Source organism: Triticum urartu, chromosome 5 (genome assembly GCF_003073215.2).
Source record: "Triticum urartu cultivar G1812 chromosome 5, Tu2.1, whole genome shotgun sequence".
NCBI classification, from domain to species: Eukaryota; Viridiplantae; Streptophyta; class Magnoliopsida; order Poales; family Poaceae; genus Triticum; species Triticum urartu.
In genome coordinates, this window is record NC_053026.1 from 569,484,270 (window position 1) to 569,547,319 (window position 63,050).

The following is a 63,050-nucleotide window of genomic DNA, read 5'->3' on the forward strand; positions in this document are numbered from 1 at the left end:
AAGATACATGCATTCCCTAATGACTGCATCCTCTACCGCGGTGCATACAAGGATCTGAACGCATGCCCGGTATGCGGTGCGTTGCGGTATAAGATCAGACGAGATGACCCCTGTGATGTTGACGGCGAGCCCCTCAGGAAGAGGGTTCCTGCGAAGGTGATGTGGTATGCTCCTATAATACCACGGTTGAAACGTCTGTTCAGAAACGAAGAGCATGCCAAGTTGATACGATGGCACAGTGAGAACCGAAAGAAAGATGGGAAGTTGAGAGCACCCGCTGATGGGTCGCAGTGGAGAAAAATCGAGAGAAAGTACTGGGATGAGTTTGCAAAGGACCCAAGGAATGTATGGTTTGCTTTAAGCGCAGATGGCATTAATCCTTTCGGGGAGCAGAGCAGTAATCACAGCACCTGGCCCGTGACTCTATGTATGTATAACCTTCCTCCTTGGATGTGCATGAAGCGGAAGTTCATTATGATGCCAGTTCTCATCCAAGGCCCTAAGCAACCCGGCAACGAAATTGATGTGTACCTAAGGCCATTAGTTGAAGAACTTTTACAGCTGTGGAATGGAAACGGTGTACGTACGTGGGATGAGCACAGACAGGAGGAATTTAACCTTAAGGAGTTGCTGTTCGTGACCATCAACGATTGGCCCGCTCTCAGTAACCTTTCAGGACAGACAAACAAAGGATACCACGCATGCACGCACTGTTTAGATGACACTGAAAGTATATACCTGGACAAATGCAGGAAGAATGTGTACCTGGTCCATCGTCGATTTCTTCCGACCAACCATCAATGTCGAAAGAAAGGCAAGCATTTCAAAGGCGAGGCAGATCACCGGAAGAAGCCCGCCATGCGCACCGGTGATCACGTGCTTGCTATGGTCAATGATTTACCCTACGTCATCTTTGGAAAGGGTCCCGGTGGACTAGCTGTTCCGAATGACGCCGAGGGACACGCACCCATGTGGAAGAAGAAATCTATATTTTGGGACCTACCCTATTGGAAAGACCTAGAGGTCCGCTCCTCAATCGACGTGATGCACGTGACGAAGAACCTTTGCGTGAACCTGCTAGGCTTCTTGGGCGTGTATGGGAAGACAAAAGATATGCCTGAGGCACGGGAGGACCTGCAACGTTTGCACGAAAAAGACGACATGCCTCCGAAGCAGTATAAAGGTCCTGCCAGCTACGCTCTTACGAAAGAAGAGAAAGAAATCTTCTTTGAATGCCTGCTCAGTATGAAGGTCACGACTGGCTTCTCATCGAATATAAAGGGAATAATAAATATGCCAGAGAAAAAGTTTCAGAACCTAAAGTCTCATGACTGCCACGTGATTATGACGCAACTGCTTCCGGTTGCATTGAGGGGGCTTCTACCGGAAAACGTCCGATTAGCCATTGTGAAGCTATGTGCATTCCTCAATGCAATCTCTCAGAAGGTGATCGATCTAGAAATCGTACCAAGGCTAAGGAGTGATGTGGTGCAATGTCTTGTCAGTTTCGAGCTGGTGTTCCCACCATCCTTCTTCAATATCATGACGCACGTCCTAGTTCATCTAGTCGACGAGATTGTCATCCTGGGGCCCGTATTTCTACACAATATGTTCCCCTTTGAGAGGATCATGGGAGTCCTAAAGAAATATGTTCGTAACCGCGCTAGGCCAGAAGGAAGCATCTCCATGGGCCATCAAACAGAGGATGTTATCGGGTTTTGTGTTGACTTCATTCCTGGCCTTAACAAGATAGGTCTCCCTAAATCGCGGTATGAGGGAAGACTGACTGGAAAAGGCACTCTTGGAAGAGACTCAATAATATGCAAGGACGGATATTCTTGGTCTCAAGCACACTACACAGTTCTACAGAACTCTACCTTGGTGACCCCGTATGTCGATGAACACAAGAACAGTCTGCGCTCCAAACACCCGGAGCAGTGCGACGACTGGATTACATGTGAACACATCAGGACTTTCAGCAGTTGGTTGGAAACACGTCTCAGAGGTGACAACACTGTTTGCGATGAGTTGTACTTGTTGTCCAGGGGACCATCTTTGACTGTATTGACTTACAAAGGATACGAGATAAATGGGAATACATTTTACACGATCGCCCAAGATCAAAAGAGCACCAACCAAAACAGCGGTGTCCGCTTTGATGCAGCAACCGAGAGCGGAAAGGACACATATTATGGTTACATAGTGGACATATGGGAACTTGACTACGGACCTGATTTTAAGGTCCCTTTGTTTAAGTGCAAATGGGTCAATCTGTTAGGCGGCGGGGTATAGGTAGACCCACAGTACGGAATGACAACAGTGGATCTGAAAAATCTTGGGTACACTGACGAACCGTTCGTCCTAGCCAATGATGTGGCACAGGTTATCTATGTGAAGGACATGTCTACCAAACCGAGAAAAAGAAAAGATAAGGAAGCGAATACATCATACGATGAGCCAAAGCGCCACATAGTTCTTTCAGAAAAAAGGGACATCCTGGGAGTGGACGGCAAGACAGACATGTCTGAAGATTATGAAAAGTTTCATGAAATTCCTCCCTTCAATGTCAAGGCTGACCCAAGCATCCTGATAAACAATGAAGATTATCCATGGTTACGGCGCAATAAGCAAATGACACAAGCGAAGAAAAAGTGAAGACTTTCTCCCGCAAACTATTATGATGATACCATGCCAACTTTGTAACACACGAGTATGCTATGCCAACTTTTTCAGAGTTCATTTGAAAACTATGAATTTAGGTCGAATTTTCTCTATAGGTGCATCTATGTTCATTTTTTAGTAAAGTTAATCACAAACTTGTGATTCACACAAACCTCAACGTGGCGGGAGGAGAAGGAGGCGGAGGGAAGCACAAACTCAGAGAACTCGAAAGAGATTGTCCGTTTTGTACACGAAGTGCATCCAGTTTTTGCCGTAACCATCTCAACTTTGTTGCACATGCTATGTGGGTGAAATGATGATACCATGCCAACTTTCAACCTTTTCGGAGTTCATTTGAAATGCTTTTCAATTTCAGGGTCTTATAGCTCAAAAAATCAGTAAATGCATGAAAAATAACAAATGAAGTCAGAAAGGATTGAAAATTAATGATGTGGCTTTGAATGGTGCATTTTGAACACAGAAAAAATATGGAGTTCAAATAAGTTCAAGAAAATGAAATCCCTTTGTAACAGATGATCTTTCGTCCAAAACCCTAATACTTCGAAAGAGATTGTCCGTTTTGTACACGAAGTGCATCCAGTTTTTGCCATAACCATCTCAAACTTGTTGCACATGCTATTGTGGTGAATGATGATACCATGCCAACTTTCAACCTTTTCGAGTTTTTGAAATGCTTTTCCAATTTTCAGGGTTATAGCTCAAAAAATCAATAAATGATGAAAAAACAAATGAAGTCAGAAAGGGTTGAAAATTGATGATGTGGCTTTGAATGGTGCATTTTGAACACAGAAAAAATATGGAGTTCAAATAAGTTCAAGAAAATGAAATCCCTTTGTAACAGATGATCTTTCGTCCGAAACCCTGATACTTCGAAAGAGATTGTCCGTTTTGTACACGAAGTGCATCCAGTTTTTGCCGTAACCATCTCAACTTTGTTGCACATGCTATGTGGGTGAAATGATGATACCATGCCAACTTTCAACCTTTTCGGAGTTCATTTGAAATGCTTTTCAATTTCAGGGTACTATAGCTCAAAAAAATCAGTAAATGCATGAAAAATAACAAATGAAGTCAGAAAGGGTTGAAAATTGATGATGTGGCTTTGAATGGTGCATTTTGAACACAGAAAAAATATGGAGTTCAAATAAGATCAAGAAAATGAAATCCCTTTGTAACAGATGATCTTTCGTCTGAAACCCTGATACTTCGAAAGAGATTGTCCGTTTTGTACACGAAGTGCATCCAGTTTTTGCCGTAACCATCTCAACTTTGTTGCACATGCTATGTGGGTGAAGTGATGATACCATGCCAACTTTCAACCTTTTCGGAGTTCATTTGAAATGCTTTTCAATTTCAGGGTCTTATAGCTCAAAATAATCAGTAAATGCATGAAAAATAACAAATGAAGTCAGAAAGGGTTGAAAATTGATGATGTGGCAATGGTTTACCGGCATACAGAGACCCTGAGGTGTCTTATGTCAATGATATGCAGAAAAATGATCTTTAGACTGAGCTGAAGTCAAATTTCACCCTACCGCCAGAGGATAATCCAGAGAACCCAATTAAAGAGAAATTAATCAAGTCTTTTGCTCTGAAGAGGATGGCAGATCTATTCAGGAGGTGGAAGAAAGAGCTGAATAGGTTTGTCGATAAAAAAGAGACACCAGAATTCAAGGGCAAATATGAGAAGATCAGAGATCATTGGCCCGCATTTGTGGCCTACAAGACATCGGAAAAGAGTAAGAAGATGTCGGCGACAAACAAGCAAAATGCCGCGAAGAAGAAGCTTCACCATCGCACGGGGTCAGGTGGCTACCTCGTAGCCCGGCCTAAGTGGTCCAAGGTTGAGAATGATCTGGTTCATAAAGGGATCGAACCAGAGACAAATAACTGGCCAGACCGTTGCCGGACTTGGTTCTTCGAGGCTGGCGGAACCTTGGACCCTGAAACAGGGAAATGCATTTGGACGAACGAACAAATGGACATACCAGTCAGTAAGCTTAAGTATATCGACGCAGCGCAGGAAGGGACGTTCTTTCCAGACAGAGAGCACGACGAGCTCACAATGGCCCTCGGGAATCCTGAGCACCCTGGACGGACACGAGGCACGCCAGGCTCCGTTCCGTGGAAGGTTGGGTTTCCGGACGCAGGCGGTTACAAATCCCATGAGAGGAGGAAAAAAGTGCAGCAGACCGAACTACAGGCGCTGCACGCAAGGGTACAAGCGATAGAGGAACGAGAAGCAAATCGCAGCAAACGTACTGCCGAAGCCTCCCCCGAAGCTACCCCGCCATCTCAGCGCAGAAGCAGCGTGGCTTCCACCGAGCTGCTTCAGCTGGAGCATGCCTTGACGGCTCCTGCCAGCTATCCTGTGGATGCTATAACGGAGTCTCAAAATTGCCACCTTATGACGCAATGGATGAATTTGAAGGTCAAGGCGGCTGTTGGCTCTGTTTATCCTACTGAACCCGGTGCAACTTTTCACTGCCGGCCGATTCCAGAAGGATATGCTAGGGTGATGGTGGATGAGATAACGGAGGGATTTGAGGACCTCCAGCTTGACCACCCTACCGTTGAAGGGGACACTCGGCTGGGGTCTGCTCTGAAGACTCCATGCCTATGGCGGAAGGACCTCATCAACCTTCCGAACTGGACGCCTCGGCCTCCTCCTCCTCCTCCTCCGGCGAGTCAGGGCACTCCGCCTCCTCCACCGCCTCCTCCTCCGGCGAGTGACGATCAGGGCCCTCGGCCGGCTCCTTCTCCGGCGCGTGGCGGCACTCCGCCTCCGTCTACGCCTGCGCCGACGCGCCCGAGCAGCCAACCTCCTCCTTCTCCGCCTCGTCAGCAAGGGCAGAAGAGACCTGCCGCCGCTCCAGCTGCTCCGGCGGGTCGTAGTCCTTCTCCTCCGCCTCTTAAGCAAGTAAAGAAGACAACCGATTCGTCTGCTCGGTCGGCGTCTAGCAGTACAACCAGAGGCGGGAGGACATACAGATTCGGTCCTTCTCTGAAGACTCCAGAGAAGTTACCATACGAGAGGACCCAGGAGGAGAACGCCGAGATCGCGCGAGAAGAAGTGAGGAAATTCTTTGAAGGGGTGAAAGCAAAGAAACATCCACCTCCGGAGGAGAAGGTAGATGGGGTGAAAGTGAAGCGCACTCTGGCTGCCCTGACAAAACCACCAAAGTCTGATCCGCCGAAAGGAAACTATGAGCGCATTATTGGAAAGGAATTTGCCGAAGTGGAGCGGTCGGGAAGTACTGTCAGTGATGAAAGGCTGAAAAAACGACGAGCTGGGAAACAAATTGCCCAGCTCGGCAAACAAGCGAAGCAATCATGCCCCCCGCTCAAGGTGCCTAGCCACAACGTCGCTAATGATCCGAGGATGGTGCCCGGTTATAATAATCTTGCAGATTACCTGCCCGACGAAGTACATTATGAACCCATGGACATGCAGATGCAAAGATACGAGTACGGGAAGCCTCTCGTCAAAGATGAAAGATCTCTATCAACGATGATGCGAAGATTGCATGATTGGTACTTGAAAATCTGCAGAGACTCTGGGGGGAGGAGTACTTTGTATGTGAGAGTTAAAAAGGAGCATGACCTCGTTGGAATTGATCTGTTGCCTGTTCCATTTGAGGAATTCTATCAGTTTTTCAATCAATTGGCCCTCGATAAAACAACGGTCGCCTGCTACTGTCTGTAAGTAGTACTACTTCTGTCATTAAGTTTCTCTATATAGCTTAGCTCTTTCATTGTATGTATTTATAATCATCCTCACTATATTATGCAGATTGAAGATCGTCGAATTGAAGAAAAGACAAGTCGGTGATATTGGGTTCATTAACACATATCTCATAGATGCAACTGAGGTTAAACTTCGTGCCGCAGCTACCGAGGCCAACATGCTACAATCGTTCGTAATAACTCAAAACAAAGATATAATACTCTTTCCTTACAACTTCAAGTGAGTGTTACTGTCTTGTGCGTATTCGGTTTCCCTTATATATTAGTCAAGGTTATAGTAATGTAATTCATGAGTTATGCATGCGTGTGCAGTTTCCACTATATTCTCCTAGAGATTAAGCTTGAGCAGGGACTAGTAACCGTCTTAGACTCAAGACGAAAAGATCCCCAGGACTATGCAGACATGACTGAAATCCTCAAGAAGTAAGTTAAATCGATCATTATCCACCATATCAGCAACTTTGTTCATTTCCTGATATCAAGTAATTGTTTTCTTTGTCCGGCAGGGTTTGGAGAAAATTCACCAAAAAAGTTCAGGGACTGCCGAAGGAGCTGGAATTTAGACACCCGAAAGTAAGTACTATAGTAGCATGTTCCGCGCATCTCCTAGTGATTTAAGCGCTAGTTTCATCAATACCATTTAGCATTCTTGCTTATCAGTTTGATTGACCTCTATTTCTTGTAAAGTGGTTGTGGCAGGAACAAGGGAATGATTTCTGTGGATACTACATCTGCGAGTCCATCCGCCACACGACGTGTGAGCGGGGCGGGTACTCTAACGAACAATATGAAGTACGTAAATAACAACATTCACAATTTTATTTTATTACCATCATTTGTGTTGAGTTTCATTCATTCATATATATGTATTGACCCCCTTCTTTAAATTAGATGTTTCGGAAGCGGGATGAACTCCTAGCACCAGCTCGCATGCGAGGAATTCAAGAGGAATTGGCGGCATTCTTTCTTGACCACGTGATCCCTGAAGACGGAGAATTCTATGTTGACCCTGAGTCCGTATGATTATAATTGTAAGGGATAATTACTGTATATATGTAGCCGGTAGTGTCAGATAGATATACGAGAACTTGTTGTTCGACCAATCTCTCCGAGAAGGAGAGGTGGTCGATATCACTTCTCTCTGTATGCATATATGTTCATGACGATCTTCTGTTTCCTTCGTTTGCTTTACTAGCTAGCCAGCGTGTCTAGTCCTCTCTATACGTATGTATAGTACATAGCGTCGACCAAGCACGGACATAAGAGAGGACACTTCTCTATATTAATTATAGCTAGCTAACACAATATATGAAACACCTAAATTAACCCCCCAAAACCCCCAACCCTCCCCCCCATTCAAAAAAAAACTAAAACCCCAGCCACAGAAATGTTGACGCGTGGATGCCTATTGGTCCCGGTTGGTGCCACCAACCGGGACCAAAGGGTCTACTGACTGGGCTCTGCGCACTGCCCACGTGGAGGGGATTTAGTCCCGGTTCTGGATTGAACCAGGACTAAAGGGGGGAGGTATTAGTACCGACACTTTAGTCCCGGTTCAGGAACCGGGACTAAAGGCCCTTACGAACCGGGACTATAGGCCCTTTTTCTACCAGTGGAGGTAGCCCAGCTGGATTTTGGTCCTAAGAATGCTATCTTCGAGAAGCCAAAATAACCGGTGAAACACTTGAAGCCATTGTACCTCAAAGGTCATATTAACGGATCGCCGGTTGCTAGGATGCTCGTTGATGGTGGTGCTGTGGTAAATCTTATGCCCTACTCGGTCTTCAAGAAGTTGGGGTTAGATGATGATGCATTGATGAAGACCAATATGGTACTTAATGGATTTGAGGGAAAAGAAAAAACAGAGGCCAAAGGTGTGATGTGCATGGAACTCACCGTGGGAAGTAAAAATTTGGCCACCACATTCTTCATCGTCGAGGCGCAAGGTAACTATAATGTTATATTAGGCCGCGATTGGGTTCATGCTAACCAGTGTGTGCCATCTACCATGCATCAATTCTTAATACAATGGGTCGATGATGAGGTAGAAGTCATTCACGTGGATAATTCGGCTTGTGTTGCTTTGGCCGATGCATCGGTGGATTGGAATCATCCCAATGTTACTTGCTTAACAGGACGTGACCTCTCGGGGTTTGATTTCCTTAGTGCTACGAGGAATGGATTCATTCCCATCTCTTTAAAGCCGATTGGTGATAATCGGTTCCAAGGTATGATGTAAACAAGAAGTTAAAATCAACGGCCGATATAAAATTATCGCCCTAAGCGTAAACATGGCTGATATAGAAATTATCGCCTGAAACACATAAAATGGCCGATGGAGTGTTGACATCGTCTTTAGAACAAACATGGTACAAGTTATTTTTCGGCACGCTAGCTTTGCCGAAAAACAGGGGGGCATGTGTTGACACCAGATTTTGGCATGGTCAAAAACCTAATTAAGAAGGCATCAAATGGAAAAGTGCTCAAAGTGAGAAAGTTCTGTATCGTCAAAAGGAGAAACTTTGATATTTGGTACGTAGCCATCCGATCTAATCTCTAAGGCCGAAGTTGTTTTTGAAATACTGAGATTTTGCATTCAGAACACTATTCGGCTGATAATGCCCCCAAGATGGCCTCAAATGAAAAAATGATCTACACGAGTTGTCTTCGTCTCGTCGAAACGATCGATTTTGATATAAAAATCGTTCAAATTCGAGTTCGTGCGCAAAAGTTAGAGCAATCGGAGTGCAGCCCTGTCACGAGGCGAGATGTGGCGCGCCCCACCAGACACATGTCTGACGGGTAGCGCGAGGAGATAAGCCTGTGTTGCGAGACTGATTTGACCCTCAAGATGACCTCTGATCAAAAACCCTTCAACATGAAAGTTGTTCGTCTCGTCGAAACAGTCAAGATTGCTTTTGGGCTTGTTTTCATCCGAGATCGTTTACCACCGCAAAAAGGACCCGCAAGGTGCAGCCAGTTTAAACCGAACAGTTTTGGGAAGTTCAGATAAAACCAGTCCGAATTTGACTAGGGTTTTGGACTTGAATTGATGTAATTTTCTTGTAAGGAAAGCCTAGATAAATCCTTTGCTTGTACGGGAAGTCCAGCCGCCTCTTATATATGTTGGGGGTGACGGCCGATTGAAACAACAAACAATCGCAAAACACATCTACTTTTTACCCTAGTTTTACATCTCTCCCTTGTTCTTTCTATCTCGTTCTTCATTCGTTCTTCGTGTTGAAGGGCAGCGATCCTGGAGGCTCTAGGGGCGGGCGAACCGACCTAGGGCAGCCCATAGCCGCCGCACGTTCAGACGGGGTCCCTCCCGGGCGCGTGGGGTTTCGGGTCCTGAAAAGCACCCGCCGGATTGCTTGCGTACCGCGCTTCCGGACAGGTCTCCTTCGACGTGAGCTGCGGTGCGTCACCCTCGGCGTTGGAGGTACACGGTGACGTGTTCGTGTGCGAACACCTTGCGAGCATAGCTCCGCCATGGCTGGCCTTCCTCTTTGGCATGAACAAGTGAGGATGGAGGGGAACATTTGTGAGGATCAGCCGAGCACACGAGAGAAGAAAGTTCTGCATTGCGTAACTTTTACACCCATTCTCTCTCTATTTATTGTTACTTATAGACTGAGCTACATGAAAATGTTGGGTGCTTCAGCAGGCCAAAAGGTCCTAGTTCCTTGTACCCTAAGCAATAGCTCACCGCTAGTCAGTCCCGACTAGCCTAGCTGGAGATCTGACTGAATACCCCCGACACGGTAGCAACTGAGCATAACTCTATTACAACACTATTATCATTTGCCATAGTTAACTTTGTCAAGCGAATGTCCCAGGAAGCGTCCCGGTAAAAAATAAAGGTCACAATAAGCATCGGCATAGTATCTTTGAGAGAGATATGTTTCGGTTGCCACCGAGCTCCCACTGATCCACTCCTGGTATTGCAAATTTGAGCATCACGGCGCTGGTTTTCACATGGGGTGTGTTTCAAGATGCCTCCTAGTTCCATTGCACTCTACATGTATGTTTAACTCTTCCTAAGTGATATGTCTCTCTTTCTCCTAATTCCCAACTGTAATTGTTTTATTTTCAAGCTACTGGTTTGGTAATAGAAGGTAAGGAGGCCATGGAAAAATGACAACAAGCGACAATCGAATACATATATTGGGCAAGTAGAGAGCAGTGTGTCCTTTATATAAAGGCATGTGTACAAAAAGAATCAAATTTTTAGCACCCGACAACTCTTGTGGCTGAAATGAATACTCGTGATATCACATCCAATAAATCACATGAGATATCTTTTGACAGATACATGTGAAACAAAAGGAAGTGAGTGAATTAGTTACTTAATACTCATGTTGTTTAGGCATGTCAAAATCACTTCATGATGCTCATGACTGAAAGAAAAGTGTATTAGTTCTCTTGTACAGTAAATGCTTGGCCATTATGTTAGCAGAGGATCATAGAAGTAACTCAAAGGAACATGTGACAATATTCAATACGCATCAGCCACTGCTGGTCCGAATGCAGTGTGATATTGGATACAACTCATCCCTTGTTTGCATCCACGTTGTTACACTAGGGGATATGTTCCGAGAAACTAAAGGGACAAGAATGCAAGAATACGGCCGTCCAGTTAGCACAGATGCGGAAAAGGTTTCACCATGAAACTCTTCTTCTAGAATATCATAGGTTTCCAATTGTAGTAAATTTCATCATCCAAAGTAGAACATTTCAACCAACTTTTCCATGTACTAGCGAATATGGTTTTGGACACCACATATTTTAACGTATCAGATATCTCCTAGTTGTCCCTGCCACGTCTTTCTCCAAAATCTTTACTCAAGTCACCCATTTGTGCAAGCTTGAGAAGGGAGCTAAGATAGGCACAAATGATACGGATTTCGCAGAATAATTAATACCCCCACCCCTCCCCCATATTGACAGCCCTTTAACCAAATCAGAAATTCTGGAATACAAGCTCGCTTGTATGCTTGTCCCGCACCACGTTGCTTCTCTCATTGAGGTGATTGATGCACACATGAGAAGCTCATGGAAGTTTCTAGACATCATAATCATCACGTAGCTAAGAAACAAAGATAAGTGTGACCCATAAAAATTAAGGATCCCCATTAGGGCTTATGTGTTTAATCCCATCCCCGAGAGGATTGAAGAGGGGTGGAGGATTAGAGGAAATTGAAGTGGATTTTTACTTGCAAGGGAATTTTTTATGGAGCATGACTTGGCCAAGGCGAGAAATATGAAGCTGGTGCTATGCCTATTTGAACAATTGACCGGGTTAAAGATTAACTTTCATAAGAGCGAGCTGTTCTGCTTTGGTAGGGCCAAAGATGAACAGGAGGCTTACAGGCAATTGTTTGGGTGTGAGTTGGGCGAGTTACCCTTCTCTTACCTGGGGATTCCAATCCATCATCGTAGGCTGACTAACAGAGAGTGGAAGTGCATCGAGGATCGGTTTGAGAAAAAATGAGTTGTTGGAAGGGTAAGCTCATGTCATACGGAGGCCGATTAATCCTGATTAACTCGGTGCTCACGAGTATGCCAATGTTTCTCCTATCGTTCTTTGAGGTCCCAGTTGGGGTTAGGAAGAGACTGGACTTCTATCGATCGCGCTTCTTTTGGCAGGGTGATGAGCTTAAAAGAAAATATCCGCTTGCTAAATGGGACATCATCTGTAGACCGAAAGACAAAGGGGGTCTAGGTATTGAGAATCTAGAAGTTAAGAATAAATGCCTTCTTAGCAAGTGGTTGTGGAAGCTCTCATTGGAGAATGACGCCATGTGGGCTCAAATCCTTCGCAGCAAGTACCTCCAGACAAAAACTTTGTCCCAAGTCACTGTCAGACCGACCGATTCGCCTTTCTGAAAAGGCTTGATGAAAGTCAAACAGTCGTTATTTAATAGGACGAAGTTTGTTATTGGAAACGGCACGAGTACACGTTTCTGGGAGGATACTTGGCTCGGCGAAACACCCTTGGCCATCCAATATCCGTCGTTATACCGTATTGTGCAACGACGTGAGGTGTTCGTTGCATCGGTCTTTCAATCGACCCCCCTTAATATTCAGTTCCGACGAACGCTAGCGGGCAATCGTTGGGAACAATGGCTCCATCTAGTTAGGAGACTGATGGACGTCCAGCTTTCACAACAACCCGATGAATTACGCTGGAAACTGACTAAATCTGGAGTATTTACGGTTAAATCAATGTATATTGATGTTATTAACTCAAACTCCATCCCTACGTCCAAGCATGTTTGGGATGTCAAAGTTCCTTTGAAAATAAAAGTGTTTATGTGGTTTGTCCATAAACAAGTTATTTTAACTAAGGACAACCTCTTGAAGCGTAATTGGACAGGACCTACTAGGTGTAGTTTCTGTGATCGGGATGAGACTATCAAACATCTCTTTTTTGATTGCCCGTTAGCCAAGGTACTTTGGCAGACGATCCACATTGCTTTTAGTATCAATCCACCGAATTCTGTTTATGCGTTATTTGGGACATGGCTTAATGGGATTGAGCCTAACTTAGCGAGACACATTCGGGTTGGAGTTTGTGCTTTGCTGTGGACTATCTGGACTTGCAGAAATGATTTGGTTTTTAACAGAATATCATGTATACATTTTTTGCAGGTCATATTCCGAACTACGGCACTGATCCGTTCGTGGTCGCTACTCACCCAGACGGAGGCCAGGGAGCATTTGGTTACTGGGTCTTTCCGATGGGAGATGGTAGCTCGGGATATTTTCAACCGGTTTGGATGGCGGTCATGTAATAGGATTGCTTAGATTTCCTATCTATTTTTTAGCCAGCCGGTTATGGCGTCTTTTCTTGACTAGTTGGTGTTTCTAGCCCCTTTTTTTGCTCTGTGTGAGCTGTCTGTGTTTTTATTTTGAGACCTTTGGAACCATGTTGACACTACTTTTTTTGGTTAATAAGAGGGCCGTATGCATCTTTCTGATGCAGAGGCCGGGGAATCACCCCTTTTCCAAAAAAACTTGCAAGGGATTTTATACCCATCAATCTCATTTAATAGCCACCAAACATAATGTTCCCTTCATTTCGCATAAAGCATCAACTTGTTATTAGAGATAGAGATATGTTTGGGATGCCACAAATTTTGTTCCTAGCCACACATTTTCCATGAAATTTCCCTGACATTGAAATTAAACATGGATGTGGTACAAAGACTCCACAGTGAGGGTACAATGCATAATTACATTAATGGTGAGAAGAAAACAGTTACGATGTTGCAATTGAGGCACATGTGTCCATGGACGTGACATAATGAAGGTCACACGCTAGCGAGCTCAAAGTGTGAAGCTACACATCCGGAACGATTTCCAACACTGTCTATAGAGAAGAGACCGCTGGCAAGGAGCCGATCTCACCGCTTGCAGCTGCAAATGGCTGAAAGGAGCGAGGTGTCTAGAGGAGCAATGCAACACTATTAGGGAAAACCTTATACACAGAAACTTGCCAATAGCACGGGACAAAAAAAGCGCTACTACAATTTACCACTAGCGCATATTATCCAAACGCGCTGCAGCTAAGATCATAGTAGTAGCGCGTCTAACTGTAGAGGCGCTACTACTACAATTCCCCTTACTATTCTCGCCAGGCTACCTATAGTAATAGCATGTCTAAGGAAAGCGCGCCACTGCTAAGATTGTTATAGCTGCGTGTTTCGCGCAGGAAGCGCTACTGCTAAGGAAAGGAAAATAAAATGAAAAACATATAGAAAAGTAAATGAAAATGAAAGAAATATAAAAAAGGGGAAAGAAAAAAAGAAAATGTGAAAAAAATTAAAAAGAAAAATAAAGGAGAAATCCGTAGCAGCAGCGGGCTTTATGGACAGGCGCTATAGCTAATGTAGCAGCAGCGCTTTCCGTGGAACACGCTGCTGCTACTTTCCACTTAACCAACCGTTCTTCTTCCCCACACCCACTTCCCCCAAATCCAACATGCGTGCGTCTGTTGTCGCTGCCGTCATCGCGCGGCCGCCGCGCGCTCTCCTGTCGCCCTCCGCACGCCATCGACGACGCCCCCGACCCCGACCTCGACGCCGCCCCCGACCCCAACCTCGACGCCCCCCTACATCACCGCGCCTCTGCCGTGCGCCCGCCGCCCCGGCCCCGACCCCGACCCCGTCCCCGACCTCGACGTCGCATGCCCCTCTCCCTAACTCCGCCAGCGCCCATGGTGAGCACGCCCTCCTCCTCCTCCCCTACCTCTGCCTAGCTAGGGTTCTTAGGGTTAAATTTCAGAGTTCATCTAATTAGTTAGGGTTCATCAAATTAGATGCTAATTATGGCAGTAGTTGTTAAATAGAATTAGTTTTAGAGTTCATCAAATTAGTTAGGGTTAAATTTTAGAGTTCATCAAATTATTTAGGGTTAAATTTTAGAGTTCATCAAATTATTTAGGGTTCATTAAATTTTAGACTTCATCAAATTAGTTAGGGTTAAATTTTAGACTTCATCTAACTAGTTTTTTTTTACTTTCTTTAGTAAGTGTTTAATAGAATTAGTAAGAAAATTAATATAACTAGTTGAACTTGTTTATTTATAGTAAGTTCTTAATTGAACTGGTTGAGTTAATACAACTATTTTATTTTTAGTACGAAAATTAATAGAACTAGTTTACTTTTTTAGTTAAAGCAATTATTCCCGCATCGACGTCAACAATGCCTATCCCGCATCCTCGTCGTCGAGTCGGCGGAGGACACTTGCGCCACTAGATGGGTCATGTCCGGGACTGGTCTCCGCCGGGTGGTACTGGGAGGCGCTACCTACCGGGGGCGTAGGTTGGTGAGGAGTCAGCCTGTCATTGACCCTAACCTTCTTTGGTGGCGGTCGCGTGGGCCAGTGACGGTCCAGAGGCTCGAGGACCCCGCGGAGGTGGTGCGTCACCGTGTCAGTGAGGAGGACGCGCACGTCCGTCGCTACTTGTTTGCGTTGGAGCACAGGTTCTCCAATACCTGGCAGGTTCTCCAGGGATCTCACTGGAGCTATGATCCTGTGATGGTTCCTTCTCTGTGGGTGTCCACCGCCCGCGCCGATACCCGTCGTGCGCTAGGGTTTTAGTTGTATTAGTGATGTTATAGGTATGATACTATTCGGGATGTATTAGTGATAATATTCGATGATGTACGGACGCATGAGATGATTTGCTTTTCCTTATTGAATGCATGTTAATTTGAATACTTATTTATTTTACGATTTGGTTTTGCTTATTGAATGCTCATGTCAATATGAGTCCTATAAGATATTTTCAAATGTATATCTTGTGTTGCTCAAATAGGATATGTGCTTGCCCAAGTGGCCGGTCATGTTTGCAGGTTACACCTCTGAGTGGCCTATGTTTTGCCGGAGTGTCAATTCATTTCCGTTCCGGCAAATTTCAGGCGCTCGATATGTCCTATTTTAGCAAAGGTCATGCCGGATTTTTCCGTGAATTTTGGCATGACTTGTGCCAGAATATGTAGGAAATATCGAGTGCCCCGGATTTGTGTGTTGAGTATCCTGGTAGTTGCCATTGATCGATTTTTAATTAATGTTTCAACTATGAACATAGGAAATGTCTGACGATGAAAAAGATTTCGGTATTTGCGAATAGTGCGAAGACGAGCGCGGCATGTGCGACAGAATCTTCCTAGAAGACGAGCCTGGTTATACTTTCCACGCAAAATTATACAACGCAGGTACCTACACCTATTTTGAATGCAAAACTTGGCATGCAAGGCTTATGCATTTGAGCCTGATATGATTATCACATTTGATATTCATCCCGAAGATGATATTGAAGGTAATATCGACATCTGGGTCAATGTGCAGACGCCTCCAGTTATACCATTATGTGAGTTTATCAACTATATTTATGTCTTCGATATTGTTTATTCAAAAATAGTTGACAACTAATTTCTATTGACAACTTATTTCCATTCAAGCAAAATGTTCGGTGCTTGGTAGACATGAGCGTCCACTGTCCCGGGGCTGAACTAAACTGCGAGAAGATAGGTCATTATGTTTCATGGCTTGAGGATCTTCATACTGTCAAGACAATTATTTTCCTGGACTTAAAAATCTTAGTACTCAAAACGTGCGACCAATAGTGTTCGTGCTGAACTATGGTAATATCTATTTAGGAAAGATGGTAAGATTTTTACTATTTGTCCTCAGTGCATCTTTTGCATACATTATTTTTTAAGCTAAATTTCATTGCTAAGTATGTTACTATACGATGTTCTTTAACAGGGACTCCCGATGAATGTTGTGCCTCATTGGATCGGGACTAAAGGTCCCATGAGAATTGTTATCTTACGACCAAGATATCCTACAATGCACTTTAGTGCATTCAGGATTTCTAATAGCGAGGAATGCTTAATAGTGAAAGACTGGAGCAAAATTGTGAACGATCGCAGATAAGTATTAGGGGGCAGCAATCAGAAGCGTAGCCCACGATTAGGAGACAGGTTCATCTACATGCTCCAACTTGATGAAGCAGGAGTGCTACACATGTTTTATGTTATTTTACCTGAGAGAGAGCAGCAGGAGTGATTAGCTAGCTAGAAATGAGTTATGATGATTAAATAGCTAGTGTTGATGGTAATGACTATGATTATTATTATCAGTTAGTGTTGGTGGTGATTAGATAGCTACCGCAACTAGTGTTGGTGGTGATTAGCTAGCTAGAATGAGTTTGAAGATGATAATGTGTGCTACACTATGACTATGATGATTAAATAGCTACTGTTGGTGGTAATGACTATGATGATGATTAAATAGCTTGTGTTGGCGGATTAGATTCAAGTGGAGGCAACATGTGGTGCACATCGAGAGTACTACTAGTCCAAACTAGATCAAGTTTGGATTAGTAGTATACTTTTGACATGCACCACATGTTCCCGGCCTCCACTTGAACCTAATCCACCTTCATTTGACACACTGTTATGGACATATTAATATAACAACCTCATAATTGGTATTGTACCAAAATGTGTATAACGACATATAAATACAATAAAAAAATGAGAAAAAGAATACTAGTAGCGATGGAGAGTAAACACGCTACTACTAGCTATATTAGCAGTAGCGCTGGAGTGAACACACGCTGCTGCCATATATCTTAGCAGCAGCGCGTGTAGCACGCGCTACTGCTAAGGAATAGCTGTAGCGCCTTATCAGTAGCGTGTCCTCCCGCGCTACTGATAGACAAAATACCCGTGCTACTGCTAGGGTTTTCCCTAGTAGTGCAAAGTGCTTGTTCGGTGGCTCTTCAGCTCTGGGTTCGAAGCTGGGCCAAACAACCTAACTCTGAAAGCTGAGAAGGAGAATCTAACCGTGGTTTCAGCGCAAAATAAGAAGAGTTTGGAGAAGTTCGGAAAACCGAGCTCCGCCGTGCTGAACCAAGATTTGATAAATATTACTTCTTCTGATCAATAACTAGTGTCATGGATACATTATTATGCCATTTAGGACACAAATGGCTACTTAAGACTAGGGACTGAACAGCCAAGAGCTACGCGATTGACCGCTTAGATGCCTTACTTTAGGTTTCTCATGTGATGTGGTGGTTTCTGTCATGTTAGTATCTTCCTACCTGTTACCTAGGGAAATTCAAATTTTTACTTGTGTTTTTTGTCGCATTTAAGTTTTGTACATCTAAAGTTTTCGTATGGACCTACCAGACATGGTTTCCTTTCCAAATGGAATCAAACCAGAAAGTTTCACATCTATGAGATTCAAAAAAGAAACATACTACTTGTCCCTAAAAATTTGTATCAATGACGCATTATTTGCACATGACTTCTAATTGTTCCTAGGAAATACCAGAATATTCTATACAAACTAACTAGACCTTGTGAATGTTTGTTAGTATTCCCATCTAAATTAAGTTTTCGCGATAAAGTTCTTCCCTGCGAAATTCAATCGGTAATTCTTAGCAAAACATGAAATGAAATCTCCGACTCGAACCATCGCCAAAATAAACTTTGAAAGCAAGAGTGGTCAAGAAGAAGCCCCACAACAGTCTCGTTAAAAATGACGGCACAAGACTAGGTTCAATATTCACAATGTTTCCAGAGGTTAGATTCGCCAAGGGTTGTTAGCACTTAAACTGCTATGCAGACATTTGTTTACCGAGGGTTCAAATCCCTACGTTTCCATTTTTCTTAATTCATCAACATTAAGGATCACAAGTATAAAATCAAATAGAAAAATACTAGCAATAATAACTTAAATTATCTTACTTGGTCCCGTCCAAACGAAAGAAAAAAACACATCTTAATCTCTACTTATATAAAGATCTGAGTTGGTGATGTACTGTTCATTTTCGGAGGCATTCCTAATAAGTTGCCAAGAAATTAATCACACTAATTATCATGGATTTTATATTGTAGACAGATGTATGACAATCTTTCGATTGGTTGATTCGCCTAGTTCATACTTTGGGTCATTTTTTATTTGCCAAATCAGTGACTACAAGGCAAATGTGTTTTAAAAACCCAAGCAAGAAAATAACTTTGATATCAACGCATGGGTACAACACATTAGTAGTATTTAGTTATAAATTAAGGGACCAGCTAGGTTCAAGTCAACTAAAATAGAATTTATGCAAGTCATTTTTGTCAATCAGTTTTTTCCATCGTGTGGATGAAGCGCCCAAGGTTGGCATGCTCGTATGTAGCAGTGTATCAAGACCTCCTGTCAGAACAAGGCACGGAGTGCATTCCATGGTCAAATAATGCATGCATGTTTCGCAAAAAGATTAATAATGCATGCATGTGTTGTTGCTTCTCTTCGCCACTTGTCATTCATGGAATTAGGAGGATGGAAGGAGACACCATTTCACATCACGTGCATGCTATTTCCTGGGCATGTGATGAATAAATGCGTTACACATACATGCCATTCATGGATAAAATTTGCTGGATAACTGGATAGGACTAAATGCATGCATCACTCACTAAACAAAAGCTAAAACCAAACATAATACACAACTAAAGACAAAAATTTAATTTTTTTATAAGAAAGAATAAATTAAGGACAATTATATAACCTAAAAGAAGAAGGAAAATGTTAAAACACATAAAACAAACAATGAAAAAAATTGCATAGATTGGCATATAAATTGCACTCTTTCATAATATGCAAAATTTAAGAATATGGTAGTACAATTATTAGACATTGGTATGAAACACACACACATTGGATAAAAATTGAGTCAGTGCATATCCATGTTACGGGGGCTATTATTTGATAGGTGCGTAATTGTTTTTGGGTGTTCACTCGAATTGTCTCCACTACTCCACCACCTGATCAAGATACAAAGGCCCATCCAGCTTCTTCTTTCTCTAGCCTTCTTCTTTCCCTTATACCAATACTAACAAAGTAAAACAAAAACAAAAAGTTTTCTCATGAAGAATGAATTAGTGGCATTGGTATTACCCTTTAAGAAGAAAGAATAAAAAGAATAAAAAAACAATGACAAAAAATGCACAAAAGTTAAAGAAAAGTTGTGCTATGTTATAATATGCAAGAATAAGCATATAATGGTGGTTTTTTCACAAAAAGATTTTTCCTAATTAGAAATTAATTAGTGACATTGGTAATATCCATAAAGAAAAACAAAATAGTTAAAATAATGACATTTTCTAAGAAGAATGAATTAGAGGCATTGACATTCGGAAAATGCGAACAGCGGCCGCGCACCAGGCAGGCCGGTATCGAGGCCGTGAAAACGCCATGTGGATTCCCGCTCGCAGCGTATCCCTCGCGTATTTGATTTATTTTTTGGCCTGTATTGGAGGAGCCAGGTCCCACGCACATGCAAAAGTCTATAGGCCTCTGTCTCGCAGCTGACATGTATGAACAGAATTTTGGCGAGCCGTACATGCTCGACCGAGGATGGTGGAGACATGTACGACGTGCAATTTCCCTGTGGAGCAACGTTGCTAACTCACAGCCACAATTTTCTTCAATCGGGGGACGTGGCATTCTGATGATCAGCTAACACGCAAGTTGGTTTCCTTTACGTACAGTTCGCTAAGAAGAACCAAATAAGTTGTTTTGTTTCACTAATTGTCAGGTCTTGCCCATGATTTTGACAAGTGTCTGGGTTAGTAAGATGTGCCCCATGCGTGCAGTACATTTACCATGATGCATGTCATGTGATGATGGTTATCTAACACAAGTTTAACACTTGGCTGGAACATTTGATGGTTTCAAGTCAACGACGCGTTCAGGTTTTAGGTGTGACGGCCGCTAATAACCATAGAGATATCATTAGCCAGTTCGGGTTTTATGCGTGAGGCACGCTGTTGTGCATCAACTTTGCGCCGCGCATCATGGTTCTCTTTTCAGAGTCATGTCTCTTATGGGAATTTACTACGCCGTCACCTCACCCACAGTTGTCTCCATCTACCCCTGCCCTCGGCATTCATCTCTCGAGCCCCCGCTGTTCTTCCCCGGCTTTTGTTCTGAAGGAGCAAGCCGGAGCACCGACTATTGGCAACAGGAAGATGCAATAAGTTGCATGTACGCCGATCTCCAAATGGCTACGGGGAACATCATGGCAAGCTAAGAAACACAAGGACAACAAATCACTCACACGATCAGTCCCCTTACCCAGAAAATGTTCTTAAATCAACTATAAGAAATTAGGCTCGAACGGTGCACTTTTCTTAGTGCCACAGACATTCCGTCGATGTCCAACCACCCCACAGTTGCTACACTTCGGCAATTTCCTTGGAGCCTTTGGCAAATCTCCTCTCTGTGGGCAGGTTGTGCATTTGTGACCTTGCAATCTGCAAATTGTACAGAATCTGGACCTCTTAAGATGATTCTCATAAGGAACTTTGTCTCGACTTGTCGTTGGTCTCCCCCTCTGTCGTTTTTTCTGATGCACCCCCACACCTGAACAATTTGAATCAGCATCTCCATTATCCGCATCTTCACCACCACCATTTTCCTAGATCGCCCCCTCTGTAGCACTGGCTACCAAAAGTTGCTGCTTCTCTCGCTCTGCGAGCCCTAAACCATCCTTTTCTACACTCAAAGGCAGCAAAGTAGCATGGACCTCCTTCATCATACTCATGAAAACTTCATAACATTCAACATTGCTGTCACCAAGCACCACACACTCAAGTGCTTTCATGTACATAGTCTGGTGCCTGAATGTATCACTAGCAGGAGGCCCTCTGTCTTTCTGGTACCTGACCAAGTGTTCCGGGAGAATGTCACGAGCTTGTCTTGTCCAGCGCTTCATTATGTGCTTCTCAGGTATTTTTGCCAAACGGAAGTGAACCATCACCTGCATAAGATTATACCGGACATCAATCAACTAGTCTCATATGGACAAACAGAGCGACAACATGATTTTTTTAGTCATCACAAAGGATACAAACCTGCAAAGTATGGCAGCACACTAGGCCAGAATGTTCAAACATGCCACACTCGCAGCTGAAAAAACTTTCATCCTCATTGACTTCAATTTTGAACTGGACTTTACTCCATTTCTCTCTGTTCGCTGCTTCAACATGTGTCGACTTATAAATCCTCCTAGGAACAATCTCATCCAGTACATGTGCACCACATTTGTACAACTCTTCACCAAACGTCTCAAACATGGCCTTCGTGTAAACTTTGCTAGCATGCCTCTCCAACGGAAGGTTAAATCTAAGAGATACACCACTCTGCAACGGGAATAGACACACACACACATCACAAATGTTAGGATGTCAACCCATTGCCAAGTATGAAGGCTTACATAGAAAGTAGGACATTTTAAATATTCGTTTTCAATGAACACAAATGTAGGGGGAACGATGGAGATTTTTACCAGTGGTGTTCTTTTCTCCTGGAAGCTTTCTTCGGATTGTCGGTCAAATTGAAGCTTCTCAAACTGCTTGAGGAATAGATGCATTGGACATCCTGGAGGCACGTACTCCTTCAGCAGGTGATTTGCGCTCTCACTCCTTTGTGTGTTCGTCATTTTAGCACAGAAGACACCCATGAAATATGGTTTAGCCCATTTATGCCGGACTTCATATATCTTCGTCAGAAACGGATGTTTCTTGAGTGACTACTTGTCCAACATCTGCTGCCACCCTTGCTCAAATTCCTCCTCCGTGGTCATGTAATGTACAAGCTTGTGAAACTCCAGTTTGAATTCACTGTTCTTGCTCCAAAGCACACCCATTGACTCTTTCGCTTTTTTTCAGGACATGCCACTTGCACCAACGGTGTACTGTATTTGGCATTTCTGCCTCAATTGCAATTTCCATAGAGCGCACTTGATCTGTAAGTATAGTTTGTGGATGCTTCCCACCAACCATACGTATGAACTCCCGGAACACCCACCTGAAAGATTCTTCTTTCTCATCTCTCATCATAACCCCTCCAAAGATTATACTCTGAAAGTGATTGTTGACACCAACGAAAAGACCAAACGGCATGACATATAGGTTGGTCCTGTATGTTGCGTCAAATGTAATTGCATCACCGAAATACCGATACTGATCACACCCCCTACTCGTAACCCACATGAGTGTTTTTATCCTGCTGTCTTCATCTACTTGCATGGTGTAATTGAAGTCAGGATCATTTGCTTTCATATCAGCCTGAATTTCCATTGTTTTCATAGCGTCAGAGTCTGACTGGTCCTTGTTCAGCTTCCTACACAGTGTCTTCAATGAACGCTTTGTATTTCAACTGAGCCAAAAAAAACTACCCACAATGCTGAAAACCTTCCCAAGACCAACATTATTATCGTGGAGTTGTTTCACCAGATCCTTTGTGTATCTATCGATGTGCTTGTGTGACTTCCAATGCATTTTTCTCCACATGTCACAGACAACGGGTGGTTATGGCCAGATTTTGAACTCTGATATGTACCAACCGTTGTCCTTTGAACGGAGCAATCTAATCATGGCTTCACACCCGCACCTTCATGATCGGCTGTTTTCCCTCATTGGTTTGCCCTGCAGAGATGGTAGCAAGTACAAAATAAATGTTAGCTACAGATTACCCAAGGTTATCTAGCGCATTACTGCAACCAAATAACAGATCATATTATAGAAGAAAAAAATAACTAATGCCATATTGATTATCGGCATATGAGTGCACATACTGCACAAGCACACAGTATTTCTTGCATACATCTCTTTCGATTAACGTTCAGTCTGCTTTTCGCAAGCCTCACCCCGAAACCATATTCCCATGAATAGAGGTTGTAGAACTCATAGGCTTCATCCAACGAGTCAAAAGATGTGCCAGTTGTTGGATTGACGACTGGCCCAGATTTTGTCTCTGCATAAGCGCGAACTGACAATTCAAGTATTATTTTCCTATCAGGGTTCATCTCCCTCTCCTCAGGTGCCTTCCCAATCCTAACCCTCCAGACAGTGTTTTTGTGGAAAAAAACGATGGATGAAATGCTCAATTACCCTCGAAACAAAATATATCAACATAAAGAACGTCAGGCATAATCGCTACATCCATCCATGTAACAAACCTAGAAACTTAGCTCAAACAAATCATAAAAATCCAAACTACATATTACAGATCCCAGGATTCTAAGTATCTCATTCACCTCCAAAATCATAAAAAGACCACATACATATGCCATGGATACATTTTTATCCCACACGAACAGCGAAACAAAAATACAAAACATACCACACGGCTCATGCAGCGACCCAACTCCTATAAACTGAAACTCTTTTAGCTATAATGCTATCATGACTGCGTCAAACAAACGAATCCAACACACTAAAAATGGCACAAATAAATCAGTAATTGACTGATGCATCTACGACCATAACCACTTCCATCGGTGTGAAAAACAAAGGACTAGAGATAACAGTTCCAACTTGACAAACGAAACCAACGCATTATAATGCCACAATAAATCGGTAATTGACTAACGCATCTACAACCCAATGAACTTGTTTAGCTGTCAAACTCAATTCCCCAAACAAAACAGGTCCAACTTAAGCTTGCACAAGTTTTCCACCACATGTCCCTAATTAGACACCAAATACATGTTACCTTCTCATATCAATATCTCACAACAAAAACCAACCGTCATCTATACTACACAGCAATCCAAAGAAGGCGTACTAACCGCCGGATCAATCAATATAGTCATAGTATGGCAGAACAAATCATGGTTCGTGCTAAACAATCGCCAAATAGACGAAGAAAAAATTGTTATGCAATGGTGCCCCTGACTAACCTTTGCGTCCATCCGCTGGTCCCTTCGGAGCAAACGTCATATGTGGCTCCCTTTCCCACAGCCTGTGGCTCGCCGGCAGCGACCGCCTCCACATTCACAGCGTTCATGGAATCCTGAGACTCCAACGGCAGTACCGGAGCGCTCCACACCGCATTTCCGTCAATGGCCCTGCAAGAAATCAAATCTTGCTACATGAGTCCAGATCTTACAATGGCAACCGGCGCTCCGCCATCGGTGGGAAGATGCTCGCCGGTGAAAAAATGGTGGAGGAGACTACGCATACCCGTTTAACTCTAGGCCATTGGTAGACATGGCGACAGAACAGCTTCGAGGCGGCGCCAGAACAACTTCAAGGAGGCGCCAGAACAGCTTCAAGGAGGCGCCGTCGCCGGCCCAGGCGGCTGCGTAGAGGAAGGGGATGGAATAGAAAATCTGCCGCGTGGCTCTGCTATGATCCACTAGATTTTCCGTCGCGGCGAGGGGGGGCATCTATCACGACGACCTGTGCTGTTTCGAACCAGCCCATGGGCCACAGTTCCCTAGTGCACGTCATGTGAGCATTGGCAGAAGCAGGAAACAGAATCCAGGAATGGCCCGAACAGAATACGCCTATGCGAGCGCTAGGCATATGCCGGACCGTATTTCATCCTATAGGCCTGGCACAAACCTGGCCCGAACTGACGGATTGCACATCCCAAGGCCCAAAAGAACGCGCAAGATAACGGCCTGCCAGGTGCTCGGCCGCCATAAGCCCGCACTCCATTGTCATTGTCCTTTAAGAAGCTTTAAGAAGAAATAAGTTATAAAAAATCAAAATAAAATTTGCACACAATATACACAAAAATTGTGCTTTTTTACAATGGGTAAAAGCATAAGATAGTGCAATATTCACAAAGGAGACATTCAGAAGAAAGAATGAATTAATGGGATTGGTATTATTCTTAAAGAAAAATAGAATAAAATATTAACTAAAACAAAATCAAAATAACTAAGTTTATAAGGAAAAATAAATTAGTGGCATCGGTATTACCCTTTAAGAAAAAAATGAAATAAAAAATAAAGCAAAATCAAAACAATGAGATTTTCTAAGGAAGATTGAATTCATGGCATTGGTATTAACCTTTAAGAAGAACTAAATGGAAAAAAAATAAAACAAACAATAAGAAATTTGCACACAATATACAAAGAAATTGTGTTTTTCTAAAATAGGCAAAAAGGCATATAATAGTGGAGTTTCCGCAAAAAGAAAAAGTTTCCTAAGAAGGTGTCATTGGAATTACCCTTAGAAAAGAAAGAAAATGAAATAATGTTGGCGTTCTAGGAACGGGGGTCCCCAGACTTGCCTGCCTACGGCCTGCGGCGTGGCTCAAAGGGGGCCCAGCACGGCCCATCTTCATCAACGCAAGACTCAAGAACCTCGCGAGGGGCCAAGCCTCGCGGGGCGGACGACGTGGAGCTTCCTCAGGCGCGGCCTCGTCAGGCTGGCTCACGAGGAGGCGGAGAAATCAAGGCGGGGTACCTCGCGAGGTGCCCGTGACGCAAGCCATGACGACTCAGGGCGCCAGGCGGGTGCCAGCCCGCGCAGCGTCCTCCTTTCCTCTTTGGTGCAAAGGGGGCAAGCGCAGCCGCGGAGTACCGAGGCATCAGGCAAAGGTTGCCATTTCGGTGCAACGAGACCAAGACCAGGAGGACTACGAGACAGAGGTCACCGTGGAGCCCAAGACGGCGTCATCACCAGAGCTTTGCGCAGGCGAAGACTGCTTTTGTCAGGATAGCTGATACTTGCTGTCCCCCTTCAAATTAGCCCGCCATTGTTGGCTCCCTTCCCGCTCGATATTTGGGAAGAGGACCAGGGCCTCTATAAATAGGACCATCCGCCCACATAACAAAGGGGCCGGCGGGTGAGAGTAAGGCAGTGAGTGAGAGAGAGAGAGAGAGAGAGAGAGAAGGGTGACTGAACTCCTCCTAACAGTTCATCGCCCCAGCCAAGAGCAGACCCTCGCGAAGCTGTTCTTCCTTGTATTGTTCATCATCATCAGCCCAAGAGGCAATCCACCCACCGCACACTGGAGTAAGGTATTACACCACAATGGTGGCCCGAACCAGTATAAACCTTGTGTCTCTTGTGCAGTTCTTTCAGTAGTCTAGATCTTTGCGAGACGGTGAGGTAGAAGGCGTAATCTTCGCGCGCACCCCAGAGTTCGAACCTTAAGGATCTGCCGGAACCCGAAATCCGACAAATAATTACCAAATCAAAATCAAAATCATGAAGTTTTATAATGGTCAATGCATAAGTACCATTGTTATTACTCTTTGAGAATAAATATAATGAAAAGAGCTTTAAAAACTTGCACTTTGCATAGTATTTGTGTGTACACATTTACACTCATGCACCGTCCAAAAAATACCAATACAAGAAAAAATATAATAAAGTAAAACAAAAGGAGAAATGCATAAAAACACAAAAAAAAAAGAGGGATGGCCTAGACGGTACAGGTAATGGGCTTTTGCCAAGTAGCAAATCAACTGGCCCAAATATGTGATCAGTGAAAAAATAGCATAACTCATAGAACAACTAGAAAAACACAACATGAATCTCAGAGCAAGAATCAACGGTCATCAAATTGACTGACCCAAATTCAAAAATTTAGGTGACTTACCTATATAGCTAAACTGACTACAAATAAATGGATTAGCATTTCATTGCGCCCGTCATTAAATTACACTTGAAATTTCCCCAAGTTACCCATCATACCGTCCACAAATGACGAAAAAAAATTGTTCCTTAAAAAGTGAAAACTTACACAACGACTTGCATGCCCGCCTTCTGCTGCTCGCAAATGATGGGCTTCCGCGTGAGCCTGCACTCACGCGGCCTTTTTCATGCGTGATCATCAGGCCACACTGGCATATCCTATTCTACGCTTCAGGTGGCCATTACTATATAAACTGCAAACAGGCGCACACTGCTACGTTCCAAAAAAGGTGTTGGTTTTGATTGAACTGCCGACCTCATTGTTCGAAGGGAGCGCAGCAACCAGCAGGAAACTCACCAGCTCAGGCACACCCACTTCATTTTTCTTTTATTTCGTCTCGTCAATTCTGTTTGTTTGTTTTTCCTTTTTCACTTCCTTTTTCTTGTCCTTTTTCTTTTTTTGTTTCCTTGAACATTTTTCTAAACTGATGAACCTTTTTTATAATTAAATAAACTTTTTTTTTCAAGTTTGATGAACTTTTTTCAAATTTGATGAACTTTTTTTAAATTTGTTTTTTAGTTCGATTTTTTTCAATTCGATGAATTTTTTTTTGAAATTTGATGAACTTCTTTTAAATTTGATGACCTTTTTTCAAGTGCATGAACTTTTTTCAAATTTTTTGAACTTTTCAAATTCACCAATTAATTTTTGCCAAATGCAATTGAGGGAACTAGAAAAAAAAACTAAATCCACATCGGCCAGCCTACCAGCGTCGGCAATTAGCATCAGGATGCTAAAGTTCGGCAATGACCGGCACAGGCATGTGTCTGTTGGTCTGTGGTGTTAGTCAGCAAGGGTTGTCGGCCAAGCTACAACCACGGGAGCAATAAAAGTTGTTTTTGAATATATTAAATTGTTTATGTAATTTTGAAAAACTCTTCACGTATTTTCTTTCATAAATATGCATGTGGACAAATGTTCAACAGTTGCAACCAAAAAAATGTGCATGTAGTTTTCAAAAACATATGAAATCAGAGGTGGAGATCAATTCAGATATATGGAGTAACAATCTGAGGTGATGGATCAGGTGGGCTTGATGATACAAGAAAATGTGATGAATAACACCAATATATTTCTTTCGGACAGGTTGTAAACATCTAAGCCAAGTGGTCCGTTAGCAAAGAGGTGGGTAGATTATCAGAACAACAATGTCACAAACAAAACTTGGTGAGCATAGAGGAGGCATGAGGAGTTCCGGGGCAAGGTTTGATGTCAGAGTGAAGTGAGAACGAGCTCAAAACGGCGGCGCGAGGATGAGCTTGAGGTTGTGGCAGCGGCAACTAAAACATGCCCTGCGTCGATGATACTTGAACTGAAAACCGCCTAAGATTGCATCCATGACTCCATAGTTTGCTTAATTTTTTGTTGGAATTCATGAGCCCTTTTTGCTGGTACTCTCTCCGTCCGGTGAAGAGTATACATCTAGCTTCAAATTTTGTCTACAAAAGAGTGTACTTCTATTTTCCCAATACACTTTAAAGTGGGGGAAAATACTTTCCTCCCATCACACGGTAATCAAGACCAATAACAATCTACATATGGTCTTCTTAATTTCTACATGCACATAGCTCATTAGGGGTTGGGTAATTAAAGAGGAGAGAGATGGTGGCTTGCATCTTTCCAATGCATTTTTTTACTCAACTCTAATTTGTCCTAAAATTTCTAGATATACACTCTTCACCAGACGGAGGGAGTATAGGTTAAGTAAGATACTAATATTTGGTGATATCATCAGAAAGGACCCCGCCCCTCACCACGTCGCTTCTCTGGCAACTCGGGGGCAACCCCGCACGGCCGCCACACTTCTCCCCATCTCCCACCAGGCAAGGCCCGCCCGGTGAAGCGTGCGCGGGTGCCTGGGAAGGCGGCGATGCCTTTTTCCCTTGGTACAGATGGTCCTTTGCCCACCGGCCAGGGCCATCCACCTTGTACTTCGGCCACCGCCGGCTACCGCTCCTTCCGTCGGCGGAGATCCGACCGTCTCGCTCCTCCCCTCTACGCGCCCCTCCCGGTCGGCTGCTGTCATTGCCTAGCGCCGGCGACTGCCCTCGTGCACTCATGCTCTCGTGCTGATCTAGCTGAGATGGGGGCAAGGGTTTCCTCGGCTGGCTCAGGTCCTGCCATCCTTCTACGGTGGCGTCGCAACTGCCTTCCACCCCCGTGTTGCAGCTATGGCTGCGGGGCTTTAGCCTCGGCAAGTTCCCAGTTGGTCTTCCTAGCGGCGGCTGCTCTTGTAGTGCACTGGCCTGGTGGCAAGGCTGGCGCTTTGAAGCCCGCGGTTTCTTGCCGGTGCGTCTCTTGCCATGGCAGCCTGGACCCACGTTCCCCGGCATCCTTTTCCAGTGCGGCTACGGCCCCGGTGCTTCGAAGGCTTCGTTCTCCATCATGTTCGGTTTGCCGGTGTACTGACGGCTTCGGCTCCGACAGTGTGGATCTGTCTCTCTCAAGTTTCGGTCTTGTCAACGTCGCCGGTCGTCGTCGTTTCCTTCGCATCCACCTCCTACACATCGCCGCCTCCCCAACCATGGTCACCTCCTTGCGTCGTCCCTTCCAAAGCTCACATGTTCGGAGGTGCCCGGTGCCTCCGCAACGCCGGACGTAGCTCCCATTCTTGTGGTGTCGGCTTTGAACAACATTGGGTTCCCATGTCTTCTTCGACTACGGGATTGCTCACACTCAGGTCGGGGCGAAAGTCTCTCCTTGGCTTGCTATTGCTGGCAGCAATGACCCTTGCGAGTGTCGTTCCCTCCTTGGAGGCGCTACCATGACCCTTTTATGTGCCCCTCTTCGAGCATCGGGGGAAACGCTAGGTCCGATTCCTCGGATCGGACGGCGACGGCGTCATGATGTTGTTCCCCTTTTTGAAGGCGTTGTCTTTTTGGCTCGCGGCGTCCTGGGTGTGGGTTTTGAAGTTGTTGGACGTCACGTTGATTGTTGCCGCTCAAGGCATGTGTTTCCGGGGCGCTATGTACGACTTCCATGGTGCTTCCCTCATGTCTTCTACCCCCGACTTGGCCAGGTCCTGCTACTCACTTGCCGATCTCCTGGCGCTCTTGATGGGGGTACGTTGATCCTAGCGAGGCTGGTGCAGTGCACGACGTAGGTTCACGATGTCGTGACGCGGTCTGAGTTTCTTGTGTCCCGCCTCCTCACCCTCCAATGCTCAAGTCTGGGCTAGGCGGGTTTAGCTGTGTTATTTCTTCCTTTGGGTCGAACATCCGATGTCTCCGTGCTCCGGGCATCATGTTCACGCCCTCTTGGGTTTTTGTCATGTGTTGTACCATCTCTTTGTACGAATTATCTTTTTCTATCAATAGCATGGTGTACAGGCTTTGTATATTCACGAAAAAAAAGGATAAATTAGAATTCCTGATCTGGGGAAGCGGCTTTGCTGTCGAGCAGAAAGTGTAGTTGCTCCTAGCTGCTGCTGACTGTCCAGCGAACCCAACCTGAAGTCCTGAACCTGCACTTTCCCCCCAAAATCCGGCGCGCGCCACTCCCGGAAATGGAGACGAACTCCGATTCCCCACCAACGGAGGAGTACGGGCGCCGGCTGGTCGCGGCTGGCTCACCCTCGACGCGCTCTTCCTGTCCGAGCCCTCGGCGGGGAGGTCCGTGCGCGCGCTGGTGCACGACCCGCACCTCCCGTGGGCGAGCCGCCAGCGGCGCCCTTCTCGCAGCCGGAATGAGATCCTCTGGCGTACAGCAAACAACTGCAGAGGGACGTCCAACATGGATCACCGTCCGTGCAGAATCCAATGGCAATGGGTAAACACCGGAAGGAACATAGCAAAGCCATTGGCCCATGAGCACGATGCGGCCCAGTCGGTGTCCTGCTCATCGTTTTGTACGTAAACTGTAAATTTCTATCTTTCTTTGTGCATGAACTGGTCCCTCTGTCCGTGGACAGATGGGGGATAACATTTGCTGGTTGCGCCCTAAAGCAATGTAATGATGAAAGAATGAACCATTTCAGTGGGCAATTCATGAGGAAGAAGGCTAGAGGAAGATTGATTATTGAGACGTACGCATGATCGAAGAGCACGTCAGCTCGTCACCTCTGGCGATCATTTTCTTCCGCGTCTCTTGCGTGTTTTTCCGCCTCCCCTGCGTTCGACTGGGCTGCAGAGCGTTCGTGGGCTGCACGGCCTCTTTACACAGCTCGTTCTGTTGGCAAAGTTTCACCAGCTGCCATTGGATGCACAAGGGAGGACAAAATTACTGTTCTGACCTAAAAGGCTAACAAAATCCCTATTTGATCTCGTTTAAAAAAAATTCGATTTTGACCTCTTTGGGTGACGCCAACATCCCTGGCGTCTGGGTTGCGAACCAGACGCCAGGAACCCTGGCATCTGGCCCCTGGCCCGCACTGCCCGCCTGCCCGTTGACCTGCTGATGTGGCAAAGGGGCCAGACGCCAAGGACGCTGGCGGCTGGCCCTGGTAAGTGGATAACCCCACGAGAAAGTGTGTGGGACCCACCCCACACACTTTCCCCAATCCACAACTCGAGCTTGAAGAACACTTGGAGCTCCCACACTCTCTCCCACCCCTCGAGCTCCTCCTCAAATCCTCTCCAAAAGGTGCATCCCTTAGGTGGATCTTTCCATCACTTTGTTGCTCTTGGTAATCTCCCCCAAATCATCCAATTATTTTTTGTTAAATCTTATTATTTTGGTTGCATTTTATACATGTTGGTGGAACCCTAGTTTTTTTTCTCCCTTATGTTAGTGTGAATGGCTTGGTTAACTTTGATAATATAGTGATATGCATGGTGTGTAGTAGGAATATATGCTTGTTGAGTAGAAAGATTGGGGGTTAGGGTTAGTTAGTGATTAGGGTTAACTTTGCTTAGTGTGTGTTAATTAGTGATATTTTTGTGGACATCACCAATAATTTAGTGTTGATATGATTTGGTTATAATGAGATGTATTTGGATAAACACCAATTCTCATTGAAGTCTTAAATGCATTCATGTTATTTTTAGATGGAGAGACTTGTTAATGTTCATTACATGGACAAGGAGGCATTCTTGAGTAACAATGCCGACACGGGTGAGGAACCATTGGTTTTTGGTACAAGCCCTAGCTATGAGGATGTTGTTGCAAAAGTGAGACAAGTCTTAAAGTGGATGGACACCAATGTTGATGTTAAGTTAATAGGAAGGTATGATGTTGGAGTTGGAGCCAAATCTCGCTTGAAAAGTATGCCTATCACCTCGGATTTGCATTGGGATGTATACAAGGAAAAAGTTTCCCAATCGGAAGACAAGTCACTTAAATTGTTTGCCACCAAGGTTGAATCTCCTCGGTTTACCTTTGATTTGAACCGGCATGTCTCTTCCCCAATGGATGACATGAGCGAGAGGACAATGGTGCCACTTGTTGAGCATAGGGTTGTGGTTGATGCCCCCAATGCTTATAGCCAACCACGTCCCCGTGTACCATCTATTAAAGCAAATGAGGTTGAGTTGTATGCCCCTAATGCTTCTAGCCAACCACCAACTAGCCAAGCAAATGAAGTTGAGGTGATTGCTAGTGACGAAGTAATTCAAGAGGATGAAGATGCTTATGATGACGACGAAGAGCAAGAGGAAGGGTTTCATGGTAATGATGTTGGTGACTTGGATGCGTACATAGCGCAAAAGGACATGGATCGTGACTTTTAGGCGTCAATATGCGTATGACTCGGATGACGAGGGTCCAGTTGAACAGTTGGACGAGGATGGATTCACAAAGGAGGAAAACCAAATCCACTTTGAGCTGACGGGCTTAGAAAAAAGAACTCACTTGTTTAAAGATCTCAGCCTTGCCCATAAAGTTGTTGTTGACGGTGGAATGAGAATGACGGCGATTGAGCCAACACCATGCCCGGATCCAGGAGAACCAAGGGTGGAGAATGAGGACGAGAATGCTTATTTGAAGAAAGGAATGAAGTTTCTGAGCTTGCCTATGCTGAAGTTATGGTTGGCTGACTATGCCATTCGGAACCATAGGCCAATTTATGTGGAGCACTCCGACATGAAGTTGCGTTACACCGTGAAGTGTGAGCATGAAGGATGCCCATGGAAGGTTCGTGCAAGAAAGCTTAAAGAAACCGAAGAATGGGTGTTAACAAGTTGTGTTGCCACTCATAGGTGCAAACCGCCATCTAAACGACTTCGAACGACACACCGTCAACTCACATCTGAGTATCTCGGATACAAATGGATGAAAGATATAGGCTTTGATCCCACTGTGAAAGTGAGGTTTCTAATGCGGACGGTGAAAAAACAATTTGGTTATGAAGTCAAGTATGGGAAGGCATGGAAGGCAAAAGCAAATGCTATTAGGATGTTGTATGGTGGTTATGAAGAAGCATACAACCAGCTCCCAAGGTTGTTGGCCGCGATTGCACACAAGAACCCGGGCATGTTTCATGTGGTCGAGGATCACGAGGGAGTGTTCCACCGTGCCTTCTGGAGTTATGGACAATGCGTGGATGCGTTTCAGCATTGTCGTCCGGTCTTGTCTATAGATGGCACGTTCTTGACCGGTAGATACAAGGGCACACTAATGGTAGCAATGGCGCACTCATCAAACGGCAACGTGTTGCCGTGTGCATTTGCTTTGGTGCCTTTCGAGCACCAAGACAACTGGGAGTGGTTCATGGGTCATGTTAGGCACAACGTGATTGGGGCTAGGGAGGTATGCATCATATCGGACCGGCACCATGGCATACTCAAGGCAATGGACATTGTTATTCCAGGATTTCCAAAGCTTCACCACAGATGGTGCATGAGGCATTTCGTGGCCAACTTTAATTTGCCGGGCATGTAAGAGCAAGGAGCTCAGCAAAGACCTTACCCATGTATGTGTGGCCTTCACCACCCAAGGTTTCGATGCTCGGTACAACAAACCCTTTACAGCGGTGAACGAAGGGGGAAAAGATTTCTTAACTAGGAATTTAAGCGAGAAGCACAAGTGGGCACGCGCTCATGACGATGGTGGTAGGCGATATGGCGACATGACGAGCAATCTGGTAGAATGTTTCAACAATGTGCTGAAGGGTGCTCGTGCATTGCCGGTGACTGCAATAGTGGAGTACACATTCTTCAAGCTTAATGAGTACTTTCAGAGGCATTCTGAAGAGACTGCAAAATGGATAGGTGCAAAAAAGGATTATCCGGAAAAGGTTGATGAATGGTTGCAGTTACAAGCAAGCAAGTCTTCACGGCGACAAGTTATCATATTCGACATAACTGAAATGATCTATCAAATTGATGAGCCAGGTGGCACAACACGAGACGGTAGACAATATGGTGGTGCTGCATTTGAGGTGCGTCTGAAGACTCGGTGGTGCCAGTGCGAGAGGCCTAGTAAGTATCATTGGCCATGCTCGCATTTGATAACGGCGGCGAAGACGAGAAACATACATGTTTGTGATGGAAAAACCGTGCGGATGCAAGAGTTCCATGTGGAAGCTACTAGGTTGACATGGGCGCCAAGATTTCACCCTTTCTTGGACCAATCACAGTGGCCTGAGTATCATGGCCCTCATATTAGGCCAGACCCTCTTCTGAAGGTGGAGACCAAGGGTAGAAGGATAACTAAGAGGTTTAGGGGTGATATGGATGACCTGGCCGGATACACTGGCATGAAACACTTTGATAGCGGCCATTTCATGGAGGCTCCTGACACTATCAACTGTGGGGTGTGCGGTGAAGGGGGACACAATGAGCGGACATGCAAGAATAAGGAAACCAAAAAAATAAAAACAATTCGTGGAGGTGGCACCGATGGTGAACGAGGTGGAAGAGGTGACAGTGGTGGTGGTCGAGGAAGCACAAGTGCTAGAGGTGGTGGTCGAGCAGGCACAAGTGCTAGAGGTGGTGGTCGAGCAAGCACAAGTGCTAGAGGTGGTGGTTGTCGAAGAGGAAGCACAAGTGCTAGAGGTGGTGGTGGTCGAAGAGGAAGCACAAATGCTAGAGCTGGTGGTGGTCGGAGAGGAAGCACAAGTGCTAGAGGTGGTGGTGGTCGAAGAGGAATGGTTGATAATGGACCGGCCTTCGGTTATTTGCTTAATCCAGATGGTTGATCTAATAATAATGGTATATTATTTGTTCATAAAATTCCTAGCATTTATTGATTTACTGTATTTACACATGTATCTCTTTGTGTCTTGTGATAACAATTGTTCTTTTTGTAGGCATGGCTTCATCCGGTTCCAGGACGAGGCCGGCATGCGCGGACCAAGAGGACATGCCGAAGACGTGGATGGAGGCCACGTTGGACAAGGAGAAGGAGAAGGATGTGCCCACACCACCATGTTGGTGTGGTGATGTTTGCAAGCTGAAGGTGTCCACGGACCGCAAGAAGTCATGGACAGAAGGTATAATGTTTTTCGTGTGTCCCAACTATGCACATGATCATCGAAGGCCAACTAACGCATATGACATACCACCGGTATGTTGGGTGTACATACAAAAAACCTCATCAAGTTTGAACTCATATTACTAACAAAAACATGACTTTTACGTAGTCGCCTCCTCCACTTTGCAAGTACTTCACTTGGATAGATCACGAGGTACCAAAAGATGTCCAAGAGGACCAACATCGAGATTACTTACGGAGGCAGCGCCTGTTCGAGGAGTCCTTTGCACGGGGATTGGAGCATGAGCGTCGTGAGAAGGAGAAGAACGAGCGCAAAAAGCGTGAGCAAGAGAGGGCACGCAAAGAGAAGGATGCTCGTCAAGAAGAGAGGGCAAGAAAACTTGCAAGGGCTCGCGATGCACGAGAGGAGGACGAGGCACATGACAAGAAGGGAAAGTGGCCCCGTACTACTCAGTAGACAAATGGAAAGGCACCGGCGTCGATGATGGAATATCGAGACTTTGTTTAATGTATGAACTTGTCATTCGAGACCGTGTGTGGTCATGAACTACTTATGTCATTTGAGACATCATGTGTGAACTTGTTATTCGAGATCTATTTAAAATTATGTGCAAACTATGCTTTGTTCATATTTTTGTTTGATTTCCAATGTTTAAAAGTGTGTGCAACCTATTTGAAATTTTGTGCAAACTATCCAGAGAGCATTTTGCCCATCCGAAAAGCGATAAGAACATGACCAGAGAGCATTTTGCCTATCCACAGAGCCAGATGCCAGGAACTCTGGCGTCTGGCTCCATATCCAGACCAGACAAGACCAGACGCCAAGGTCCCTGATGTCTGGCTCGTTTTGGTCACGCAGGAGACCAGACAGTTGTTTGATCATCCAGAAAGTCAGACGCCAAGGACCAGACGCCAAGGTTCCTGGCATCTAGGTCCATATCCAGACCAGACGCCAGGGTGCCTGGCGTCTGGCTTGTTTTGGTCGCGCAGGAGACCAGACACCTGTCTGATCATCCAGAGAGCCAGACGCCAGGCACCCTGGCGTATGGGTCCATATCCAGACCAGACGCCAAGGTCCCTGGTGTCTGGCTCGTTTTGGTCGCGCAGGAGACCAGACACTTGTCTGATCTGTCTGATGCCCGATCCAGAGAGCCATACGCCAGGCACCCTGGCGTCTGGGTCTCCAAACTCAGACGCCAAAGTCCCTGGCGTCTGGCTCCCTATCCAGAGAGCAAGTTTCGAGTGGATAAGATTCTTTGGGCCCACCTCTAGCCCTCTCATCCATTCATCTCCACCTCTACCCCTCTCATTCCTTTCATCTCCACTCACTCTCACCTCTAGCCCTCTCATCCACTCACTCTCATCCAGTACCCTAACCCCCCCTCAAATCTCTCACGAATCGGTCCGGTTTCACCGTTGGATCTTTATTATTTCGAAACTAGAAGGTAAATCAACTCCACCCCATCTTTTGGTTGGTTTAATGCATCATAGTTTTGTGTAAACCCTAGTTTATTTTCCTCGTGGTTTAATGTATCATAGGTTAGGTACTAAGAGATTTGTGTGTTGTAGATGGCTAAGGGTACTCAGTGGGTGCTTAGCCCTGTTGTTCATGTCCTAGGCTTGTCTCCATGTCTTGTGCAAGTTAGTGAAGTGGACCTCACTTTTGATTGGTTGAAGACTAAATTCATGTTGAAGAAAGGGTTGAAGGAAGAGGATTTTGTGTACTATGTCAGCAGGAAGCAGTCAGATGGCCCCGGCCAAAGAAAATTGGTTGACATAACTGATGACGACAAGATTCAAGAAATGCTGCAAGAATGGGGATGGAAAAGGGTTGTTGACTTGCATTTCTACAGGAAACCGAGTTATATGTGATGTTCATGTCGTTTCAATTATTGTGGACCATCGTGGTTATGAACTACTTATGTCATTCGAGACTTTGTATGTGATGAACTTCTCATTCGAGACTATTTGTGTAATTTGAGATTATGTGATAACTATGTTTGTCAGTTGCTATTATGTGAACACTGATGTTTGTCATTTGCTATTATGTCATACTATAGGTGTTTGATAAAACAAAATATCTATGTGAACACTAATGATTGTCATTCGATACTACAGGTGTTTGATAGAAAAAACTACTACACCAGGGCCAGACGCCATGGACCCTGGCGTCTGGCTGCCCTATTTCTGCTGTCCCATGCCTCTGCTTTTGCTTCCAGTCGACCACCAGACGCCAGGGACCTTGGCGTCTGGTCCCCTGACTTCAAACCAGACGCCAGGGATCGTGGCGTCTGGTCCCCTGACTTCATACCAGATGCCAAGGACCCTGGCGTCTGGGACCCTGTACATTATTTTGTACTTATTTCACACAAGAAGATATCACATAATATAATAATATGACAGGTTCATAAAACACAGAAGATAGCACATTTCACAGAACTTTCACCACGACAAATTCTTGCATACAAACGACAACAAGTTCACAGATTTTTCATCACGACAAATTCATGCATACATAAGACACCAAGTGCATACATAAGACACCAAATTCAAGACAACCTTAAAAGTTTTTACCACAACACCAAGTTCATGCATACAAACGCCACCTAGTTCATACACTTCCAAACAAGAAGCTCACTTCCTCCTTCCTCTCTTCACGAGTGCTGGAAGTGTAGGCTCCTCCTCTTCGTTGTATGCCTCCTCCTCCGCCTCAATGTTGGCCTTATATCTTTGCATTCCTATTGGGATAAGCTGACGAGGATACTCCGGACTATGGAATTGTGTGTTCCATGTCTTCTTTCTATCTTTCTTGCCTGGTGTCTTAGCTATGGCTTTGCCTTTCCTAGAGCGAGCATTGCCTTGTGTCGGTTGTGTAACCTGTGATGGTTGTGGAGCATCAACATCATACTCATGATCCTATTGATGTGTTGCATCATACTCATGCTCCTCATCTTGTGTTGGCTCCTCTTAATGTGATGGCTCCTCTTCATGGACCTCCTCCATGTCCTCATCGTTTTGGATATAACACCGTCTATTAGCTCTGGCGCGGGTACCAGGTGCATACACGTCACTGGACTGAGCACCATGGCAAGAAAGCATTGCTGCCATCTTATGGAACCGCTTCTTGAACTTCTGCAACAACACAAAATATGCTATGATATGAGATACAAATAAATAATCCGCGAAAAGAAACTTTTATAATATATTGGTCACACCTCCATCGTGCTCCTAAGAGTCCTCTCAGATAATACACCACCAGGTGGATGACTCAGTGCAACATTGGCATCGTTGACGCACAGAAGCAACGATCTGCCCTGCAATTCATGAACACACCAAACTTATGTATTTGAAAGAAGACAACATGATGCATGCAAGTTTGTTAGAATATGTCAAACAGACTACCATTTCGTCATGCATCGGTGCATAGTCAACGTGAGCCCCTCTGGTGTCTCTCACAGCCGTGTCGAAGGTATGATAACCTTCTGCAGTCTCCGGGTCTTCAGATACCAACTCCGACCACTCCTCGTGAGTCCAACCAGGCTTTAGCTTTAACCGGTAACGATTCGCATACCACACTTGATACTTCTGATATGCTGACTGATTGTGAGGTCTATTCTCTGATTGCACTAACGTGTCTCTTTGATTCCAAATTTCTATCCACGCACGGTGTTTGTTTGCCCAATCCGATATATCCTGATTGTTCCTTCGATCGAACCTACAAATGATGCACGGGACAAAGCATTAGCAAACATAGACTTATTCAATGCTCTACTACATACTCAAGGCATGCTTGCTCACCGATGCAGAGATAGCATTTCCTCGTTGCTCTCCTCAATTGGAATACCTTGTCTTCTTCCAAATTGTCTTGTCACACGGTCTACAAAGTGCCACTCGACTGCGAAGAAGCATATCATTGGGCACCTCGCCCGCCAAAGATGGCTATCACGCGTGCACATCTCATTAAGATCATAGTCACGATCTTCCATATAAGGCAACCAATGTACCTGCAAAACAAAGAGATACATTGTTAGATACAAGTTTCATTCTTGACTAAATTTGGTCTCATCGAACTTCTCGATACCTGCTCAACAGTCAAGGTGTCCAGCTCGTTCATATAGCACTTGTATCGCACACGCGAGCTTCCTGTGTACACTGTCACTTGTTCCCAATAGTAAGCAAGCGTAGGGTGCCGATATGGATCATCATCATGCAGCCCGTCTGGATTACCCCGTGGGTTTGCCATGTTGGGGTCCTTGATATCGGGCCGTCCAACCGGGATCCGCTCCCACATCCACACGGATAGGCTCCAAACAAACCCAGCCAATGAGGATGTATCTCCCTTCCTGCGACACGCCAAGTCAAGCAGCAATCAAACAAACATGTTAGATATGGAGGCGCATGACAAATGCAAGTTAAATGGTTGCAAATATCTCTTACCTGACGATACAAATATGCTAGTGCGGCCGAACCCCAACTATACTGGGTATCCCAGTTATTGAGTAGCTCCAGGAACATCCAGAGGGCCGAGTTCCCGGTTGCATCTGAGAAGACTACCTTGGTAAGCACATACCAAAGATAGGCCCGCGTGTACTGCTGCACAACCACGTCATTAGCACCCTGAGGGCACGGATTGGTGTTTCCTCTAACCGCTTTTAGCCAAGAATGCCTCACTCTCGCGGTATCGGCCTTGCCTTCCTCAAGGGCGTCGGGCTGAACACCAATTAAAATGCCAGTCCGTTCTCGCCAATTAACGGCACTGACACGACCGGTAACAGCTTATCCGTTGATAGGAAGGCCGCTTATCATAGCCATGTCCTCAAGGGTCATCGTCATCTCCCCAAATGGAAGGTGGAACGAGTGAGTCTCCGGCCTGCAACGATCCACAAGTGCGGTCAGCGCCGCGTGGTTCACCGGCGGAGCGCGTCGCTTAAACTGCAACACGAATGGGAGAAGACCCAATCTCTGAATGTAAGGCTCGTACCGTGGGTCGTAAATAAAGTCATCAGCCGAATGTCCCCTCATGCGCATAGCAACTACAAGCTGCAAATAAAGTGATCTTTTAATCAATACAAGAACACAAATGAGAAACAACAAAAAATGATAAGTCTTGCTTCTTACATGTCCGTTCCCAATGGCACGAGCACGATGCTCCTTATCCCACTCATCGATTAATCTTCCATACCAAGGTCCATCATCATCCGCCATCCCACCAAACAAATCACAACATGAACTACAATTATAAACGATAGAATTTGCTTCTCCAAGTTATGCAAAATTTCTTCATATGCAATCTATATATGCAAAATTTCTTCAAATTTGCTTCTCTTAAATAATGTAACACATAATCATCAAATTTCATCATCTCTTTTGCAAAAAATATTATGCCATCTATATATTCAACTATATTGTCATACCACTTCACACATATAATATTTTTTCTAAATATATTTGCTTGCCCAATATATTCTTGTCAGATTCAAACAAATATTATGACATCTATATATTCAACATATACCTAATTTACTAGCACATGCATACATCATCTATAATTCAAAAAAAATTCACAAACTAAGTCTATTGGTGGACAAATACAAACATCTACCAACTACACTATCTACATAATCATCTACCAACTACAAACATATTCCTAGAACAAAGAATATATCTACTCATGTGACATCCCCTATTGTGAAATAGTGCATCCACAAAGAGAGGGGAAAACCAAAACAAATTGGAGGGAAAGGGGGAGAATACCTCAAGGATGCTTGGGGGCCTCAGATCCACAAATTTGGGTGGAGGATGGAGTAGATCAAGGGGGGCTTTGGTGTAAGGGAGAAGAGGGGCGAGAGAGAAAGAACTCTCTGTTCTTGCTTCGGTCGGCGCCAGGGAGAGGTTGGGGATGAGCGGGATGGGCCCGTGGGGTTATCCACTTACCAGGGCCAGACGCCAGGGTCCTTGGCGTCTGTCCCCTTTATCACGTCAGCAGGTCAACGGGCAGGTGGGCAGTGCGGGCTAGGGTCTCCTGGCGTCTGGTTCGCAACCCAGACGCCAGGGATGTTGGCGTCACCCAAAGAGGTTAAAATCGATTTTTTTTAAATGTGGTTAAATAGGAATTTTGTTAGCCTTTTAGGTCAGAACAGTAATTTTGTCCCGCAAGGGACGGCTGCTACGCACCTACTTCCCTCTGCCGTAGTTTCTGTGTACGTCAGAGGATCCTGTTCCCTCGCAGCCATGGGCGGTGGACGGTGGTGGACGTATCCGCGGGGAGGTCTTCCCCAGGCGCGTAGGGCTGCTTATCGTGGACGGGGTGGGCTGCGGGGCCTGTTGAGTGTTGTTCGTCAACTCGTTCCATGAAACCCACCCGACGGTGAGGTACCTTGCTCGTGCCCGCAACCTGTTTGCTGTTTTGCTCAAGAGACAGGTCGACCAAAACCCAGCTGGAGTGATGTAATCAGGAAGAAGGATTACCTGGCGTCAAACATGGCGTGTGAAATCCATCAGCCCAACAGTGCCGCCGTTCTACCTGGACGACGATCGATTGGTTTGACCTCTTTGAGAATTGAGAGCACAGCGCCGTGCGTGGCATGGCTGGATAACCTGCTCCATTGCTCACTCGTCTATGCGTCCTATGGAACTGTCGCTGACCTTGACCCGAGTCTGTTAGAGGAGATAGGCAATGTGATCTCTGCTATTATAAGAAGTTCCTCTGGTATGTTAGATCCGTTGACGAATACAAGTTGTCAGAGCAACCCCGTGAAGTGTAAGGATATATATCTTGAATAACGCTTGCAAAGATAGTTTAGGGTCACGTACTCAGCTAAATCTTCTATGCTGTTGCTTACTATCTCTTAATTAAATCTTATTCTGTGGAACTCAAAAGTGTAAAACAGATGTGAATCCTGCATAATGTGTAGTGAACATGGAGTGATCTGTTCCGAATAACTAAGTAGCTAGTAGAAAATAATATTTCACTTCTGAACTCATCGACAGGTTGTTTTCTTAACTCCCTGAGAATGGAACTATGCAATAGAAGCAATTACTACTGGCTTACCACTGTTGATAATTCCTTGGTAGATAATTAACCAACTACAACAATGCACATTGGTGTGGTGGCAAAGGCAAATTGGTGTGCGGGTGCATCGTGCTAAAGGTGTAGTGACAAAGGAAGAGGTACGTAGAAAGGTGCATAAGAGAAGTATTAGATGGTGAACTTAAGTCCAAGTATGCTTCAAATTGTTGTTGAAACATTCCTAATGCGATAGAAATGTGTTATATTTTAAATTGGTGTCATCTCTAAACTGTAATTTTATACTTTTATTACTGGGGAGAATGCCTACTGTTGTTGTGTTAATAGAAATTATAATTTACAGGTATATTATCTTTGAGGGTAAACATTTATGAATGTATTATTCCATCCTTCACTTTTTTTTTTAAACGTGCATTTCTGTTGTACTAATGCAAGTTCTCTTGTTTGTCAGTTCAGTAAGACAAGAAATGAGATTAAGACAGACATGCAAAACTACGCAACTCCGAAAGGTATGGACACATATGTTAAGTCTCGTTGTTTCCTTCAGAAATATTACATAGACCACACAAACCATTATATCCCTGTTTATATCCAGTTACAGAAGGAATCATTAATTGTCAAATTAAACTGATCTCACAAGAAATATATTGACTACCGAGGGTACCTTGATGACAACAAATACTCTGCTTCATAGCTATACTGCCGGCTTGTTTCCTCCATGTTCGTACCCTCAATCATTGGATACTTCAGCACATCCTTGACATGCATTAGAACACTATCATGCGAGGCCCCAAGGTTCTCAAGTGCCATCTCCACTTGCCTCATGGTTGGCCGGTGGTCTACGTCAATCCTCACACATGCCACTGCCAACACAGCTACTTCTTCAACCTCCTTTCCCCCTTCTTTCACGACCTGAGGATCTAGCACGCGAACCAGCTTGCCCGCTGCTAGCGAAGCGGTGAAATATCTGACAAGGGTTTCCTCCTTGGATGAACGATATGAGCATGGTTTCTTCCTAGTGAGAAGCTCCATGAGGAGGACGCCGAAGCTGTAAACGTCGCTCTTGTCGGTGAGCTGTCCCGAGTAGAAGTACAATGGGTCCAGGTACCCAAATGTCCCTTGGATAACGGTTGCGGTCTCTGCTTGATCGACTTGAATGCACCTCGAAGCTCCAAAGTCTGACACCTTTGCTACGAGACTGCCATCTAATAGAATGTTTTGGGACTTGATATCCCTGTGGACTATAGGAAAGGACACCGCCGAGTGAAGGTAGCCGAGAGCTCTTGCAGTTTCAGTTGCGATCCTTAGCCGATGTTGCCATGTTAGGGATGGTGCTGGTTCCTGGACATGGAGATGATGGTAGAGGGTCCCATTGGAAATGAACTCATACACCAGCAGCGGCACCTCCGTCTCAAGGCAGCACCCAAAGAGCTTCACCACGTTTCGGTGGTTGATCTGCGAGAGGATGGCCACCTCATTTATGAACTCGTCAATCTCCCTCTGAATCGCGACCTTGGACTTCTTGATGGCCACAACGTGCAGGTCTGACATGATGCCTTTGTAAACCGTGCCGTGCCCTCCTCCACCGATCTCGCGAGCTTTGTCGAAACTGTTTGTGGCCTTTTGTAGTTCCACCAAGGGGACGATCATCCTCTCGGCAATGTCCGCCTTCTGAGACACCAATTGTTGCAATAGATGCCCTCGATTTTGCCTGAAGAATCTCTTCTTGAGCAGTTTTGCCCTCTGTTGCTTCATCTTTCGGGACACCAAAATAGCACCAAGTACCATGAGTAGAAGGCTGGCTCCACTGCCAACTCCTATGCCGACACTTAAACCTGAAGAATGTGCACAGAAAATGTGTCTTTGTTATGAAGGAACAGTCTCTGACATCTAAAACAGAGCATGAACTGTGCTCCAATCTGCATGTTTTATTGGTTTTGGTGCTCACCTAGAGAAGATTTTATGCAGCCATTTCTTATGAGCGGGTCACCTTGGGCGCCACGCGGGCACCGGCATAGGTGTCCTCCCGCCGTGTTGGTGCACTCGCCGAAGCACATGCCCGGCAGGGTGCACTCATCGATGTCTTGGCATCCGCCGGCAAGGTATGGGTTGCCTTGGTACCCGTCCAGGCACCGGCACACGTAGCCGCTGCGGTACATGCCGGAGACGTTATGGCAGGAAGCATGGCTGCTCTGGCACGCGCTCCTTGGTGCGTCCACAGGGCAGCCCGACGTCGCCACCCCTGGCAGCACCACCGGCTTGGAATCCACCGCAAAGTCGAGGACGACGGGCACGGCCGGCCGGCGGGAGGGCGAGTACCCGGTTGAGTCGTTGAGGAGCGTGGTGGAGGCGCCTTCGAACCACCCTCTCTCGGCGATGCGCACCGCGATGGGCAGCCTGTCGGCGTACTCGTTGCTCGCATCCAGCGACCTCATCTCCACGTCGTAAGAAGGGCGGCCTATGGGGATGGGCGTCTCGCAGCAGCCGATGCCAGAGCAGGCGGCGCCGCCGTAGCCAGCGGAGCTGGTCACGACGCCCGTCCACTTGTCGTTGATGGAGCAGAAGGAGGAGCAGCAGCCTACGACCCCGCCGTCCCCGACCAGCGTGGCCTGCACGTTGCACCCCGTCACGACGAAGTGGTTGCGCATTTCCGAGAGCACGTAAGGGCCGCCGGCGCCGAGGCCGCCCCACGTGCCGGTGCCGTCGAGCCCCCCGGAGAAGGTGAGCTTGACCTGGCCCGCGCTGTCCAAGATTTTCACCGTGGAGTTGGCCAGAGAGATCTCTACGACTTGAAGGTCGCTGCCGACGAGCAGCCGTGGCTCTCTGCCGCGCGTCCGGTCGCAGGTGAGGTTGAATCCCGGCCGGTGGCATCCGTTCCCGATGCCGAACGGGTACGGCACTTTGACGCCGCCGCAGCTGGTCGGGCAGCGCGGCCGCGGCCTTGCACCTGGGCTAACCTGAGCCACCGCCGTTGAGTGGCAGAGCAGCAGCAACAACACCGTTAACGCGGCTGCCGGAATCATCGTCGGATAGTAAAATGATACCAGCCGGTTGTTCGATGATTGTCTCTCCAATCCATTACTATAAAACTTTCTACAAGTTGGGCAGGTTGCAATAGAGCAGCCGCAACCTACCGTGACAGTGAGTGCTCGCTCGCTTGACCGAACACGGAACACGCGTGCATGCATATGCGAGTTGACTGACCTGGTCTGCCTACACAGGAGTATTCTTTTTACCTTTGTGTCCACATTCTCGCATTATCTTTTTGATCTCGTGAATTTTCTATGTGATTGCGCAAATAACGCAATAGTTTGGGTGAGAGCAAAGCATAACCAAATGATTGTTTAAGCCACGTAAGGGATTTTTTTATTGAATTCGTGTAAAGGATTTTTGATTGTATGGCCTTGTGATGAATTTACACATGTTCAAGTGAGAACCGGTTCAGCTAAACCAGCTCAACTAATAAACCAGTCGGGTGAAGACGAGATACTGAAGCTTCAAGTCCCTAATGAAGGTGAGCGACAGTACATGATTAACACAAGGTTTTTGCTGCTGTTTCATCAGGTCAGGTGGTTGAAGCAAAAAAAAATTTGTTCTAGGGTGCAAGAAGAAAGATTTGCAGAAGGCTGAGGGTGAGTCTGGTGACGGAAGCAAGAAAATGCATTGTTGTTTCTCTCTCCTTATCCCAGTAGATGGTGTGAAGAATGGGCACCAGTTATCTTCATTTTCCATAAGTAAACAAGACATTTACGATGGCTACATACTTAGGAACATGTAGGCAAAAATTCCTACACACGCAGAAAATAACTTATTGACCTCTTCGCTTTACTAATGCCTCCTCCTTTGACTTTCACACTGTGAGTGCCTCCCTCTCATGATTTTCAGCCATATCTTGACGTCTAAACCCGTACTTCTAACCATGTACAATTCCTTCCTAGGTGTAGCGTCTCTCAATTATTGGCACTCTTGGTTTACGGCTGCATCCTGAAGAGAGAAAAGGGCCACACAAATTGTAATGCAATGTGTGGTTGTGTTGGTAGTGGAACAATACTCATTTATGCTTTGTAACACTAGTAGAAAACATGACTTTGGTTCGGGCCTGGCCAGTCCATTAGTCCCGTTCAGTCATGAACTGGGACCCATGGGGCATACGTCCCGGTTCGTGAGCCCAGGGGTCCGGCCGGGGCCTCGTGGGCATTGGCCCCGGTTCGTCTGGACCCATTTGTCCCGGTTCCTGGTCAGGGTGGACACGGTCCGGGCCGGTCCGGTCTCGGTCCGAGCCGGTGTTTGGACCGGACGCCACCGGTCCGGACCGGACCGGACCGAGCAGTGTCTCGGGCCTATTTGCAGGGACCGGACCGGCAATGGCGGGCCACGAGCCGGACCGAGAGGACCGTCAGGACCGGCCAAGACATGGGCAGAGCGCGCTCTGGAGCTCCGGTGAGAGTTGTTCATCGGGGACGCATTGCTAGAGGAAGCGCAGCTCGTTGAAAAGATGTCTGGGAGCTTCAGAAGAACCAGGGGGAGCTACATGAGGAAGAAGAACACCGGAGGGGCTCACCGGCGACGAATCTGGCACGACGGCCGGTGAACGGAGATAAAAAGGACGACGGCCGATGCGGCGATGTAGGACCTCCCTGGTCGATTTCGTTGGTGGGGACGATGGACCGAGTGTGGCGCGTCTAATGGACATAGTTTCTGGGGCCATCGAGTCCAGTGGCCGCGCGGACGACGGCCTCGTGGCGGCAGACGTAGACGACAGTGGTTTCTTGCGCCCCCGCCACGCCTGAGCCGCCACGCCCTCGCCACGCACCTGCCACGCCCCCGCCACGCCCCCACCACGCCCCTGGCAAGCCGTCGGCACGCCCCCGCCACGCCCCAGCCACGCTCCAGCCATGTCGCCGACTGCCGCCTTCGGTCCGCTCGGTTGGCTCGGTGAAAGACCGGACCGGACCGAGGTTTTCTCGGGCCTGTTTGTAGGGACCGGACCGGCCATTTAAACTAGCGGGCCAGGACTGAGCCGGCCCGAGCCGAGTGGGCCACGAGCCGAACCGCCGGACCGGACCGTGTCGTCCACCCTGAGTTCCTGGCACGAACCGGGACCAATGGGCCTCGCTCCTGGTCCACATACATTGGTCCCGGTTCATGGCTCGAACCGGGGCAGAAGGGGGAGCTATAGACCCGGTTCCAGCGACGAACCGGGACAAATGAGTTGCCTATATATACCCCATAGCCGTAGCAGAGCACTCCACAGTGCTTTGTTTTTTCTGGCCCGCAAGGGAAGGGCATTTGGGTGCTCTAGCTCACCTCCTATGCAAATGAGATGTTCAATGAAATGTCCGAGCCACACTAGTTAAGCTTTCTCCTCTCGAAGCTCGACCTCCAAGCTCCATTTTCCCCCAGATTTGCATAGGTTTAGCGGTCCGTCACGTCCCGTCCCTATCTTCACCGCCGTCGATCGCCCGCGCCGATCTCGTCGCCGGCACCAACATGGTGAGCCTCTTGTTATTATCTTCTTTCTGAAAGAAAGAATTCTTACTTTAGATAGATACTTGTCAAATTTTCTTACTTTTATTATTGCTTGTTATTATATAGTGCGATTGTTTTGGTATCCGCCCCCGTCGGCCCTCGTCCTGTCTATGATTCGGATGTGGTATATATTATCTTTTTATAACTATTTGGTTCATTTATTGTTTATGAAAATTATGCCGACCAATGTTTATCAAGATGGATGCAATGCGGTTGAAGATTAGAAAATATGCTATTCATACCGAGGCTTGGTATCATTATGCCGTTGGATCAATTGTTACCTTGGTTGTGATTATGATCGCATTTGTTGTTGCGTTGAAAGGTTTTATATAGTTTCAATGTATGGTTTAACTAGATGTTCTGGAGAGCTATATGTTGTTTAATGAGAATTATGTATGTACTTTGTTTTTAATGTGATGGTGAACTTCTATTATTTTGGTCATTTATCTATCCATGTGAATCTGTAATGGTTTTTGACACACATAATTATATATAATGCACGCAGTGCATCCAGTTTTTGCTGTAACCATCTCAACTTTTTAGCACATGCTATGTGGGTGAAATGATGATACCATGCCCACTTTCAACCTTTTCAGAGTTCGTCTGTAGTGGTTTTCAATTTTAGGGTCATTTAGCTAAAAAATCAGTAAATGCATAAAAAATAACAAATGAAGTCAGAAAGGGTTGAAAACTGATGATGTGACTTTGAATGGTGCATTTTGAACACACAAAAAGTCTGGAGTTCAAATAAGTTAAAAAAAATGAAATCCCTTTGTAACATATGAGTTTTCGTCTGAAACCCTGATACTTCAAAAGAGATTGTCCATTTTGTACACGAAGTGCATCCAGTTTTTCCCGTAACCCTCTCAAATATTTAGCACATGTTATGTGGGTGAAATGATGATACCATGCCAACTTTCAACCTTTTCAGAGTTCATTTGTAGTGCTTTTTAATTTCAGGGTCATTTAGCTAAAAAATAAGTAAATGCATGAAAAATAACAAATGAAGTCAGAAAGGGTTGAAAATTGATGATGTGGCTTTGAATGGTGCATTTTGAACACAAAAAAATTGTAGAGTTCAAATAATTTCAAGAAAATGAAATCCCTTTGTAACAGATGATTTTCCGTATGAAACCCTGATACTTTGAAAGAAATTGTCCGTTTTGTACATGAAGTGCATCTAGTTTTTGCCGTAACCCTCTCAACTTTTATGCACATGCTATGTGGGTGAAATGATGATACCATGCCAACTTTCAACCTTTTCAAAGTTCATTTGCAATGCTTTTGAATTTCAGGGTCTTATAGCTGAAAAAAATTAGTAAATGCAAGAAAAATAACAAATGAAGTCAGAAAGGGTTGAAAATTGATGATGTGGCTTTGAATGGTGCATTTTGAACACACAAAAAGTCTGGAGTTCAAATAAGTTCAAAAAATGAAATCCCTTTGTAACAGATGAGTTTTTGTCCGAAACCCTGATACTTCGAAAGAGATTGTCCGTTTTGTGCACGAAGTGCATCTTGTTTTTGCCGTAACCCTCTCAACTTTTATGCACATGCTATGTGGGTGAAAGGATGATACCATGCCAACTTCTAACCTTTTCAGAGTTCATTTGAAATGCTTTTGAATTTCAGGTTCATTTAGCGCAAAAAAATCAGTAAATGCATGAAAATAACAAATGAAGTCACAAAGGGTTGAAAATTGATGATGTGGCTTTGAATGGTGCATTTTGAACACACAAAAAGTCTGGAGTTCAAATAAGTTCAAAAAAATGAAATCCCTTTGTAACGGATGAGTTTTTGTCTGAAACCCGGATACTTCGAAAGAGATTGCCCATTTTGTATATGAAGTGCATCTAGTTTTTGCCGTAACCCTCTCAACTTTTTTGCACATGCTATGTGGGTGAAATGATGATACCATGCCAACTTTCAACCTTTTCAGAGTTCATTTGTTGTGTTTTTCAATTTCAGGGTCATTTAGTGCAAAAAGAATGAACTAATAGCAAAAATCATGAACTTAAAATAAGCAATAAAAATATTATGTTATGATCAACTAAAACAAAATGATAATATTCTTCAATAGCAAAAACAATCAACTAAAAAGTTTTTATAAAACTCTAATAGCAAAAGGAATCAACTAAAAAGCTTTTATAAACCTCTTGTATTTTTTAAACTAAAATTATATAAAATTTATGCAACTAAAATTATCAAAGTATTTTCCGTTCAAAACATTAATGGCACAAAGAAGTTTCATAAAGAAATTTTTTTGTTAACAACTTTAATAGAAAACTAAAATAACAAAATCTGTTCTTGATTAAAACAAAGATTTAAAATAACCTAAAAAATACCAAATTTAATATAATGATAAAACACAATAATATTAAATAGCTGGAAAAAGAATCACTCAAAGATCTATTTTTTAGTAAAGTTATTCACAAACTAGTAATTCCCACTAATTTAAAAGAATTCAAATTTGAAAATTAATGGCACTAACAGAAAGTCTATAATTTTTGTGACCTAACAGCAAAAAGAATTAAAGAAATAAAGCAAAAAACAAAAGAAAATAAATAATGCAAAAAAAAACAAAAAACTAGGAAAAAATGCCAGCTACTGGGCCACCACGGCCTGAATACGACTAGAAACCCCGTTGGGTCAGGATTCAGGCCCGTAGCAGGCCCAGCAGGCCCATAGACATAGAGACAAGATTAGGCCAGAAGGCCTGTAATAGTGAGGAGTTCGAATGGGATGGCACATCAGCGCTTATAAACAGGTGCCGAAGCTCCTCAACTAGCGAGGTGGGACTAAACTTTCCACCGCACTGCGCCAGTACAAGGCTTTTGGTCCGGTTGGTGGCACCAACCGGGACTAAAGGTGTGCATTGGTACCGGTTCGTGGCACCAACCGAGAACAATGCCCTCCTTAATTAGTCTCGGTTGGTGCCACCAACCGGGACCAAAGGCCTCTTTTCAACAGCCCAAAGGGCGGGAAGCAGAGGCTTTTGGTCTCGGTTGGTGGCACCAATCGGGACTAAAGGGGGCATTGATCCCGGTTGGTGCCACGAACCGAGACCAATGATTCGTGTGTATAAGCAAGACTTGTGAAAATTTTCACTTCTCATCTCGCAGTTGGCGCCCCGACGACGCTGACGACATCGACGCCGCGAGGCTGCCGCCCCCGACCGCCGTCTCTGTCGTCCCTGCCCTGGCCTCGCCGCACCCTACCCCGACCTCGACGTGCCCTGCCCCGACCTCGCCGTCGCCGAACCCTGCCCCGACCTCGCTGTCGCACACGCCGAGCGCCCTGCCTCGACCTTGCCGCCGCTCGCCTGCACTATGAGCCTCACTGCGCCGTTCCCCCTCCTCTCCCTCTTCCCCCCTCGCGCCCCAACGCCGCCGCCCGCCCTCACGCCGGCGATGAAGGCCCTGTTCACATATATAGATTTTTTTGTTCATATTGTAGTAGTAGATGATGATGATGATGATGTATGTATGTTCATATGCAAAAGTTAGGATTTTTTTTTCTGTTCATAGAATTTTTTTGGTGATATTATTGTAGAATATGCAAATGTTTGTATGTTCATATGCAAAGGATATGTCATTTTTTATAGAATTTTTATGATTTTTTTCTGTTGTAATTTTGTTCATAGAATATTTGTTGTTTTTTCCGTTGTAATTTTGTTCATAAAGTTTTAGGATGAAAAAAAATAAGAAGAAGGAGAAAAAATGGGAGGAGGAGAAGTTTCGTTTAGTTTTAGGATTATTTTAGTTTATGTTTAGTTTAGGAAGAAGGAAAAGAAAAAGGAGAAGAAGAGGAGAGGAAGAAGAGGAGAAATAAATAAGAAGAGGAAAAAAGGAAAACAAGAGGAGAAGAAGAAAGGAATAGAGGAGAAGAAGAAAAAATAGAATTCTATTTTTTCTTCTTCTCCTCTATTCCTTTCTTCTTCTCCTCTTTTTTTTCTTTTCTTTTTTCTTCTTCTTCCTTTCTTTATCGGGTATGTCGTTATCGATATACCCCCTCCCCGATAACTTCGACATGATGGGTGGAGGGGTCACCGAGGGTTCGAGGGGCAAGGGTCGGGAACTAGCTAGGGTAGAGGGTCGAGGGTCGCCGAGGGTCGAGGGTTCGAGGGTCGTCGAGGGACCGAGGTTTCGAGGGTCGAGGGACGTCGAGGGGTCGAGGGTCGAGGATCGCCGAGCGGTCGAGGGTCGAGGGTCTGGCAATGTGCACCATTTGATCCAAACCCTTGAAGTGTTGCCGAGGCCACCCAAATTTACCAAGTTAAAAGAGCGGTGTCATCGAGGCCACCCCAAACCCTTGAAGCGTTGGCGAGGCCACCCCAAACCCTAGAGAAGCATCGAGGCCACTAATATGATTCCTTGTTGTGATTAGATAGCTAGGTCTACGTTTGCCACTAATATATCCACCTGATGTCATGTTTGTATAATAATTGCCATGTTGTAATATTTGCAGAAACAATGGAGCACGGACGAGACGATGCAGCAGAAGAGGTGTTGGGGGACATAATCTTACCCGGAGGTGATGTCTTGTCGTATCTTAACAACAATGATGGTATGCAAGGACAGGGTGAAGAAGCAGGCTACGGTGATCGAACAATGGAGGATAAAAGACATGATTATGATGGCTCCGGTGACCGAATGCCAGTGCAAGAAGGAGACCGTGATGACGGCTCCGGTGACCGAACAGAGTCCGGCCAGATATATATATTAATTAAGCCTGTGCTGACTAGCTAATTGATGCATTCATTGTTTTGCTATGGACACATATTAACTGTCGTCTTTGTTCTTTTTTCTAGCCCTCCAGATCGATCACAACTTCAGTAAATAAACGAGGCCCGAAGAAAAAGTTGCGCTCGGATGAAAGGTTTGAGATCACAGCAATCACGCGCAATGGCCAACCGATTGAACCCATCTGGACAAAGCAAGCATTTGCTGCTCAGTGCGGGGTTCTTGTTAGGGACAAGATCCCGATCAACATCCACCAATGGTTTAAGCCTAAGAAGGAAGACCTTGAGGTGTCTTATGTCAATGATATCCAGAAAGAAGATCTTTGGACCGTGCTGAAGGCAAATTTCACCCTACCGCCTGAGGAGGATCCGGAGAAGCCAGTTAAAGAGCAATTGATCAAGTCTCATGCTCTTAAGAAGATGGCAGAACTATTCAGGAGGTGGAAGAATGAGCTGAAAACATCATTTGTCGACAAAGAAGAGACACCAGAATTCACCGGCCAGTATGAGAAGATCAAAGAATTCTGGGACGCATTTGTGACCCACAAGACATCGGAGAAGAGTAATAAGATGTTAGCGAGAAACAAGATAAATGCTGCGAAGAAGGAGCATCACCATCGCACGGTGTCAGGTGGCTACCTCAAAGCCCGGCCATTGTGGGCCAAGGCTGAGAATGACCTGCTTGATAAAGGGGTCGAACTAGAGACATTGAACTGGCCAGACCGTTGCCGGACTTGGTTCTTCGGGGTTAGCGGAAGTTTGGACCCTTTAACAGGGAAGTGCGTTTGGATGAACGAGCAATTGCGAATACCCGTCACGAAGCTTCAGGAATATATCGCCGCAACGCAGCAAGGGATGTTCATTCCAGACAGAGAGAACGACGAGCCCAGAATGGCCCTCGGGGATCCTGAGCACCCTGGACGGACACGAGGCACTCCAGGCTCCATTTCGTGGAAGGTTGGGTTTCCGGACGCAGGCGGTTACAAATGCCAGGAGAGGAGGAAGAAAGTGGAGCAGACCCAACTATAGGCGCTGCACGCAAGGGTCAAGCGCTAGAGGAACGAGAAGCAGTTCGCAACAAGCTACCTGCCGAAGCTACCCCGCCATCTCAGCGGAGAAGCAGCGTGGCTTCCACCGAGCTGCATCAGCTGGAGCCTGTCTTCACAGCTCCTACTAGCTACCCTGTGGATGCTATCATGGAGTCTCAACATTGCCACCTTATGACACAATGGCAGAACTTCAAAGTCAAGGTGGCCGTCGGCTCTGTTCGACCTCCTGAACCCGGCGAAACTTTTCACTGTCGTCCAATTCCAGAAGGATATGCTAGGGTGACGGCGGACGAAATAACGGAGGGATTTGAGGACCTCAAGCTTGACCACCCTACCGGTGAAGGGGAGACTCGGCTGGGTTCTTCTATGAAGACTCCATGCCTATGGCGGAAGGAGCTCATCAACCTTCCCAACAGGACGCCTCCACCTCCTCCGGCGAGTCAGGGCACTCCGCCTCCTCCTCTGGCGAGTGGTCAGGGCACTCTGCCTCCTCCTCCGCCGCGTGACAGCACTCCGCCTCCTTCTCCACCGGCGCGCCCGAGTAGCCAGCCTCCTCCTTCACCGCTTCGTCAGCAAGGGCGGAAGAGACCTGCCGCCGCTCCGGCTGCTCCAACGCGTTGTAGTCCTTCTCCTGTGCCTCATAAGCAAGGAAAGAAGACAACCGATGACCCACAAGTAAAGGGGATCTATCGTAGTCCTTTCGATAAGTAAGAGTGTCGAACCCAACGAGGAGCAGAAGGAAATGATAAGCGGTTTTCAGCAAGGTATTCTCTGCAAGTACTGAAATAAGTGGTAACAGATAGTTTTGTGATAAGATAAATTGTAACGAGCAACAAGTAACAAAAGTGAATAAAGTGCAGCAAGGTGGCCCAATCCTTTTGTAGCAAAGGACAAGACGGAACAAACTCTTATAATAGGAAAAGCGCTCCCGAGGACACATGGGAATATCGTCAAGCTAGTTTTCATCACGTTCATATGATTCGCGTTCGATACTTTGATAATTTGATATGTGGGCGGACCAGTGCTTGGGTGCTGTTCTTACTTGAACAAGCATCCCACTTATGATTAACCTCTATTGCAAGCATCCGCAACTACAACAAAAGTATTAAGGTAAGCCTAACCATAGCATGAAACATGTGGATCCAAATCAGCCCCTTACGAAGCAACGCATAAACTAGGGTTTAAGCTTCAGTCACTCTAGCAACCCATCATCTACTTCTTACTTCCCAATGCCTTCCTCTAGGCCCAAATAATGGTGAAGTGTTATGTAGTCGACGTTCACATAACACCACTAGAGGCTAGACAACATACATCTTATCAAAATATCAAACGAATACCAAATTCACATGACTACTAATAGCAAGACTTCTCCCTTTTCCTCAGGAACAAACGTAATTACTCACAAAGCATATTCATGTTCATAATCAGAGGGGTAATAATATGCATGTAGGATCTGAACATATGATCTTCCACCAAATAAACCAACTATTATCAACTACAAGGAGTAATCAACACTACTAGCAACCTACTAGCACCAATCCCGGACTTTGAGAAAAGAATTGGATACAAGAGATGAACTAGGGTTTGGAGATGAGATGGTGCTGGTGAAGATGTTGATGGAGATTGCCCTCTCCCGATGAGAGGAGCATTGGTGATGACGATGGTGATGACTTCCCCCTCCCGGAGGGAAGTATCCCTGGCAGAACACCTCTGCCGGAGCTCGAGATTGGTTCCGCCACGTGGCGGCGGAGTCTCATCTCGAAAAGTTCCCTCTGATTTTTTTCTCATCGAAAGACTTCATACAGGAGAAGATGGACGTCGGAGAGCCACCAGGGGCCCACGAGGTAGGGGGCGCGCCCTAGGGGGGGGGGCACCCCCCCACCCTCGTGAGTAGGGTATGGGCCCCCTGGCCTTCATCTTTGGCGAGGATTTTTCTTTATTTATTTTAAGATGTTCCGTGGAGTTTCAGGACTTTTGGAGTTGCGCAGAATAGGTCTCTAATATTTGGTCCTTTTCCAGCCCAGAATTCCAACTGCCGGCATTCTCCCTCCTTATGTAAACCTTGTAAAATCAGAGAGAATAGCCATAAGTATTGTGACATAAAGTGAAATAACAGTCCATAATGCAATAAATATCGATATAAAAGCATGATGCAAAATGGATGTATCAACTCCCCCAAGCTTAGACCTCGCTTGTCCTCAAGCGAAAAGCCAATACCAATAAATATGTCCTCATGTTTAGAGGTAGAGGCGTCGATAAAAATAAAATACAGACATGAAGGCATCATGATTATTCTCATAACAACAACATATATAGATTTTGTCATATGATTACTTATGTTCAAGTGATGATCTATTCACAATGCAAAAGTATAAATCATAAACCTTATTGGGCTCCGACAAACTATAATCTCAGTCATTGAAGCAATTGCAATTTATCATAACATCGGAAAGAGTCTATGTCAGAGCTAAAAAGCAAGTCCACATACTCAACTATCATTTAGTCCTCCATAATTGCTAACACTCACGTAATACTTGTGGTTACGGAGTTTTAATCGGACACAGAGAAAGATAGGGGCTTATAGTTTTGCCCCACAACCTTTTACCTCAAGGGTAATGTCGACAATAATGGTTCATGCTCCCCTACATCCAATTAGATATATATATATATATATATATATATATATATATATATCATGTTCTTTCCAACATGCTGAGCTTGCCAAAGGATAAAATGAAAAAGAAAAGGTGAAGATCACCATGACTCTTGCATAGGGTAGAAGATAATAATAAAGGATAGGCCCTTCGCAGAGGGAAGCAGAGGTTCCCATGCGCTTTTATGGTTGGATGCACAAAATCTCAATGCGAAAGAAAGTCACTTTATATTGCCCCTTGTGATATGAACCTTTATTATGCAGTCCGTAGCTTTTATTACTTCCACATCACAGATCGTATAAAGCTTATTTCTCTCACACCAATCAATCATACATATTTAGAGCAATTTTTATTGCTTTGCACCGATGACAACTTACTTGAAGGATCTTACTCAATCCATAGGTAGATATGGTGGACTATCATGGCAAAACTGGTTTAAGGGTATTTGGAAGCACAAGTAGTATTTCTACTTGGTGCTGAGAATTTGTCTAGCATGAGGGGGAAAGGCAAGCTCAACAAGTTAGAGGATCCATGACAACATACTTTATCTCAGATATAAGAAAGACATAACTCATTACGTTGTCTTCCTTGTCCAACACCAACCCTTTAGCATGTCATATTTTAAAGAGTGCTCCCAATCATAAAAGATGTCAATGATAATATATCTATATGTGAAAACCTCTCTTTCCTTATTACTTCCTATTAATTGCAACAATGACCAAAGCTATGTCTGCCAACTCCCAACAACTTTTAATCATCATACTCTTTTTATGTGAAGTCATTACTCTCAATAAGATCAATATGAACTCTTTGTTTCTTTTTATTCCTTTTCTCTTTTCTTTTATTCACCCAAGATCATGGCAAAATAATCAAGCCCTTGACTCAACACTAATCTTTATTATATATAGCTCACGGACTCGATTACATAGAGAGATCAAAGAGCAAAACTCAAAACTAGATCATGCCATAAACTTTACTCTACTAGATCAAGATACTACTAATAGGATCGAACTAAGAAAAACGGTAAAGATAGGAGTTGTGATGGTGATACGACACCGGGGCACCTCCCCCAAGCTTGGCAGTTGCCAAGGGGAGTGCCCATACCCATGTGATTATATCTCCTTGGTTGGTGAAGAAGGTGGAGGTGTTGTTGATGATGCAGGCTTGTCATCCATCTTCCAAGGCATAGGTTCACCATCATAGAAGGATGATCGAGTCTCTGGAATCCTCGAATCTGCAGCCACACTCATTATTTTGAATCTATATTCATACTCATAGTTTTGGTTTTGCAGGTCATAGATTTGGGCTTGGAGGTGCTCGATCTTCTCGTATAGCTTGAAGATGGCCTCCTCGGTGTTCTTGGCATCCGGCTTGTAGTTGTTAGTGAACTCCACGGGCATCGTGTGGCTAGCGTTGATTCCACGCTCCACCATCCCCTGGCACTTGAAAACTTGTTGCTCCATTGCTTCGAGCCTCGTCTCCACGCTTCCGGTTCCCTTTGGTCCCTCAACATCGCGGATGTGCAACAACCCATCACGCATCTCAATGGCTTGAGGGTGTCGCAACACCTCCGCGAGGTAAGGGTTGATGACCTTCTCGAAGAACTTGTCCTTGGAAGCACTTGGGGACGTCATGATAATCTAGATCTGTCAGAAAAACAGCTCGAAGCAAGAACAGAGAATAATTGCGTGATACGAGAGTCAAAACCTTCGGGAGAATATATAATGAATTTTTACCAACCAAAATACGTAACGTGCAAGAAAACGAAGTCCGGAAGGCACACGAGGTGCTCACGAGGTAGGGGGGCACGCCCAGGGGGGTAGGGCGCGCCCACCACCCTCATGTCCTTCCCGGACTGCTACTTATTTTTCTATTTTTCTAAATATTCCAAAATGGAGAAATATTGCCATAAAAATTGTTTTGGAGTCGGTTTACTTACCGTACCACATACCTATTCTTTTTCGGGGTCTGAAACGTTCCAGAAAGTGTCCCTTATGTATTCCTCCGGGGTTACGGTTTCAATAATATTGGTTTCAACATTTATGGGATTACCTGAGATATAATGTTTGATTCTTTGACCGTTTACCACCTTCGGATTTGTGCCTTCGAAGTTGTTGATCTTTATGGCACCGGAACGATAGACCTCTTCGATAATATAGGGCCTTCCCATTTAGAGAGAAGTTTGCCTGCAAAAAATCTTAAACGAGAGTTGTATAGCAATACATAATCACCTACATTAAACTCACGCTTTTGTATCCTTTTGTCATGCCATCTTTTAACTTTTTCTTTAAACAACTTGGCATTTTCATAAGCTTGGGTTCTACATTCATCAAGTGAGCTAATATCAAATAACCTCTTCTCACCGGCAAGTTTAAAATCATAGTTAAGCTCTTTAATAGCCCAATATGCCTTATATTCTAGTTCGAGAGGTAAATGACATGCTTTTCCATAAACCATTTTATACGGAGACACACCCATAGTATTTTTGTATGCAGTTCTATAAGCCCATAATGCATCATCAAGTTTCTTGGACCAATTCTTTCTAGACCTGTTAACAGTCTTTTGCAAAATTAATTTGAGCTCTCTATTGCTCAACTCTACTTGACCACTAGACTGAGGGTGATAAGGAGATGCAATTCTATGATTAATATCATATTTAGCAAGCATTTTACAGAAAGCACCATGAATAAAGTGTGAACCACCATCAGTCATTAAATATCTAGGGACTCCAAACCTCGGGAAAATAACTTCTTTAAGCATTTTAATAGAAGTGTTATGATCAGCACTACTAGTTGGAATAGCTTCTACCCACTTAGTAACGTAATCAATAGCAACTAGAATATGTGTGTATCCATTAGAGGCAGGAAAAGGTCCCATATAATCAAAGCCCCAAACATCAAATGGTTCAATAACAAGTGAATAATTCATAGGCATTTGTTGACGTCTACTAATATTACCAATTCTTTGACATTCATCACAAGACAAGACAAACTTACGGGCATCCATGAAGAGAGTAGGCCAATAAAAACCAGATTGCAATACCTTATGTGCAGTTCTATCTCCAGTGTGGTGTCCTCCATAAGCCTCGGAGTGACACTTGCGTAGGATTTGTTCCTGTTCATGCTCAGGTACACAACGTCTAATAACACCATCTACTCCTTCTTTATAAAGATGTGGGTCATCCCAAAAGTAATCTCTTAAATCATAGAAAAACTTTTTCTTTTGTTGGTATGTGAATCTAGGCGGTATAAATTTAGCAACAATATAATTAGCATAATCAGCATACCATGGAGTACTACGAGAAGTACTTATAACATTTAATTGTTCATCAGGAAAGCTATCATTAATAGGTAGTGGGTCATCAAGAACATTCTCTAACCTAGACAAGTTGTCTGCAACGGGGTTCTCAGCTCCCTTTCTATCAACAATATGCAAATCAAATTCTTGTAGCAAGAGAACCCATCTATCAAGTCTAGGTTTAGCATCTTTATTTTCCATAAGGTATTTAATAGCAGCATGATCAGTTTGAATAGTTACTTTAGAATCAACAATATAAGGTCTGAACTTATCACAAGCAAATACAACTGCTAAAAGCTCTTTTTCAGTAGTAGCATAATTTCTTTGAGCATTGTCTAGAGTCTTACTAGCATAATGAATAACATTTAATTTCTTATCAACTCTTTGCCCTAGAACATCACCTACAGCATAATCACTAGCATCACACATAATTTCAAAGGGTAAACTCCAATCAGGTGGCCGAACAACAGGTGCAGAGACTAATGCTATCTTAAGTGTTTCAAATGCTTCTACACAATCATTATCAAAGACAAATGGTATATCTTTTTGCAATAAATTAGTCAGAGGCCGAGAAATTTTTGAGAAGTCCTTAATGAACCTCCTGTAAAATCCGGCGTGATGAAGGATACTTCTTATACCTTTGATGTCCTTGGGACATGGCATCTTTTCAATAGCATCGACCTTGGCTTTATCAACTTCAATACCTCTTTCAGAAACTTTGTGCCCCAAGACAATACCTTCATTAACCATAAAGTGGCACTTTTCCCAATTCAAGACAAGATTAGTTTCTTCACATCTCTGCAAAACTCGATCAAGATTGCTCAAGAAATCATCAAAAGAGGAACCATAGACGGAAAAATCGTCCATGAAAACCTCACAAATCTTTTCACAAAAGTCAGAGAATATAGCCATCATGCATCTTTGAAAGGTAGCAGGTGCATTACATATACCAAAAGGCATACATCTATAAGCAAAAGTACCAAAAGGGCATGTAAAAGTAGTCTTTGATTGGTCTCTAGCCGACACAGGTATTTGAGAGAACCCAGAATAACCATCTAGAAAGCAATAGTGTGTATGTTTGCATAATCTTTCTAGCATTTGATCAATAAAAGGTAAGGGGTAATGATCTTTCTTAGTAGCTTTATTTAATTTGTGGAAATCAATTACCATCCTATAACCTGTGATAATTCTTTGTGGAATCAATTCATCTTTATCATTAGGAACAACAGTAATACCTCCCTTCTTAGGGACACAATGGACATGACTTACCCACTCACTATCAGCAACGGGATAGATTATACCTGCCTCCAGAAGCTTTAGTATTTCTTTTCTTACCACTTCTTTCATTTTAGGATTCAGACGTCATTGAGGATCACAAACTGGTTTGGCACCTGCTTCCAAATTTATTTTATGTTGACATAGAGTGGGACTAATGCCCTTAAGATCATCAAGAGTATATCCAATAGCAGCACGGTGCTTCTTCAGAGTTTTCAATAATCTTTCTTCTTCATGCTCTGAAAGGTTAGCACTAATAATAACAGGATATATCTTCTTTTCATCAAGATAAGCATATTTAAGATTATCAGGCAAGGGTTTAAGCTCAAACACGGGATCACCTTTGGGCGGAGGAGGATCCCCTAAAATTTCAACACAAAAATTGTGTTGCATAATAGGTTCCTATTTAAAGAATACTTCATCTATTACCCTTCTTTCATTCATGAACATATCATTTTCATGGTCTAGCAGATAATGTTCTAAAGGATCACTAGGAGGTACGGCAATAGAAGCAAGACCAATAATTTCATCCTTACTAGGTAATTCTTCCTCACGATGTTGTTTACTTAATTTAGAGAAATTAAACTCATGAACCATATCATCCAAGCCAATAGTAACAACATTCTTTTCGCAATCTATCCTAGCATTAACAGTGTTCAAGAAGGGTCTACCAAATATAATGGGACAAAAGCTATCTTGCGGAGAAGCAAGAACAAGAAAATCAGCGGGATATTTAGTTTTCCCACACAAGACTTCAATATCTCTAACAATTCCAATTGGTGAAATAGTGACATCAATACCTTCTAACTCAGCAGGTGCAATTTCATTCTTAATTTCTTCGTATAAAGTATGCGGTATAACACTAGCACTCGCACCCATATCACATAAGCCATGATAGCAATGATCTCCTATTTTAACAGAAATAACAGGCACGCCTACCACATGTCTATGCTTATCTTTAGCACAAGGTTTAGCAATTCTAGCAGTTTCACCTTCGAACTGAATAACATGCCCATCAATATTATCAGACAAGAGATCTTTAACAATAGCAATGTTAGGTTCTACTTTAACTTGCTCAGGGGGTGTATAAGTTCTAATATTGCTTTTACGAACAATAGTTGAAGCTTTAGCATGATCCTTTATTCTAACAGGGAAAGGTGGTTTCTCAACATAAGAAGTAGGAACAATAGGATCATTATAAGTGACAGTATTTTCTTCAACTTTAATATGTGCAGCTACTTTTACTTCTATGGGAGGATGATATTTAAACCACTTCTCCTTAGGGAGATCAACATAAGTAGCAAAAGATTCACAGAAAGAAACTACTATCTCAGAGTCAAGTCCATATTTAGTGCTAAAATTACGGAAAATATCGGTGTCCATAAAAGATTTAAAACAATCAAACTTAGGTGTCATACCTGACTCCTTACCTTCGTCGAGGTCCCAATCTTCAGAGTTGCGTTTAATTCTATCCAATAAATTCCATTTAAATTCAATAGTCTTCATCATAAAAGAGCCAGCACAAGAAGTATCAAGCATGGTGCGATTGTTTTCAGAAAGCCGAGCATAAATTTTTTGAATAATCATTTCTCTTGAGAGCTCATGATTGGGGCATGAATATAACATTGATTTAAGCCTCCCCCAAGCTTGAGCGATGCTTTCTCC

At 44.6% G+C, this 63,050-nt stretch overlaps 3 protein-coding genes across 3 annotated transcripts; all 3 read right to left on the minus strand.

Moving 5' to 3' along the window:
• Nucleotides 1-20,980: 20,980 nt before the first annotated feature.
• Nucleotides 20,981-25,138, minus strand: LOC125510818 (protein FAR1-RELATED SEQUENCE 5-like). The gene is made up of 5 exons (XM_048676084.1): nucleotides 24,972-25,138; nucleotides 24,689-24,856; nucleotides 22,292-23,432; nucleotides 21,858-22,145; nucleotides 20,981-21,763 (listed from the first exon to the last, which is right to left on the minus strand). Exons 3-5 carry the CDS (start codon nucleotides 22,463-22,465, stop codon nucleotides 21,422-21,424), a joined length of 804 nt encoding a protein of 267 aa, XP_048532041.1. The 5' UTR covers nucleotides 22,466-23,432; nucleotides 24,689-24,856; nucleotides 24,972-25,138; the 3' UTR covers nucleotides 20,981-21,421.
• A 13,165-nt stretch (nucleotides 25,139-38,303) lies between these two features.
• LOC125506064 (serine/threonine-protein phosphatase 7 long form homolog) lies at nucleotides 38,304-41,177 on the minus strand. The gene is made up of 8 exons (XM_048670941.1): nucleotides 40,933-41,177; nucleotides 40,796-40,854; nucleotides 40,252-40,684; nucleotides 39,896-40,157; nucleotides 39,613-39,818; nucleotides 39,217-39,529; nucleotides 39,030-39,128; nucleotides 38,304-38,946 (listed from the first exon to the last, which is right to left on the minus strand). The coding sequence occupies exons 4-8, from the start codon at nucleotides 40,103-40,105 to the stop codon at nucleotides 38,782-38,784; spliced, it is 993 nt and encodes a 330-aa protein (XP_048526898.1). The 5' UTR covers nucleotides 40,106-40,157; nucleotides 40,252-40,684; nucleotides 40,796-40,854; nucleotides 40,933-41,177; the 3' UTR covers nucleotides 38,304-38,781.
• Nucleotides 41,178-43,334: 2,157 nt separating this feature from the next.
• Nucleotides 43,335-45,980, minus strand: LOC125506066 (wall-associated receptor kinase 2-like). Its single transcript, XM_048670942.1, has 2 exons — nucleotides 44,790-45,980; nucleotides 43,335-44,676 (listed from the first exon to the last, which is right to left on the minus strand). The coding sequence occupies exons 1-2, from the start codon at nucleotides 45,862-45,864 to the stop codon at nucleotides 43,493-43,495; spliced, it is 2,259 nt and encodes a 752-aa protein (XP_048526899.1). The 5' UTR covers nucleotides 45,865-45,980; the 3' UTR covers nucleotides 43,335-43,492.
• Nucleotides 45,981-63,050: the final 17,070 nt, after the last annotated feature.

What these genes read in the sequence shown, in the direction of transcription:
- LOC125506066 (XM_048670942.1), bottom strand. Translation starts at nt 45,864, where the DNA reads ATGATTCCGGCAGCCGCGTTAACGGTGTTGTTGCTGCTGCTCTGCCAC. An exon ending in CTGCATAAAATCTTCTCTAG is followed by an intron (nt 44,677 to 44,789) that starts GTGAGCACCAAA and finishes CACATTCTTCAG; the next exon opens with GTTTAAGTGTCGGCATAGGA.
- LOC125506064 (XM_048670941.1), bottom strand. Translation starts at nt 40,105, where the DNA reads ATGTGGGAGCGGATCCCGGTTGGACGGCCCGATATCAAGGACCCCAAC. An exon ending in GAAATGCTATCTCTGCATCG is followed by an intron (nt 39,530 to 39,612) that starts GTGAGCAAGCAT and finishes CATCATTTGTAG; the next exon opens with GTTCGATCGAAGGAACAATC. An exon ending in CTCTTAGGAGCACGATGGAG is followed by an intron (nt 38,947 to 39,029) that starts GTGTGACCAATA and finishes GTGTTGTTGCAG; the next exon opens with AAGTTCAAGAAGCGGTTCCA.
- LOC125510818 (XM_048676084.1), bottom strand. Translation starts at nt 22,465, where the DNA reads ATGGGTGTCTTCTGTGCTAAAATGACGAACACACAAAGGAGTGAGAGC. An exon ending in AGGAGAAAAGAACACCACTG is followed by an intron (nt 22,146 to 22,291) that starts GTAAAAATCTCC and finishes TTCCCGTTGCAG; the next exon opens with AGTGGTGTATCTCTTAGATT. An exon ending in TGTGCTGCCATACTTTGCAG is followed by an intron (nt 21,764 to 21,857) that starts GTTTGTATCCTT and finishes AATCTTATGCAG; the next exon opens with GTGATGGTTCACTTCCGTTT.